The sequence below is a fragment of the Anabrus simplex genome, chromosome 14 (genome assembly GCF_040414725.1).
Source record: "Anabrus simplex isolate iqAnaSimp1 chromosome 14, ASM4041472v1, whole genome shotgun sequence".
NCBI lineage: Eukaryota > Metazoa > Arthropoda > Insecta > Orthoptera > Tettigoniidae > Anabrus > Anabrus simplex.
The window spans coordinates 73,538,493-73,610,581 of NC_090278.1; the positions used below are offsets into that span (position 1 = coordinate 73,538,493).

General features: G+C 41.4%; 1 protein-coding gene across 1 annotated transcript; it reads left to right on the forward strand.

Annotated features, from left to right (window-relative positions):
• The first annotated feature begins 6,108 nt into the window (after window positions 1-6,108).
• Window positions 6,109-34,639, forward strand: LOC136885257 (DNA polymerase III subunit epsilon). The gene is made up of 2 exons (XM_067157735.2): window positions 6,109-6,458; window positions 33,500-34,639. Exons 1-2 carry the CDS (start codon window positions 6,359-6,361, stop codon window positions 34,414-34,416), a joined length of 1,017 nt encoding a protein of 338 aa, XP_067013836.2. The 5' UTR covers window positions 6,109-6,358; the 3' UTR covers window positions 34,417-34,639.
• Window positions 34,640-72,089: the final 37,450 nt, after the last annotated feature.

The following is a 72,089-nucleotide window of genomic DNA, read 5'->3' on the forward strand; positions in this document are numbered from 1 at the left end:
GGTCCAACACTTCGAAAAATGAAGGTATCGGCAAAAGAAAGATGAAGGCCACAAAGTGCGTGGAAATGAAATAATTTCCTAGGCCTCGAATGCGCTAATGCCGTCGCGGTCGGAAAAGAACAAGTGTTGACCAGGGGAAGTCGGATGGGATAGAATAGGTGAGAGCCTAACACAAGTGAAAGAAATGTCAAGACTCAGCTAAGGGCCTCGTAGTCACAACCCAAATTGATTTTCCCCTGTGGGCGGGGCAATAGAATAACACCCACGGTATCCCCTGCCCGTCATAAGAGTTGACTGAAAGGGGCGTCAGGAGCTCCTAACTAGGGAGCGTGGGTTGGCGACCACGGGGCTCTCAACTGAGTCCTAACGTTCATACATATAATAATAATAATAATAATAATAATACCGAGCTCGATAGCTGCAGTCGCTTAAGTGCGGCCAGTATCCAGTATTCGGGAGATAGTGGGTTCGAACCCCACTGTCGGCAGCCCTGAAGATGGTTTTCCGTGGTTTCCCATTTTCACACCAGGAAAATGCTGGGGCTGTACCTTAATTAAGGCCAAGGCCGCTTTCTTCCCATTCCTAGGCCTTTCCTATCCATTTGTCGTCATAAGACCTATTTGTGTCGGTGCAACGTAAAGCAAATAGCAAAATAATAATAATAATAATAATCATAATCTGTCTGTTAGGTCACCAGACCAGAGGATGGTTGGATCCTCAAATAGCACCACCAAAGGTTATGCGGTTATAAGGAAACTCCAAAAACCAATGGCAGCACCAAAATGAGGCGTACTAGGCAAGATGAGGAGTGAGGTAGTTTGCCATTGCTTTCCTCACTGGGTCAGAAAGTACTATTGCAGCACGACTGACCCTAGCGCCTTTCATAACACTCAGATGCACTAGTCATGTGCTGAATGTCATTACTCAGCACTACCCATACCCCAGCAACTTCCATATTGTCACAGCCATGGATGTTGACTGAGACTTCGGTGGAAGCTACACTTTACTCTGGCCTGTGTCAAGAGATGGATGCAAAAGTACTGTATCCATGAAGAAATGACAGCAGGCAACATAATAATAATAATAATAATAATAATAATAATAATAATAATAATAATAGTGGTTAAGAAAATTACAGCCATTGTTAGACACGATTCCTTAAGAAATAGAAATTCAGTCACTATTAAGTTGAGTTAACCTAGGTTAGGCTATTTTAGGGATTACATTAGGGTATTATGTTAGGCTACGGTACGTTAAATTACAGTAGTTGGTTAGTGCGAGTGTTGTGATCTTTAAGTATTTGTCCAGCCAGATAATGTACTCCATAGAGCATTTAAGGTGAATGAAATATAGCTGTAAATAACTACAGTACCGTAAAAGACTGTTATTAACAATTATTGTTGTAATGAGTGCAAGCTGGACACAAATTGTTGGTTTGAAGAGATAGGCCAACGAAATTAACCAATTACGGTTAAAATTCCTGACCTTGCCGGGAATCGAACCCGGGACCGCTATGACCAAAAGGCAAGCACGCTAATCGTTTAGCCATGGAGCCGGACGCATGAAAAGGAAATTTTCATAAACAACAATACTACTATTACACATTTCCTGTTACTTTTCTTGCTTGTTTTGAAAGATAGTTCCCTTTCTTTGGGAGGTTTCCTATCATATGTCAAAGACTTGGATTAGGGACGTTGAAAATTGTTGGGATGGAATTCCACTTGAGTAGTTTCCGTCCATCTGCCCTCTTTAGTTCAAATAGCGATTCTTCAAAATTATGCTAGAAGAAAATACATAATAAGACCTATAAATATAAAACATCGTTCATACAAACATATTACTGTATTATTCAGGAATAATACGAGTGTATAAGTTCACAAAAGCGCGCACAAGACGGAATTACCTGTAGATTACCATTTGTCATGCCTACAGTTTTGTACCCACTGAGCTCCCTTTGCTTAACTTTCGGGAAGCGAAACACTCTAATTCCGTCAGTTGTCTTATTTTGACAATTTGGAGCGGCACAGTATCCCATTTTCTTTCAAAATACAAGTAATAACTCACATCATTACATCGTGCGCGCCCACATAACAACGATATTTGAGACCCAATATGGCCGCCACCGCAAAGGATTGTGGTAGCGTGACCAGACCTCCCTACACAGATCTTGACCTAATCAAGTACCGGCAGCGCTGCGCTGCGAGAAATCGATAAACTAACGTGATCAACCAGCGTGAAACGCGCAGCAAGGCCAATAGTGGCAGCCAATAGCAGTTAACAGACTAGCAGTTAAGAAAGCAGTAGCAACTAATCTAAATCAGTAATCACAGCATCACACTCACAAGTCCAAGTCTAACTGTGACCCACACCTGATCAACCAGCCTGAAACGCGCAGCAAGGCCAATAGTAGCAGTTAACAGACTAGCAGTTAAGAAAGCAGTAGCAACTAATCTAAACCAGTAATCACAGCATCACACTCACAAGTCCAAGTCTAACTGTGACCCACACCTGATCAACCAGCCTGAAACGCGCAGCAAGGCCAATAGTAGCAGCCAGTAGCATTTAGCAGACTAGCAGTTAAGAAAGCAGTAGCAAATAATCTAATCAGTAATCACAGCATCACACTCACAAGTCCAAGTCTAACTGTGACCCACACTACAGTCGCAGTTGCGGCTGCGCTGTGATTGTAAACATTTATTGTCGACATTGTCATACGATCACAGAAAGGGAAAGTAATTAGAATCTGGAGCCGTGAAAGCCATCTTGCCCATTTTTGAAAGGAGCTATTGTGGTGTTGTGGGATTTATAACCTCCCAACCTGTGATTTATTTTAGGCTTCTCATTATATAATTCATTTTATTGGGTTGTGGCTTGTGGTTATAGGTCTAAAAGTGAAAAATTGTGATGGTAGCAGTTGAGTTGACGAAGTATTTTGATCAGTGATTTATGACGTTGTAGGCATACAATTTTGCCTACTGTTTTTTGTTTTTACACTATTGTACAGTAGTATGAGTATTCGGTACTAAAATTAGTGGTATTGCTAACAAGAGAAGTGGCAGCAGGCGAACACTGAGTGAGTTTTGGGCATTTTATCAGAATAATCTTTTCCTCCTGTCTGACTCCTTGGCTGAGTGGTCAGCATTGAGGCCTTCGGTTCAGAGGGGACCCGGGTTCGATTCCCAGCCGGTCGAGGATTTTAATCGCGTCATATTAATTCTTCTTGTATCTGTGAGATAGTGGGTTCGAACCCCACTGTCGGTAGCCCTGAAGATGGTTTTCCGTGGTTTCCCATTTTCACACCAGGAAAATGCTTTGACTGTACCTCAATTAAGGCCACGGCCGTTTCCTTCCCACTCCTAGGCCTTTCCTGTCCCATCGTCGCCATAAGACCTATCTGTGTCAGTGCGACGTAAAGCAAATAGCAACAAAAATTATTCTAGCTCTGGGACTGAGTGTTTGTGTTTGTCCCAACACTTTCCTCTTCATTTTCACAAAACACGCTACACTACCAACCACCACAGAAACACGCAAATTACATCTTTCCATATAGAGTTGCGTCAGGAAGGGCATCCGGCCGTAAAACAGGGCAAAATCCACATGTGCTACGCAGTTCGCACCCACAATCCCACAGGTGTGGGAAAAGTGTCAGAAGAAGAAGAAGAAGTCATTTTCTCCTGCTCACTCCCTGATTTTCTTCCTTAATGAGTAGCTCTATAATTCCAATATAATTATACCAATGATTTTGATAAAAGACAATTGGTTAACCTTCAAATCTATAAAAGTTTTTTCTGTACATTGCTCAGAATTCAAAAAGGATGGTATTTCTGTATCAGTCATGTCCACAGTAACAAGGAAATGCACTTTTTAATTTTCCGTAATGTCTGTCTGTATTACAGCATCACACTCAAAGGTCTAACTGTGATCCACACCAAAGTCGCAGTTGCATGTATATACACGCATCACGAGAAAACCGCTGAAGAGAATTTAATGAAAATCGGTATGCAAAGTCGGGGAATAAGTATCTACAATCTAGGTCATAAATCATTTTATTCACGCTGAGTGAAATGGTAGTTTGCGAAAAGGCCTAACATTTAATTCTCATATATTTATGTTATTAGTGGTCGTATCTTAATGGAAATAGGTAAGTCGGGGAATAAGTCATTATAATCTAGGCTATAAATAATTGTATTCATGCTGAGAATAATGGTAGTTTAGGGAAAGGCCTAAAACTCAATTCTCAAATATTTATTAGTGGTCCTGTCTTCATGAAAATCGGTATGCAAAATCGGGGAATATATTGCTATAATCGAGGCCATAACTAATTTTACTCACGCTGAGTGAAATGATAGTTTAGGGGAAGGCCTACAATTTAATTCTCAAATATTTATGTTAATAGTGGTCGTATCGATAAATACTGCATAACTAAAGTTACATAGTGTTAAATTTCAGATCATGTATGTCTTGTATATTGTTACCGTACCGGTTATGATCACAGATATATTCATGAATTTGGATTTTTGTTACTAAGTCCATATCAGCGCCGAGTCACGAGAAAAATAGGTAAACAGAATTTAATGAAAATCGGTAAGTAAAGTCGGAGAATAAGGAACTACAGTCTACGCTATAAATAATTTTATAAGCCGTCCTAATAGGCTACAGCAGAGTGGAAAAAAACCAACTAAATGTGAAGGGCTACAATATAGAAAGCTCATAAAATTGATCAACAATAACAATACATAAAACATTGTTTGTTGTGACGTGCTTTGTGTCTTCTGTTGCCACCCATCTCCGATAGTTAGGATTGCTACTGCGTACCGAGTATTTTTTTTAAAATTTGTTTTACGTCGCAACGAAATAGATAGGTCTTACGGCGACGATGGGATATGAAAGAGCTAGGAGTGTGAAGGAAGCGTTCTTGGCCTTAATTAAGGTACAGCCCCAGCATTCGTCTGGTGTGAAAATGGGAAACCACGGAATACCATCTTCAGGGCTGCCGATAGTAGAGTTCGAATCCACTATCTCCCGGATGCAAACTCACAACTGCGCACTCCTAACCACACGGCCAACTCGCCCGGTCATACCGAGTGTAACAGCCTACCTGAATATTGGCGGGAAGTAGCTGGGGAGTTATTTAACTTTCTTCTTTAGCATGCTATTCCTCTGGTTCATAAATTTTCTGATGCTACTGGTACATAACACACTGGTTCATCATAGCATTCGAGCTGTTCAATCCCTTCTTTGAGGCACTGACTCGAATGAGCAGTGTGCATATTTAACGGAAAGTTGGTAGAGAATCTTCACGGATGTCTACGGCCTGGTCATTCCAGCTCTGGAACTTTGGACTGTTAGATCGGCACCTTAGTACTGTTCGTTAAAAGTGAGAAAATCTGCAGTTTTTAATTTGATCGAGTATTTTATATGACAATGTTGCTTTTAATCGCTACATTCCTACTGACTATTTTGTAATGACGTATGTTGACTTCTGTTAGGAAAACCACAAATTCAGTCTTTCTGAAAATCCCGTAGGGAATCACGGGCACATCAACTAGCAATTATAAATAAAATAGTCCTTGTTGATTCGTACGGTGGCGTACTTTTTGAAAAAAGGTAATGTATATAACTGTTTAAAATATGATTCTGAAAATGAGTATTTGTTTTCAGCGTTAGCGCGAGTTCGCCCGTGTACTGAATGCTGCACGACATCGTACTCCTCGGTACTCCTGTAGGCCGCAGAGTGATGACGGTCATATTTCGAGTGGCCTTGTATCCTAGGTGGCGTTGGCTGAATCACAGTTAATCACAGTTAAAAATCACTGCTACTTCAAAATAGCAATCACAGTTTGACCTGTGAGTGTAAAATCACTGCTAGTCACACCACTACCCGGAAGTATCGTATCTTTCTCTTATATGATCCTTGGTATCGTATGGACGCTATGGTATGGGTAATGGTCGTGTATGAAACTAGTGAGGATGCTAAGAGAACTACAGTGCCATCTATCCACAATATGTGAAGTACGATCAATAGTTGATCATGTGATCCTAGAGTACAACCGAGCCATCTAGCGGACATGCGGAAACATGGTTGTCATGTGACAACTGCGTATGAAGACGTACAGATGTTGGGTGTAACTAATATCGCACCTAATAGAAATACGAAAATACGATGAAATTGCTTTACTTTTAGAATACGTGTTGAGCAAACGGTAATAAGCGAGGAGAGAAGAAAATAACTATGCGCCGAGAGAACGACATTAAACTCGATTGTCCGTAGAATCCTGGGACGGGGATTTCCGGATCCTCTCCCCCCCCCCCCGACTTGGGATGAGTAATCTTCCGGAATGACTGATAAGGTGAGGTGATGCAGAGAGAATCGCCTTCAGGAGAAAGGTATTTTCATTTGAGGTGGAAAAGAGCGAGGAGAAACAAGTTCCCCGTCTCCAGTTACAGGTTAGAGTCCGGTAAGTAACTATTCTTACATATGCAGGTACCATACACCAAATATAATAAATATATATAAGTTAAATTAATGTTTCTTCCTATATATAAGTGTAATGTTTCAACTGTTCTGAAATCTTCGTAGGTACACCTTGCATAGAATACTCGCAGAAAAATGTTCTTGTGTTTAGTTCCCGTGTCATTATCAGAGAAACTGAAATTGACTGATGAAGTGTAATGAGATCGGAATATTTACAGTTCAAAGGTTATAGCCTAGGCATGTGAAGCTTATGTTCGTTTCCTTCAAAAAAATTAAAATTTTGGTACATTTAGGGAGTGGTACATGAAGAATTGAAATGATAATGTCATTGATGGTAGATACAATAACCCCAACTATGAAAGGAATGCGGTATGTTCTTCAATATTGTTGAATGTACCGGTATTTGATCTTTTGAAGCTTGTATGCATTGAACTTATTTTTCTTTGGAATATAAAGGGATATTTCGTTAACTTTTGACTCTGTGCGTTCCTTAGTAGTGTGGTTCTTTTAAATTCCAAACATAATTTAGCATTTATATCCTATATTGGTATTTTAATGTCGGGTATGCTGATTGTTGCTCGTTTCAGTCGGCGGAAATGCGAATAAAAATGTAATAATTTCCCCAAAAATCGCGACTGCCCCCCGCCTAATCGCTGCTACTGACTACAACCCCTAAATACCTTCATAACCATGTGCAGAGATCTGTATCCTTTATTTACAATCTAATTTATGTGATTACCCCCATGAAGATCTTTCCTTATATTAACACCCAGATACTTACAATGATCTCCAAAAGGAACTTTCACCCTATCAACGCAGTAATTAAAGCTAAGAGGACTTTTCCTATTTGTGAAACTCGCAACCTGACTTTTTACTCCATTTATCATCATACCATTGCTTGCTGTCCACCTCAGAACATATCAAGGTCATTTTGCAGTGGCTGACAAACTTGTAAGTTATTTATTACTCTATACAGAATAACATCATCTGCAAAAAGCCTTAACTCTAATTCCGCTTCTTTACTCATATTATTTATATATATGAAAACATAAAAGTCAAATAATACTCTACCTATGATCCACAGCAGGAGATACACGAACGTGTAGAATGTATTAACGGAATTTAAAATGACTAAGAATGAAAGGTCTGTGCGATATTAAAACGAATAAAAACTATTGTTTTGTGGAGAAAGTTATATATTACTCTCATATTTTAGTAGTATTTTTCGACAAGTCTTGATTGTTAAAACATTGTTTAGTAATTCAGTATGTAGGCCTGTGTTAAGCAATCAGCCCGAAGGCTGGTTGAATCCTCAACAGCTCCGCCATCAGTTGACATAAATTGACACTGAAGAGGCACATTTGAGGAGTGAGGTGATTTATTTATTATTATTATTATTATTATTATTGCCTAGCTTGTGTTTTCAGCCCTGCCCCTTTGAGTTTCTCGAAGCCGCATTTACTAATAACTTAATAAGTTCAGAATAGTCTTGCACTGAAGTAGTTAAGTCATTGGATTGCTTCCACTTACTTTTGCCAGGCTCCTCACTTTCATCTATCCTATCCGACCTCCCTTGGTTCTTTCCGGCCCCGACGGTGTTTGAGCACTCTAGGCCTAGGGAGTCTTTCATTTTCACGCCCCTCGTGGTCCTTGTCTTTCTTTGGCCGGTACCTTCATTTCTCGAAGTGTCGAATCCCTTCCATTTCCTCTCTCTAATTAGTATTACATAGAAGATTGTTGTTTACTTGTATTTCCTCTTAAAACACTAATCACCACCAACACACCACTTGCACTGAAGTAATGCCGTCCATTTCGCTAGTACTTTTGTTTCTGCATTGTTAATGTTATTGGTTTTACCAGGATCGACCTCTGGAGATTGCCACTGTATGCGATAATTATCTCTCCCCTCCTCCCCACTCCATTTACACTATCATAAAGTCTCGCACATTTCTCTTTTGCTTTTCAAGCGCTTACAGATTTACAAAATTTAAAACGTACTTGCCTAATAAATTAACACATAAAAATGCTCCTGATCTTTCAGTATTTATTTGGACTTGTAATGAAACAAAGCTAGTTCTGAAAATGGTGCAGTACAACTTTCTAAAATGTCTGTAACTTAATACTTATGACCACCAGCATAGGTCTACTTCTTTTATTCCTGGTAATTTAATCATCAATCGCTAAATCCTTTTTCTTTTCTTTTTTTACGTCGCACCGACACAGATAGATCTTATGGCGACGATGGGACAGGGAAAGCCTAGGAAAGGGAAGGAAGCGGCTGTGGCCATAATTAAGGTACAGCCCCAGCATTTACCTCGTATGAAAATGGGAAACCACCGAAAACCATCTTCAGGACTGCCGACAGTGGGATTCGAGCCCACCATCTCCCGGATGCAAGCTCGCAGCTGCGCGACTCTGACCGCTGAATCTCTTGTAACCCCTATCTCTAAGGGGAAAATCCTAGTTATCGGTAAATTCGAGTACCGTACAATTCGTACCAAGGACATCAGGTACCACTTGTCCGGCTATCTGCAAAGAGTCAGCCAATGAATAAAATATTTAGGACATGACAATTCGTACCACTTACAAGAATGGAGAGTATTGGGGGGGGGGGGGCATTACGGCGGTATTTACGTCTTAAATACGTTAAATAGGTTAATGATTTATACGATGAATGTCCTATATGCCACAGCGGTAAGTGCAATTACGATTTACCGTTGTTGAGGCCCCGGAGACGAACAGAAATACTGCTGTATCTTCGGGCAACATCTAGGTGGAGGAAGATTTTTTTTTTTTTTTGTTTTTTTTTTTTTTTTTTTTTGTTAAATAATGAAATGAGTTGAACGTAAAGCGAAACTCTTTGGTGTTTGTTGTAATCCTTTGGTCGCATCAACAGCGTTGTAAAGTTGTAATATTTACTCGCGAAAGCGGCTGATGACACAGTTGTTAAATTTTGTATGGCAATATTGAGGGTGATTTAGATTACACTAGCTGATGCACCCTTGCTTCGCTACGGTATTTTCAGAAGGACTGACTTTGTAGATTTCCTAACTGAAGTCAACATAGGTCATTACAAAAACGTCAGTAGGAAAGTAGCGATTAAAAGCAATGTTATCATAAAAATACTCGATCAAATGACAAACCGCACATTTTCTCACTTTTAACAAATAGTACTACGATGCCGATCTAACAGTCCAAAGTTCCAGAGCTGGAATGACCAGGCCGCAGACAGCCGTGAATACTCCTCTGCCATTATTCCATTAAATATGCACACTGCTCATTCCAATCAGTGCCTCAGAGTAGGGATTTAATAGCTCGAATGCTATGATGAACCAGTGTGTTACATACCAGTAGTATCAGAAAATTTATGAACCAGGGGAATGGCATGCTAAAGAAGAACGTTTTCTAACTTCCCAGCTACTCTTCACGCCAATATTCAGGCAGACTGTTACACTCGGTACGACCGGGCGAGTTGGCCGTGTGGTGAGGGGTGCGCAGCTGTGAGCTTGCATCCGGGAGATAGTGGATTCTAACACCACTGTCGGCAGCCTTGAATATGGCATTCCGTGGTTTCCAATTTTACACCAGGAAAATGCTTGGGCTGTACCTTAATTAAGGCCAAGGCCGCTTCCTTCACACTCCTAACCCTTTCCTATCCCATCGTCGCCATAAGACGTGTCGGTGCGACGTAAGGCAAATTTAAAAAAAAAAACTCGTAATCCTATATATCGGAGATGAGTGGCAACAGAAGACACAAAGCACATCACAACAAACAGCGGTCAATGTATTGTTATTGTTGATCAATTTTATGAGCTTTCTATATTGTAGGCCTTCACGTTTAGTTTCCTTTCGACTCTGTGATATTAGGGCGTCTTATAAAATTATTTATAGCGTAGACTGTAGTTCCGTATTCTCCGACTTTACATACCGATTTTCATTAAATCATGTTTACTTATTTTCTAGTGACTCGGCGCTGATATAGACTTAGTAACAAAAATCCAAATTCATGAATATCTCTGTGATCATAGCCGGTACGGTAACAATGTCTAAGACATAAATGATCGGAAATTTAATACTATATAATCTTGTTATGTGTATGTATGTTGGGTAATCAGCCCGAAGGCTGGTTTGATCCTCTGCAGCTTCGCCAACAGCTGTCATAAATAGCCTAGGCGTCACTGAAGAGGCGTACTAGGGAAACGAGGAGTGAGGTAGTTTCCCGTTGCTTTCCTCACCGAGCCAGCCGTTTTACTTACATATCAGTCTGCCAATACATAGTATTTATCGATACGACCACTAATAACATAATTATTTGGGAATTGAATTTTAGGCTTTCCCCTCAACTACCATTTCAGTCAGCGTGAGTAAAATTATTTATGGCTTAGATTGTAGCGATTATTCCCAAACTCTGCATACCGATTTTCATTAAATTCTCTTCATCCGTTTTCTCGTGATGCGTGTACATGCAGACAGAAAGACAGAAATTATGGAAGAGTAAAAAGTGCATTTCCTTGTTACTGTGGACACGACTGATACAGAAATATCATCCTTTTTAAATTCTGAGCAACGTACAGACAAAACTCTTATTTAATAAATATAGATCTTTGTGTAGTTAACTTGTTGGGAAATAATTATATTTTCACAAGAATATCAGCTCACGTACTGTGTGTGACCACAAGGTTTCTAAATTTTACAAAACCGCCAGTAAACATAATGTTACAACTTAGAAAAAAATAAACTGCTTGGACTCGTTCTTCTCGGAATGCAACACATTCATAGGGAATTATCACATAAAGTGGCCTAGATTAACATTTGTGTGTATGTTCAGTCTTCAGCCGTAAGGCTGGTTGGATCCTCAACAGCTCCGCCATCAGCTGTCATAGGTGGCCTAGGCATCACTGAAGAGGCGTACTAGCAAAGTGAGAAATGAGGTAGTTTCCCGTTGTTTTCCTCACCGAGCAGAGTTGCTATTACATATCAGTCTGCCAAGCCCACTGCATGCACCAACCGACCCTATGAGCAACATTTTCACACCATTCATAACAGGGACTGGCTGCATAAGGAATGGCATTTCTAGTATCGCTCATACATCAGTCACTTTCATATTGTCAAAGCCAAGGATAAGTCTGAGAAAGTAACAAAATTGCTCTAGCCTCTACCAGAAGACATAATGCACTGTAAACACTAGGTCCTGCCAGCAAAGCCTAGATTAACATTTATGAATTATAAAGGTGGGAGTGCAGACTGCTTAACGAGTCTTTGATAATGTTTATTATGATGTTGAGTGTATTTCTGGGGGTACCTAACCCTTTCAGTATATTCCAGGTGTGTCTTGTAGTAGGCCCTACCTACCCTGTTACCAAATACCGTCTGCTGTATACTCTTTTGTCTTCGGGCAACATCTAGATGGAGGAAGAATTTACAGTATGTCGGACGTTGCAATATTCGCTTATAAAGATGGGAGGCATGGTTGATAACTATCTCTCTTTTCTCTGTCAGCCTCAATCGCCTGCGCAATGTCTCTTTCAAAACGAATAGTGTGATCCAACACTAAGGCAGTGTGGTTTTTGTTTTTTGGGTGAATGGCAATGAAGTCGGCTCTTCTATTCGACTTGGCTGCGTATGTTGAGCTGAACTTGGAAGAAACCGGTCTTTTTCTTCTGAATTGTTATTAATTCCCGTATACTTAGTATTGTGACGCGAATACATGACGCATACAGTTGTTTCCAACTTATGTTTTATATTACTGAGAGAGTCGGCCGTGTGGTTAGTTTCGCGTATGTGTGAACTTACGGGTTCGAATCTCACCATCGGCAGCCCTGAAGACGGCTTTCCGTGGTTTCCCATTTTCACACCAGGCAAATCCTGGGGCGCTACCTTAATTAAGGCCACGGACGCTACCTCCTAGGAATTGGACTAATGGTTACTCTCCAGGATCATGTTCCTGTGTATCCGTTACAGTGCAGTATTGGGTTGGAGTATATAATTATATAAATAAAATCGTAACGACCGTGTGTCTGTACATCGACTATTTTGGCGAAATGTTCGTTCTGTTATCCATTTCAGGTGTAATAATGAACATCTGCATGTATTTTGACTTTGGTGCCTGTATGTTTGTCGGAGTTTTTATAATTTGAAAACTGCTTGATATATTTCTACCAAACTTCATATTTAGAATTCACCTGTGCTTGGGTAGGTTTTAAGGCCAACATTGTTTCTAAATCCCTGAACTGACTAGTGATTTATACGAAACCGAAACCGTGATGTTGCACTCCCACACAATAAACACAACCAGACTTAATGGAATTCTACCTGCTGTCATGTCATTTCACGGTAATTTAAATAAAGTCATTTTACTCTTTTCGAGAGAACAGATAATAAGAGAAGTTTTCGTCAACGGTTGGTTTCATTAGGCTTCAGCCACAGCGTCACTCCCGGTTTCAGATGAACGACAATATGTAACTGAAAAGTGTGGAGAATTACGCAAAACTTCAGACCAGGAACTGTACCATTCAATGAACTCTGTGCTCATCCTCATTGTCTTCACTTTGTTCAGTTTTATCGTACTTCACGTTAGACTGCTGCCACTTGCTTTTGTAGAAGAATCAGTTTAACATGCTGTGTTAAACGTTTGAATACAGGGATGTAACATCGCAAAAATTCATAAAGGAATCAAGAAAACTATTACCAATTCCCGTGCGAAGTACGAGTACATAAGCTAGTTAGGATATAAAACTAGTAACATTATACAAGTTGTCAGTCAACTTTTGGAAAGAACATTCATTTAAACATGTTGCCTCTTGTAGCCCCTAACCGCACCTTACAGGTACTTATAAATAGCTATAATCACCTCGCTTTCTTCTCTCCCACTGTCCCTTTCGCCAGCTCGTCAGGCACATTCTTAACTATTCGTAGAAAATGTTCGCAATGACCCGTTTACATTCTGAGAAGTAATACTTCGAAACCTTCATTTATAAAAAGCGCCGTTACTGCTAGGTCGCTCTGTGAATTCCTAGATGTCCAAGTATCTCTAGTTAAACAGACACTGGGACCCGACATAATAATATAGTGATGAACGAATGTCATAATTAGACAGCGGAAGTTTAGGTTCTAAAAGGTAATGTTTTAGGCGCCTAAAATAGGCTCTGTAACTGTTATATTTAGGCACTAAAATTAATAATAGGCACATATATATATAACTGTGCATATATCAAGAAAACATGGAAACTCTGTCGAGTAATTGGGGAATTCAGGAGCCACTGTCGAATTAATGATACTTTATATTATTTTATTTTCGGCATGACGTTTTCTTCAGGTGAACACGTCGAGCTCTAAAGACCAACAGTACACATGTACCAGATGTGCAGGTGTTCTAGTGAGTTGAGAAAGTTATATTTTTAAATGTAAAGAGATTGGGACGTTCCCTTGTGTCACTCATTGCTGGGCTTTCCACATCTGAGTAGAAGGGAGGGTTTGCTAGCTAACACTCCTCGAGTATTTTATACAGGCTCGTAAGCATCACAGTTGACCTTTAAGTTACATACTATTTAAAAATAATGGCTCGGTAGACCATGGTTATTATGAATAGTGTAAATATTAAAATTAAAACGGAAATTCAAATCTAACAAAGGAAAAATGAGACAAACTGGAAAGTTGGCACTAAAAATAGACTTAGAATGGAAAATAGGCGCACACATCAAAATAGACATTATAAAACTGATTTATATAGACCTCAACGTTCATGAAACATGTAAATTTAAAAGGTGACGCATGTAGATGTTAAGGAAAAAAATAGGCACTTGCCTAAAATCCGCTGTCTAGTCATAATATACATTTCAGATGCTTCTGGAATGAGTGATGACTGATGAGGAAATAGTTCTATCAGGTAAGACGTAAGCAGAGTTAATTTTTTGCTTTTTTTACGTCGCACCAACACATACTGATCTTACGTTGACGATGGGATGTGATAGGAGAGGGCTAGGACGGAAACGATCGTGGCTTTAACTGAGGAACAGCCCCAACATTTGCTTAGTGTGAAAATGGGAAACCGCCGAAAGCCATCTTCAGGACTGCTGACAGTGGGGTTCAAACCCACCATCTCCCGAATACAAGCTAACAGCTACGTGACCCAAACCGTGTAGCCTACTCGCTCTGTAAATCCAGTATAAAAGGCTCCAATATCTCCGTTTTCCGCCATAGACAAGTTGCGGATACACGGCAAACTGCGTTAAGTGGCTTGTCCCAGCGTCTTTTCCTCTATATCACTCCTTTTCTTTTGTGAAAAAGGAAATCCACAGCCTGTTTCCAGTCATTTGACCGGGTCAGGAATAGAATTAATGAAGACCCCATCTAGCGGCGAGGATATGAATTGTGCCGGCTGCCGAAGCCTGTCGCACTCCTCTGGGGCAATGATAAATGACTGACAAATGAAATGAAGTGTTAATGGAGAGTGTTGCTGGAATGAAAGATGACTGGGAAAAGCGGAGTACCCGGAGAAAGACCTATCTTGCCTCCGCTTTGTCCAGCACAAATTCACATGGAGTGGCCGGGATTTGAACCACGGTATCCAGCGGTGAGAGGCCGCCGCACTGCCGCCTAAGCCACGGAGGCTCCTTTTCTTTTGTACTGGTTAAAAAGTATGATAGCTGCTGTTGCTGCCCTGCCTCACAGGTTCAGTCGATGACGAAGTTTCAAGAGGCACAGATATACATGATGATTGATGAGACTTGTGAAGGCTTTTCAGGACGTGATATTTGAGAACCATGTAGGCCCTTCATGAACCGGTAGAAATTTTAATATTATTATTATTATTATTAGTATTAGTATTATTATTGGATACCCTTTTTCAAGGCGTTTTTCAGAAACCGGCACCTTGTAATTTTGTCCACAGAAATCGCATCGGGTCTTTTGTTCATTGTCCAGACGGTAGAGGGCCGGTTCTACCATCTGCTGGTAAAGTGGCTGGCAGCTGCCCGGGAGGTAAACTACCTGGAGGTGTAAATCGGCTGGTACTTTGGCTTGCGTCCAACCACCTCCGCGCAAGCGCTAGGTAGCTACCCGGAGCTAGACACCGATATACGAAGTTGGCTAGACTGATTTTCAGCGATTTCTCGCTTTCGAGTGTGGTGCTATCTATCGTCAGATGCATGAAACCCATTTCGATTGTCTTATTTCCCTGTGCTTGCGTCTGCTGATTATCACCAAAAAGCCTAATAAGGGAAGTCTTAAGAGTTATGGTCAACGATTCATGTCAAGCTTTCGTGATTTTAATCTATGATCTTCAATATCAATACCTAATTGGGATTAAAATCTCGAGATTACATTTTCTTACGCCAGTTATAACCTATCATGCAAGGCAGCGTTTTTGAAAGGTATTCTCGTAGTAGACTGGTCAAGTCGCTCGCTCCATAATAGAAGGTACGCAGGTTTTCATCGTATTTCTAATTTACATTTTAAAGTGTATTTTCGTTCCCTGCCGTTGTTCTTAACTCTCTTTTACGCGCTTCCATATACGTATATACACACATCTTCTTTACGGACTTATTGCCTTTGAGCATTCTATCTGCAGGCTTCTGTGAATTGATGAAGTATCTCCGCGATGCTCTATTTGCAACTAGTTCTGTGACCTCGTTTAGTTCCAGATGCTTCCATTTATTGATAAAGCATTTCATTTTAATTTTTAACTTTATGAAGATAAAGTTGGAAGGTACTGTAAATGTAAAGAACAAATCGGGATAAATATCCATTCATAGGAAGAGGAATTCGGGAATGGAATAGTTTCCGATTTCTTCGAAATAATTTACAAGCCTATGTAAACAACTAATAGGGAATCTGCTACCTGGGCGACAGTCCTATGTGCTGTTAATCATAACATCACTTGCTGTAGGTAGCATACATATAAAGCAATTTTCCTAGTAGACATAATATTGTGATAAGAACGTATGAAAAGAGGCATACAGATTAACAGAACGCTAATAATAGAAATAAAAAAGATTCGTCATAGTAAAAACTCGAACCTGCACACTTCGTATTACGAAGGGAACGTGTTAACCATTACGCTACGAAAACGCTTGGGTTATGTAGGATACATACAGTAATATATATCTCGTGTCGGAAAACTGAAAAAGTAGAAAATTAAAGCCCATTTGAAATGATTTCCAAATAGATTTTGATTTTACATCCTTTTAGAGTTTCTTTACGAAAGCTTGACGCACTGGCGTAGCCAGGGGGGCCGGGCCCCCCCAAAAATATTTCCTGAAGCTAGAGCGAGGATTAGCCGTTGTTTTACGTACGGTACGAACAACTTAAAATCGTACGCCGAAATGTTAAATTAACGTAGCGACAAGAATCTATTAGTAGGGCTCAATAGGGACATATAAGTGCCATTTTGTGCCATATAAGTAACATTTTTTGAAGAAGGGACCGTTTTGTCACTGAAAAGCCAACACTATGTGCATCCTCGGTAAGTTATGAATTTTTTTTTTTTTTTAAATTCTTACAGTGCCAAGACAATCGCGGATGCGTGCCTAAGTTCGATAGGTAGGCCTATATGCTTTGTCCAATGCCCAGGGACTGATTGGAACCTCAAATGGCACCATCAAAAGTGCGGGTAAATACTTTATAATTGGCGGGCATGATAACTCAGTTCCAATGCTTCTATCTTCTCATCAGGACGGCCCAGGCTTGAATCGCAGTCGATACATGAAACACGTTTAAAATGGGAAGTCACGTTCTATTGATACGGATTCTACTTAAAAACTAGATCCCGTCCCTTACCTTTCCTTATACTTTTGAGTCAGAACCGCATCATTTATGGTGGTGTATTTTGAGTATCCAACCATTCTTCGGACTTACCTTGTACCTTAAATGGTGAGTGGATGCAGTGGCGTACCCACAAAATAATTTCAGTGGGTGGGGTGTAAGTCCAGGCCAGTAGTGTGGATACAACTTTCCCTTGGAAGGGGTTGTGAAAAGATTTTTTATTTTTTATTTAGAATTTGCTTTACGTCGCACCGTAGGTCTTCAATGGCGACGATGGGAAAGGAAAGGGCTGAGAGTGGGAAGAAGCGGCCGTGGCCTTAATTAAGGCACAGCCCCAGCATTTGCCTGGTGTGAAAATGGGAAACCACAGAAAACCATATTTAGGGCTGCCGACAGAGGTGTTTGAACCCACTATCTCCCGGATGCAAGCACACAGCTGTGCGCCCCTAACTACACGGCCAACTCGCCCGGTGAATATGAAAAGAAAGCCCGTCCTACCGAGTGCGGTGACGGATCTTCAGTAGATATTGTTGGTTTTGATTGTTACCATGTACAATCATAGCTTTTGTACTTTTAACATAAACCGGCTGCATTATTGATAATATCGTTCTTCGTTTGTGAGGAAGTAGAATCTTCATTTAATTTGTCTTCTTAAAAAAAAAGGAACCACTTTGGTACTACACCCCGTGAAGGTGACTACCTTCCAGGCCGTATATATTTCGATTACGAGAGACTCAAGGAAAACTCTACTGCACCCAAAAACAAGGCTGTATCCTCCCCATCCCATGCCTTTCTTAACTCTGTCAGTGCCGGGAATCGAATGCAGGATGTCTTAAGTCAAATTCGAAAATAAGGAGACCTAAAAGTACCAGCCGACCCCACAGTGTACGGGTAGCGTGCCTGCCTCTTACCGGAGGCCCCGGGTTCTATTCCCAGCCAGGTCAGGGACTTTTACCTGGATCTGAGGGCTGGTTCGAGGTACACTCAGCCCACGTGTTTATAATTGAGGAGCTATCTAACGGTGAGATGGCGGCCCCGGTCTAGAAAGCCAGGAATAACAGCGGAGAGGATTCGTCGTGCTGACCACACAACACCTCGTAATCTGCAGGCCTCCGGGCTGAACAGCCGTCGCTTGGTAGGCGATGGCGCTTCGAGGCTGTTACGTCATGGAGTTTAATTTGGAAAAGTGAACAGAGAAGGAAGCGACACCCCTGCAAGGTTCCTTAGCTTCCAGCTAGTTCTTCTGTCCAGCCTCGTGCGTTTAGGACAGTAAGAAAACGTACGCCTTAATAAATGCTCCTCATAAAACCTTTGTAAAAATACTATTTATAACAATAATCACAAACGCCTCCTTTTCATGTGGCTCAGTTGGTTGAGTCGCTGTCCTTCTGTGTCTGAGTTCGCAGGTTCAAATCTCGGATTGGATCGGTAACCCTTAAAACGGTGTTGAAATGGCAACAGCTCAGTGTCGTTGATTTCTGGCACGTTAATAAAAATTATAGATACGAATATTAGCGTCACGAAACTCTAACTTTATACTACTATATTCTGTATCCCAGACTTGCGTGGAAAAGTAATTAACAATTTACTTTACGTCACACAGACACAGATAGGTCTTATGGTGACGTCGGGATAGGAAATGCCTCGGAGTGGGAAGGAAGCGGCCGTGGCCTTAATTAAGGTACGGCCCCAGCATTTGCTTGGTGTGAAAATGGGGAAACCACGGGAAAACATTTTCAGGGCTGCCGACAGTGGGATTCGAATCCACTATCTCCCGGATGCAAGCTCACAGCTGCGTGGCCCTAACCGCGTTGGAAACTAACAGGACAAGGTAAACCCTACATAGCATTTGTTGTAAATTGTAGTTTTCTTTACCAACTAACAAAATATCTATACCCATACGCTTTACATTATTTATTTATTTATTTATTTATTTATTTATTTATTTATTTATTTATTTATTTATTTATTTATTTATTTATTTGTCTGTTTATTAGTGCCTTCAGTACAGTGGCGAAGTTAGGGCTCCAGGCCCTCTTGTACACTTAACCACACACTAATCAAAATCTTAAATAAAATACTGAGATTCTTAAAATAGTTAAAACTACATAAGAATTTAAAGTAAATTTAAATAAATTACTTACTAAATATTCGGTGGTGGGGTCATGTGAGCCGAATGGAGGGGGATAGGTGACCTAGGAGAATAATGGACTCTGCTATGGAGGGTAAAAGAAGAAGAGGTAGACCAAGACGACGATGGTTAGACTCGGTTTCTAACGATTTAAAGATAAGAGGTATGGAACTAAATGAGGCCACAACACTAGTTGCAAATCGAGGATTGTGGCGACGTTTAGTAAATTCACGGAGGCTTGCAGACTGAACGCCGAAAGGCATAACAGTCTATAATGATAATGTATGTATGTATGTAAATTAATATTAGAACTAATTAATATTAAAAACTCTTAAACATGGCTATTCCTCAGGAACGCACACATTCATATTTCAACCATTCAGTCAGCTAGTCTCGGCAGGTGACCTTAAATCGTGATTTTAAAAAGCTAGTTTCTCTGACCTGAACTGGCAGGGAATTCCATAATCTGGCGACAGTCACCGCAAATGATCTAATAATTTTATTTGTGCGGTGCAGTGGAATAGAAAGAATGGATCTAGAACGTGTATTAATGTTGTGAAATGATGATAAAAAGACGAATTTAGAAGATATATACATTGGCTGACTTTCAGCTACCACTCTGATCACCATCGTTAAAGTGTGCAGCTGCCGACGTTTATCAGACATCAGCCATGAGACAGCCTGATAGTATGGGGTGATATGAAAATCGTACGGTACTCGATATTGTAAATAAATCGCAGGCAGGAATTCAGTGCTCGTTGAAGTTTAAGTGTTTCTTCTCTCGTCATGTCAACTAAAACAACGTCACAATAATCAAGAATAGGGAGAATGAGTGTCTGTATTAGTTTGGCCTGTAGCTCAAATGGAAAAGCATTCCTCTGTCGTTTAAGAGGGTGAAGTACTCCAAAAATCTTTTTACGTATTTCTTTCGTTTGATCAGACCAATCAACTGTTACATTCATCATTACGCCGGGATTTTTAACCGTTTTACTGTAGGGAATAATGTTACCATTCAGTACGATAGGCGGGATTGCGACATTGTTTGAGAAGCTCAGTAATTTTCGTGATACAATTATAATTGTCTGAGTTTTTTTGCAGTTTAGTATAAGAGAGCTTCGTTGTGCATATACACTGAGTCGTCGGAGGTCCATGTTAATATCTTGTCTTGCAGTGTCGATATAGCCTATTTAAAGATCGTCAGCACAGAGGTCATGTGTGTTATTTCCTGTCACAGATGGTATGTCATTGATATAAATACAGAAACTTAGGGGCCGTAGAATACTGCCCTGTGGGGCAACACTAAGTTTCATTTTCCATTTAGAGGCCTTGTCGTTTACTGTTACACGCTGTTGACGGTTACTCATAATGTTATGTATAAAAGTAATAGGAATATCATATACACCTGTAGTCTTTGATTTAATCGAGTACAGAGCCATTTAACCTGATTTTCTGTGACACTGTGAAATGTGAATGGCGGATTGGTTGGAGGGGAGGGCGGTGAGTCGGTGCAGTTAATTTGGGTAGGTTGAATATTTATTCTACTAAAGTAATCGTTCAGTTCGTCAAGTGGAATGTCAGGAGTTGTCTATCTCTGTTGATGTTTTCCTATTCCCAGAGCTCTAAGTTGGTCCCATGCGCGATTAGAATTTAAGTTGTTAGCTGAAATCCGAAAATATATGCATTTTTTAAATTTCTGATTAACTGCTTTGTGCGATTTCTTAAGATGCGATTAGATTCGAAGTCTGTGTCATCTAGGGTTTGTTTATAATGTCGAAATAACGAGTCACGGTGGGCCATCATTCTCTTGCCTTCATCATCTAGCCATGGACAAGAAGGACGAGTAACCTGTATTCGACGCGCATTATTTGTATAAAATGTCACTTCTTTATTGCTTATCACATGACCATTATTATAATAACATTACCGTATTTGTTCTAAACCAGAATATTGCATCCTTACTCAAAGTGTTTATTCTTGCATTCATTTCACTTCTACGCGGAATATATGAAATTCTGCAGTTATGTTGGGATGGGAGTAACAGAGGTAGCTGAGGGACCGGGGCTTGTCGTCCAAGGAGTCCAGACACCCCAGGAGTTTTAACGAAAGTTCTTTTATTGAGCATTTTATATATAATGTGCATTAATATTAGCTTCCGGAGTCCGACTCCTTGGCTGAATTATCAGTGTTGAGGCCTTCGGTTCAGACGGTTCCGGGTTCGATTCCCGGCTGGGTCGGGGATTTTAATCGCGTCTGAATAATTCTTCTGGCTTGGGACTGGGTGTTTGTCCCAACATATTCATATTCAGACAACATACTACATTACCAACCACCAAATAAACACACAACACTGATTACATCCCTCTATATGGGGTTGGCGTCGGGAAGGACATCCGGCCGTAAAACAGGGCCAAATCCACATGTGCGACACATTTCGCACCCGCGACCCCACAGATGTGGGAAAAGTGGGGAAGAAGAAGAAGAAGGAAATTACTATTAGCTTCCGGAATCTGCACGAATCCACCACTCTTACTTGGATCCAAGGACACTCATTTCCTTTTTCGGTATTCTACACCACCTAAACTATGGAAGTTTGGACACCTATCAAAATAAATTCTGGATGAATGGGCCCCCCCCAAACTGAAATCCTGGCTACGCTACTGGCTTGACGTATAAAATGTGTTCCCTGCGCTACCGATGCGAGAGGCTGGTGTGACCGTTGCAACTAAAGGGAAGCATTAATGTTCAAAATCCTGCAATACAATATCGATCACTGTTACAGTATGCTGCTTTTTTCAGTATACTAAGCTAATTTGAGTTGCATATCACCAGAAATACAGCTAATAATGTTCAGCTCTCGAAACTTGCCCGGCAGGTAAAGTCTTATCGGGCCCTCGAAGTAGCCGAGAAATTACGCGCCGGGTAACGACGATTTATGCTGCCGATAGCGCTGCCTGGGAGTGGTCGGACGGAAACATCCTTTTACGCGGAGGGCAAATTACGCGCTACTTTACCAGTAGGTGGTAGAACCGGCCCTAAGTCGGAAATATTTTCTTGAGATTTTGATTTAATTCTCTACGATAAAACTTTCACCAAAAGAACAATGTTACACACGTATTATTACAGTTAAACAGAAGTACGGTGTGATTATATAATTAAACATCTTGTAGTATTTGACCCCTACTCGACCCGAGGTAATCAGTCTCCCAGGCAGCAATCACATTACGAGAGTGGAGCCCGAGCCTCGCGGAGCGGCAGCTGTGGATTTGTTTGAGATTTCCGACCTCGTTGGGCCCTTAATCTCAATATGACATGTGGCTCTTAGAGCGTAGACTGTGTTTAGATGGGATTTATTTAAGGGATGTCTTGTTGATTGTTGGTGCATGCAGTGTTTCTGGGTGGGAAGGTTTTGGGTTGCGGTACTTGGATTATGTAGTGCTCGTTAGTAGGGAGAGAAGATTTTTTAGAAGTTGTATGGTGGGGATGGTTTGTGATGTGCGGTTTAGATGGTGCGTCGGAGGGGGTTGAGGTATAATAGAGACGGAATTTGTTGGTTAGGCTGTTGTGGGTGACGGAAGTGCTTGCCCGCTATGTAGTGAGCTTTAATGGCATTTTTAAAGAGTGGGAAACCTGGGTATGATGCAGCGTGTTTGCCTTTGCAGTTGGCGCATTTAGCTTGATCTCGAGGGACTGAGTAGACGGTGTGGTGGTAATCACCACATCTGTTGCAGCGGGTTTGGTTTGGACAGTTTGCTGCTAGGTGGTTTAGTTGAAGGCAATTATAGCATATGTAAATTAGGGAAGTTCGTGGTCGTGGCTTCTTTCGGTTTGTACGGGTTCGATTCTGGGTGGGTGGAGGTTGGCAGGTGGTTGTGGTTGTGACGAGGGTAGTGATTGTTGAGAGGTTTGATAATTTTGAGGATGTTTTTAACTGTGGAGAGACGATTTGGTTGGGTTCTGTGACTGCAGGTTGCGTGATCTTTGGATCTGTTTGGATTCCACGACAGTGGTTACTGACATTGGTCTTATATATCCTATCCTTTCTGAATTGACGTAAGCCCCCTGGCTGTCTCGTGAGAATTCTGGAAAGTATGCGGCAGTTCGGTGGTGAGGGATGACGAACAGGTTGGATGTTTGAGCCCTTGTATGTCTCTCATGAACATTTGAGAAGTAATGGAAACGCGAAGAAAGGTAAGATGGGGATGATGTAGTTAGCACTCGATGGAGGAGAGACAAAGTATGATGGTTACGGCGAACATGGAGTTATATTCGATTCATATTGAAAAAACCTAAAATCTCTTTTCCAGTCAGTGACCGGGTCAGGGATGGAATGAATGAAGCCCCATCTTGCTGGCAAGGATAGGAATTGTAGCGGCTGCCGAAGCCTCTCGCACTCCTCTGGGGGAATGATTAATGGCTGACAGATTAAATGAAATGATAGTGGAGAATGTTGCTGGAATGAAAGATGACAGGGAAAAACGGAGTACCCGGAGAAAAACCTATCCCGCCTCCGGTTTGTCCAGAACAAATCTCACATGGAGTGACCCGGATTTGAACCACCGAACCCAGCGGTGAGATGCCGACGCGCTGCCGCCTGAACCACGGAGATTGTTTCGATTCATTTTACTGAATCGATTCATTTGATTCCGTTCACGTTACGGAATCGATACAGTAATCAGATTCACGGCACATTAGTGTCACTGTTCCTGTTACTTCTGTATATTGATAGCAGCAACATACCCACTGCTCCCTGCTGCCACCTGATTTTCATTCTATGAACTACGTTTTTATGCACATCTAGCTTTCAGATTCAGGTTTCTACTGCAGGCACCTTTCATGTTACAAAGCCTTTCCCCCACAGTGACAACTACATTAAATAAGTACTGTATATAGAATTAGATGAAAAAATATCTTTACCCACAGTCATCAGTGATTTGCATTTAGGGCTGTAGCCCAGTTGGCAGATTCCCTCTCAACTGTTTGCCTAGTCCTTTCTTAAATGATTGTGAAGAGCATGGAATATTCACGGGTTTCGGATTCAACGTGTTTTAGGTAAGTTATTCCGTCAGTCGGCTCACTTACTCACTGTCGACGTACACCGGTGATCTCGTGATTCGATGATTTAAAAAATGGCGTATGGCTTTTAGTGCCGGGAGTGTCCGAGGGCATGTTTGGCTCGCCACGTGCAGGTCTTTCAATTTGGCACCCGTAGGCGACCTGCGCGTCATGATGAGGATGAAATGACGATGAAGACGATAAGTACACCCAGCCCCCGTACCAGAGAAATTAACCAATGATGATTAAAATTCACGACCCTGCTGGGAATCGAACTCGGCACCCCTGTGACCAAAGGCCAGCACGTAACCATTTAGCCATGGAGCCGGACTCGATTATTGAAATTTTGTGCAATAATATGACATACGAACTGAGAGAATACCGAGCGGTTCTTCCCAATATAAAACAGATCGTAATTTTGAGTGGTCATGAGCATGACTCATAGGCATGGGGGAGGCTAGAGAGTTGAGTTGAATTAGTTGGCGAATGTTTTTTTTTTTTTTTTTTTTGCTAGGGGCTTTACGCCGCACCGACACAGATAGGTCTTATGGAGACGATGGGAGAGGAAAGGCCTAGGAGTTGGAAGGAAGCGGCCGTGGCCTTAATTAAGATACAGCCCCAGCATTTGCCTGGTGTGAAAATGGGAAACCACGGAAAACCATCTTCAGAGCTGCCGATAGTGGGATTCGAACCTACTATCTCCCGGATGCAAGCTCACAGCCGCGCGCCTCTACGCGCACGGCCAACTCGCCCGGTAGTTGGCGAATGTCAACTAGTGTATTTTATAATACTAAGATTCATTGAACTATTAAATACCTAGGTAGAATAACCTAATAGCGCACCTACTTACTAGCTACTTTGGAATTTATGTTTTGACTATCATTTTAACAAAGCAAAGCAATACAAAGTCATCTCCGTACAGGCCATAAAGGCCCTTCGAGTGGTGGAAGGTAAAGGCTTCCGCTATCCGTAACCTTGGCTCTTGCTGGGTTGGAGTGGTTAGCTCCACGTCCGGCCGCCTTTGCCCCCAGGAATTAACCTGGTACTCATTTATGGTGTAGGATGAGTGAACATCAGGGTCATGTGCACCTCCGAAATATCATTTTAACACTGAAAATAAATCCAACTATTGTTTAAACCTCCCTGTATAAAGAGGACAGTGAATGCAAGAGGGTATTTCTTTGACATGAGCTGAGAGCGGGAGTCTGTTATAGCGTACGATTACTTTGCTGAGCCATGGCTCTGTAATGTGTCTCCCCCGCAGCGGAAGTTCGGCTCCCCGCCAATGTCCAGTGTTCCGTTAATGAACCGTGCGTTTGTGTGTTGCGTCTCATTGATGCGTGAGTGAACCACTTATGCTGCGAGTCGGCTGAATCGTGTGCCGTGAGCTCGCCGTTCCTGCGATTCGATTCACTCGGGCAGTTGAATGAATCGATACACTACTTCGAACCATACACTCCGTAGGCAACACTACTGCGTATCTCTGCTGTCAGTATTTGTAATTGAGCGTATGTCTAGGAACGACGCAGAGTTCTTATTTATCTCCTCAACTGTGTTTACTGCGACCGAGTTCACTTCATTAAATTCCATCACACCAGTCTTAAATTCGTGATAGAGTCGAAAACCGAACTTGGACCAAGCAAGTGGAAAGCCGTTATTTTAACAGCAGCACCACTGACTGATAGACTTGACCCTGGCACACAGGTTGACACATGTTTCCGAAGGAGGCGTACACAAAGCCCTCGCCTTACCAATGGGGCGCGCAACGTAAGATCTATTGTCAAGACAAGATTTCATCATTCAGATGTCTCATAAAATCTGTATGTAGAAGGATGTTGGTGATCTTTTTAAAACCGGGCGAGTTGGTTGTGCGGTTAGGAGCGCGCGGCTGTGGGCTCGCATCTGAGAGATAGTGAGTTCGAACCCCTCTGTCGACAGCCCTGAAGATGGTTTTCCGTGGTTTCCCATTTTCACACCAGGTAAATGCTGGGGCTGTACCTTAATTAAGGCCACGGCCACTTCCTTCCCATTTCTAGGCCTTCCCTGTCCCATCGTCGCTATAAGACCTATCTTGTCGGCGCGACGTAAAACAACTAGCAAAAAAGATCTTTTTAAAACACCACTCAAATACATTCGCCTACTAATGTCATTTCACGCCATCTCTCCACTGACAGCTCGGATCATACCGCTTAGTTGAGCAGCTCGTCTCCTTATTCGCAAGTCTTCCCATGCCAAACGTTGTAACATCTTCGTAACGTTACTTTTTTGTCGAAAATCGCCGTTTTCCCTTGTTTTCCAGTTCTCTAATCAAGTAATCCTGGTGAGGGGTCCCTTGCATTGGAACCAAACTCTAACTGCAGTCTTACCAGAGATTTTACATTCTTACTACAGCACCTAAATAACCTCGTAACTATATGAAGAGTTCTATAGCCTAACCTTTATTTACAATCCCGTTTATGTGATTACCCGATTGAAGATCTTTCTGTATATTAACACCTGGCTACTTACAGTGATTCCCATGAGGAACTTTCACCCCCATCAGCGCAGTAATTAAAAGTGAAGGGACTTTTCCTCTTTGTGAAACTCACAAACTGACTTTCCACCCCGTTTAGCATCGTATACCATTGCTGCTGTCCATCGCATTACGTTGTCCAGGTCTCGTAGTTGCTCATAATCTTGTAACATATTTAATACTCTATACAGTGTAATATCTCAGAATAGCCAAACCTGTGGTTCCACTTCTTTATTCATATCATTTATATACTGTATATAAGAAGACATGAAGTTCCAATAATAGTGCCTTGAAAAACACCCCTCTTAATGATTACAAGATCAGATAACTCTTCACCTTCCCTAATTCTCTGGGTTCTGTATTCTAGAAATATAGTCACCCATTCAGACACTCTTTTGTCTAGTTAAACTGCACTCGTTTTTGACAGCAGTCAGCCTGTCAAATGCATTAGATAGGTCAAACGCGACACAGTCCATTTGACCTTGTGAATCTAAAATATCTGCTATAATCCTAGAAGTTCAGCTTGTGAGGAGTAACTTTTCCTACACCCAAACTCTCTCCTAAGGAGAACTACACTGTTACTATAGTATCTTTAAGAAATGTATTCGTTCATATAATTAAAAACTATTTATTTCAGCCAAAATCTGTTCTGTTTATTGTACAGTACACTTAGGGAAATTAAATGCAGTTGTTTTCAGCTATACATTGGTATGCTTTATTTTATTTTCAAGTTGACTGGTACGCACATCACCTTCAGGAATAATTGCAGACGATGACATTTCTTCGTCGCCCGTAAATGATCACTCTGCTGCTCCATAGTTACTGAAAAGAAATATATCATTTCAAGATTATTGTTATTTAAGACAGTAAGGTATACCTCACATGAAGCTGTGTTGTCAACTCGCATCACAACATAACAAAACAACCAGATTTCCGGATAGTTACGAAGGGTCATACACTAAGTGAGAATCGTACCGTTTTGGAAATGCAGGACCAGATGAAATCTATGTTTCTTTGTATTTTGTTAATGCTGGGGAGGCTTCAACTCTGCCTCTCCTCCGTTGTGATCATCCAGTAACATCTGTGGCCTCTGTTTTAAAAATCTTATTAATCCTTCCCATCCAAAGTTAATTTTTATTTATGCTGGGACTCCCCAACCACGCCTCCCCTACGGGGAAGGCCCAGCCTCGCCCCCCCCCCCCCGGTGGCGATCATCTAGTAACTTCTGTCGCCTCCATTTTAAAAATCTTATTAATCCTTCATCCAGAGTTAATTTTTATTTATACTGGGGAAGCCCCAACCCCCTCTTCTCCGGGGGAGGCCCCAGCCTCGCCTCCCCCCGTGTGGCGATCATCCAGTAACACCTGTCGCCTCCGTTTCTTAAATTCTTATTAGTCCTTCGTCTGAAGTTAATTTTGTTTTAATGCCGGGGAGGCCCAATTTTGTTTTAATGCTGGAATTGCCCAACCCCGCCTCCCCGCCGGGGGAGGCCCCATCTTCGCCTCCCCGTCCGTGGCGATCATCCAGTAACGTCTGACGCCTCCACTTTTAAAATTCTTTCCGTCCTTCGTCTAAAGTTAGTTTTGTTTTTATGCTGGGGAGGCCAACCCCGCCTCCCCACTGGGGGACGACTCATCCTCGCCTCCCCCTCCATGGGGATCATCCCGTAATACCTGTCGCCTCCTCGTCTCCCCCTCCGTGGCGATCATCCAGTAACATCTGTCGCCTCCGTTTAAAAAATTCTTATTAGTCCTTCGTCTCAAGTTAATTTTGTTTCCTTCTGGGGAGGCTCAACCCCGCCTCCCCGCTGGGGGAGGCCCCATCCTCGCCTCCCGCTCCTTGGCGATCATCCAGTAACATCTATCGCCTCCGTTTTTAAAATTCTTATTTCTACAGTTAATTTTGTTTTTATGCTGGGGAGACCCAACCCCGCCTCCTCACTGGGGGGAGGCCCCATCCTCACCACGCCCCCCCTCCGTGGCGATCGTCCAGTAACATCTGTCGCCTCCGTTTTTCAAATTCTTATCAAACTTACCACACCATTCTTATCTCAATCATTGCTATGTTTTTTCTCATGTCTCCGCAATCTATAGACACAGTATTAGTAGTGTAGTCGGTGACCGAATACACTGTTGAATGTTAATTAGTTTCTCCCCTAGACGGCAGCATCACATTCGGTAGTACATGTATTGAAGACCAGTGGAACAAACGTCTTAAAACGTTTGGTCGGCGGCTCAGCCTTACGAAGACCGAATACCTGGAGTGCGGTTCCCAAACGGATGGCTTGTTCTTGCTCCTGCATGAAAACAGTCGACGAAGCATTTTTAGACGTCCATAAATGTTTCTCGATTGAAGTGTTACCAGATCTCAGGCATTCAGTACGTCTAGAAGATCCGTGTGCTTGAAATGAAATCCAAGAAGGTCGTCCGCCCAGTAGAAGAGTATCGATCAGAATGTTGGCCTACAACAAAATATAATTAACAGTTGCTCACATAATCAAAATGGGGATGCTACGTTGATCCCTGAGAGTCACTGGTTGAACCATGAAGACAAGAAGACATCCAGAACACCGCCAGAGTCGTCCGCTGTGAAGGCATGGACATGAGAGAGCAGATACGGAGTCCATCCTCCAGGTCTTGGTTTGTTGTAAACCATACAGCTAGGCACAATGCTTCCTAGATACAGTCAGGACAGACTGAATATAAGTTTCCTATTGAAGCATAATCTGGAAGCTTACATTTTATTTCGTAGGTGTGATCATTAGTCTGCTCCTAGTAAAGATTTAGCAGAAATTGCATAATAGACTTCAGAAATATTCCGAAGACAATACATTACAATACAATATGAAGCAGTTTCTGTACACACAATAACACATGCCTGACATACAACTACTCATAGAGTAGTTAATACCAGATACATATATCAATTAAAAGGATATCACAGTATTTAAGTAATGTTTCACAAGCCGATGCATTATTGATTTTTCTGGAAAATGAAGCGTTGATTATTCCGTTGTGCAGCGTTCTGGCAGGGACTTCCGATGTGAGGTATTACTTCTTCACACAATATTCGGATGCTTTACATGGAACGCTCCCGACGGAACTCGTTATAATATGGCTCCAGAATAATTAGTCTCTCCCAAGTTGGCGGACTTGACTCTGCTCCAGTCCGGTGGTATTTAAGATGCACGCATCCACCCCCCTCCAGTCGACAGTTTCACCATCACATAAAAACTCCTTCGGGACAAAATTCCAGCAGTTTGACGACTCCAAATTCGCAAATATGAAGTATTGAAGCTTCCACCTAATCAGTACATATGTTTTCCATCTTATCTTCGTCTGCGTTAATCGGTATGAGAGTTAAAACTTTGCAATAATATTATGTGCGCAGGTGATATATGTTGAATGTACAATATTCTTGGATTGTGAAGTGTCCACTGTTCCACATTAAAACTTATGACTAGATGAATAAAACATTTTGAAGTACAGGTTAATTCTTGCGGCGTGTTGTATATGCGACTATGTTATGATTTATGATCAGCTGTGTTCGTCTACTGGTGGAATAATAGTATGAGTTTCTTGAGGTAATATGAACGCGTGTGTTGAAATCAGGTAGTTGTCCGGTGTTTTAGTGCGGGACTTCGTCGATGTATACACAAAGCTTATAGTTTATTTTAAGACTGAATTGACCATAAAATTTTATAGATAAGGAGGAGGAGGACGCGGATAGGAGGAGGAGGAAGAAGAGTCCTTTCATCCTTTCGATAAGAGAACTGGGTTTGAATCTATGTTTTTTCTATTGTAACTAAATCAGATTATCATTTACCGAGCGAGTTGGCTACGCAGTATGGTTTTGTTCTGTACTTTTTTATTTTCGCACAAGACAAATGATAGAAAGCAAATCATTTGAAGTTGTACTTTTGTTGTATTCATATTATCGTTTACCGAGCGAGTTGGCTACGCAGTATGGTTTTCTGTAGTTTTTTATTTTCGCACAAGACAAATGATAGAAGGCAAATCATTTGAAGTTATACTTTTGTTGTATTCATATTATCGTTTACCGAGCGAGTTGGCTACGCAATATGTGCACTGCCTTATGCATAAGATCGCGATGTATATTCGATAGAAATGTAAAGATATGCCTTAACCGAACGGGAAGAGGAGGAGGACGTCATAACAGCCGCTATCTTACACAAGCTGTTCAGAATTCTAGTCATTATTTTTTTCTCCGTTCGAATCCATCTTCTTAGAACAAAGGTATCCCCTGACATGTTCTGAACACATGTTGTAAGTAACGTCATCGTTTTTTTATTCTAGTCTTGTTATGTTTTAATCTCTTATTTAGTGTTCTGAACACATCAATCAATTATAGCCTTGTTATGTTTCAATCACTTCTTTTGTGATCTTATTTTCTTAGAACAAAGGTATCCCCTGACATGTTCTGAACACAATATGTTGTAAGTAACGACATCGAGTACAGTGTTTGATTCTAGTCTTGTTATGTTTTAATCACTAATTTAGTGATCTGAACACATCAAACAATGTTCTGAACGCACGTTGAAGTTAGCGACATCGAGTACAGTGTTTGATTCTAGGCTTGTTATGTTTCAATCACTTCTTCTGTGATCTGCAAGTCTAAACATGCACAACTATAATTATGTCATCGGTGCAGGTTAAAAACACGTGCACACTCTTGCCTTCGCGTTGCAGGTTTAAACTTGTTCGATAGAGATATAAATCTATGCCTTGACATAGGAGGAGGAGGAGGAGGCCGAGGCCTTAACAGCCTATGTATAGCCGCCATTCTTTAAAGATGGCCGTAACACCTGTCAAATGCACGTAGAATTTTTTCAAATTACCCGTCACCACATTTCAAAGGTATGTGGTTTAGTGCTGTAAAGATAGCAGCATGATGCTCTCTTGATTAAAGATGGGAGCTGTTAGAAAAGCACGTGGAATTTTTCAAATTACCCTCCACCACATGTATAAGGATGAGGTTTAGTGCCGTAAAGATAGTAGCACGATGCGTTGTTGTTTAAAGATGGCGGTTGACAGCTGTCAAAACCACGTAGAATTTTTCAAATTGTTTGCCACCACATTTCAAAGGTAGTAGCTAAAGATGCCAGCACGATGCTTTGTTGATTAAAGATGGCCGCTGTCAGAAAAAACACGTGGAATTTTTCAAATTGCCCGTCACCACATTTCAAAGGTAGTAGCTAAAGATAGCAACACGATGCTTTGTTGATTAAAGATGGCCGCTGTCAAAAATCAGGTAACTTTTTTACAAACAGGAGCATGTCAAATTTCAAATTGCCCTCCACCGCATGCATAAGGATCTTCATAACAGCAGCCGCCATCTTGTGCAGTAGCCTCTAAGCTAGCTTTATTCATAAGAGCCCATGTATAGCCGCCATCTTACGCAAGCATCCCTAGGGCGTCTCATAAGAGCAGCAGCCATCTTGTGTGAACACCCCTAGGCCATCTCATAAGAAGCTATGTATTTTCGCCATCTTGTGGCTGCCATCTTGCGCAAGCGTCCCTAGGGAGTCGCATAAGAGCAGCAGCCATTTTGTTCAAGCACCCTTAAGCTGTCTCATAAGAAGCTATGTATAGCCGCCATCTTGTAGAATTAGATAGCCCCCATCTTGTGCAAGTACCCCTAAGGAGTCTCATACGGAGCCATGAATAGCCGTCAACTTACGCAATCGTCCCTAGGGTGTCTCATAAGGAGCTGTGTATAACAGCCATCTTGCTGCCACCATCTTGCGCAAGCACCCTTAAGACGTCTCATAAGGAGCCGTGTATAGCCGCCATCTTGTGAAATTGGCGTCGGGAAGGGCATCCGGCCGTAAAACTGAGGTTAGGCTCCTCCATTAGGTTAGGCTTGCTGTCTTGTACGTCAAAAGTTAGGTTAAGCTCGCTCTCTTATGCGTCAGGTAGGGCATCCGGCCGTAAAACTGAGGTTTGCTAGCTCTCTTACGCGTAAAAAGTTAGGTTAAGCCCCTCCAAGGTGGCGGATGTGAGGTTAGGCTCGCGCTCTTCGCCAGCATAGCAATGCGGTGGAGGCCTCTGCGGAGGGCCCGTGGAGGTGGATTCTGCCGAATTCCTGGCTTATACTACTTAGGCTGTTTCTCCAGAACTGCATTTAGACCGGAAGTGATATTGAAAATTTGTTGGTTTTTTAATAGAACTATCCAAGACTCACAATTTCAAGCCTATCCCGGCCGTTTAGCCCTTCAACCTTCAACACAATTGACGAAATTGCTTAATTTTACGTTTTTCGTAGTATGGAGAGCCCTACTTTGTCTGCTATGTCATTTTGCTTTATTTTATTTTGTTGTATTATATTTTAAGGCTGAGGTTTGTAATTCTTGAATTATTCTTTGATTCATAAAATGTGCTGTTCATACACCTCACTCCCTTCCGTCTATTTCTCACTCAATCGCTCTCAGCGCAGAGAGACCAGAGCTGCCAGCCCAAGCACAGGACCCTTGGTTAAACCCTCTTTTACTTGAATCTACGTATATCTGAAGTATTTGCAATAAATGGTATTTTTTCTTTCCTTACAGGTGAGAAGACAGACATGGAATTCCCGCTAACGAGTGGAAATCTGCAAGGGGGTGATCACGATTCTGACTGTGCGATGGTGTACTTCGATTTGGAGACCACCGGCTTAGGAAATAGCGCTGAAATATGTCAGATCGGGGCATATTATGCAGAGAAGGACTTTTCAAGATATGTGTGTCCCAAGCGTGATTTCGATAGTGGAGCTGCCGAAACAACCGGATTTTATAAGAAAGATGGTATTCTTTATCTACGTGGAGAACGTGTTCAAACTGTGCCAATCTTTGAAGCTTGGTTACACTTCTTGGAGTTCCTCGAGAGTGCTAGTAGAAGTGTCGTGTTGGTCATTCACAATAGACCATTTGATTCTCGCTTTCTTTTGCGCGATTTATTGACATTTGAGTTGATCGACAACTTTAGGAGACTTTGCATTGGCATGATAGATACTTTACCCCTCTGTAGGGAAATATTCCCTGAGAGGAAACAAGTTGGTAAGCGGTACAAGCTACAAGAACTTGTTGGAGATATTCTGGGTAAAGAGCATGCATCTGGTAGCCACAACGCTGTAGTTGATGTAAGAAATTTGGAAAAACTGTTGAAGCAAGCTAATGTAGAACTTGAAATATTGAAAAAGCATTACTTACCTCTATCTAAGTTAGAATATTCGTACTTCAAGAGAAAGAAAGAGAATTTTCTCAAATATAAACTTCCTAATTTACCCCGAGACATAACGAAAAAGATCATTGTAGCTGATGAGATATCCTACGAGGACTTAGTGCGGGCCTATGCCGAAGGAAGAGAAACCGGTGTTAAATTGTTGCTGCCTGATGAGAAGAAAATTAGGAAACCAAGAGTCTCCAAAAAGCAGAGTGCCGTTGAGGACATTACTGATTCTCTCACGGGGTTGAAAATATCTTCCTGAGACGTCGCTCCTTTCCTTTTGTTTGACGCTATACCAGTTCAGTGGTTTAAATTTCGGGGAACTCTAAAAGTATTCAACCAAAACCGATGGGAACCCTGACTGCATGAACATATTTAACCTAGGACAAAACATAAAATAGTGTTGGATAGTAGGCAGTAAATTTGCCATTTGTGTATATTCAATAAAATTTTATAATTTACAACAGAGTCTCACTAACCTCTAAGTCATTGCTGTTTTATTTAGACCTTTCCTCTTATCCTTTGTGTCTAAGGCATACAGTTTCACTCTCATAGTCAGACTGTTTTGTTTTCTCTACGTCTCATTCAAAATTTCCTCTGGTAAAACAACATGGGACTCAATAACTTTCCTGCACGATTCACTTAGAAATGGCAAGCCCAGTCCACAGAAAGTTTGAATGAAAGATATTCGTGCAGGTACCACAGGTTACGTCTCAAAACTCACGGGCTAAAATTAGAAGATAATAGTATCAAACCAAGCGACTGCAAACTGGTAGCTAAATTAAGATTCTAATCAGTCTCAAAATTCTTGACTCCGGACAGCAGGTGCCAGAGATGACCGCAGGAGGGATGAAGTGCGCGCTGACTCCCGCTGCCCTTTAACCCGTGTTTATCCACCCAATTTTAGAATGGGATATCCCATGCATTGTTAACAGGAATTATCACTCTACCACAGACCGAATTCTCCAAGTATAACACTGATCTTTACTCAGTTATTCTCGAGCGGTTTAGAACACAGAATTCATTACTTCGCAAAAGGGTAAACTAAATTTAGTGTACAACGGTTATCGGTTTTATACGCAAAGCGAAAAGAAGACAGGTAAAACAGTAAGGTTTTGTCATAAAAGACTTGTCATCTGCGTGGTCCGGTAAAGTTACAATTGCAAATGACAATAGCGTTTTAAGTGAAACAGGCCACCAGTGTGTGCCTGATGTCCCTGGTATTCTCAGCCTCCTATCGTACATACTTTCTGCGAGGTTACACAACGGGCCCTCTTGGTGAGAGAGTTGCCAATGACCAGAGGGCACGCAGTTCCGACTGGCGCTAACAATGAACCTTTTCGCACAATTTCGATTACATTTTCAAATATCTACAGTCGTTCAATAAAAAAAGATATTAGCCAACAACAGGCAAAGTTTTCTATTCAGAATTTGGAACAATGTCTGGTTGTCCACTGTAACATGTGCTGACTAACAAGGAGAGGCCAGACCCTGCGTCCAACCGATTTCAACGAGCTTCAATGTACCTGTTGAGGGAGAGGGACACTCAACAGTAACTTGTGTATAAGGGTTTAGGCTTTCGTTATCGAAAACAATGAGGTCAAATGTCACGGCGCAGGATCCGATTCGGACCAAGTGGAGGTGATAGAACACTAAAGTGCGAATAAATTTTACTTGAATATGTCAGGACCGCAACGTAATAATTTCCGAAAAATTGATAAATCCCTGATTCCAATGCAAAGCATATATACTACGAGAATTACACAGCAGTCAACAGGCGCCGTGGCTGGTTTTTCACCGTACTTGTCTGTGAACGTCGCCGAAGTGAGTTCGAGTCTCGTCGCAACTATTTTTTGTAAAATATATTCGCACGCGTTGCTTTACGTCACGCCGACACAGATAGGTCATATGGTCTTGTGAGAACGTTTAGGCCTATATCAATTTCAGATAGGAGATAAAGTGTATTGTAACTTGCGTAATATTTTTGTACCATTCTTATCTTCACGTTCCCTCAAATCTTTCTTTCTTAATCCGTTCACCCTCCAAGGTATGTTTTTCTCTCGGATTCAGCGAGGGATCCCACCTTTACCGCCTCAAGGGCAGTGTCCTGGAGAGTGAGACTTTGGGTCGGGGATACAACTGGGGATGAGGAGCAGTACCTCGTCCAGGTGACCTCACCTGCTATGCTGAACAGGAGCCTTGGGGGGGGGGGGGGAGAAGATTGGAAGGAAGCGGCCGTGGCCTTCATTTAGGCACCATCCCGACATGTGCCTGGAGGAGAAGTGGGGAAAACCACTTCGAAGATGGCCGAGATGTGAATAGAAACCCCCTCTACACAGCTGACCCTCCCGAGGCTGAGTGGAGCCCGTTCCATCCCTCGTACCACTTTTCAAATTTCGTGGCAGAGACGAGAATCGAACCCGGGCCTCCGGGAGTGGCAGCTAATCACACTAACCACTACATCGCAGAGGTGGCCGAAGTTGTACTTTGTCTTAAAATAATAGTCACAACACTGGCCGTAGTTTGACTATGTATTAATCAGAGATCAATTTTCCCCCCGTCGGTAACCTTGAAGGCGGTTTTCCGTGGTTTCCTATTTTCACACAAGGAAAATGCTGGGACTGCACCTTAATTAAGGCCACGGTCACTTCCTTTCATTTCCCATGCTTATGTCGCCGAAAATCATCAGTGTGTTAGTGCGATGTTAAATCACTAGAAAGGAAAAAATATCAATTTTCTCACATGAATTCATTTGTGATTGTATTCTAAATAATGCGGGGTTTGGGAGAACTCGTTTGAGGCAGTGATAAACATTCTATTCTCCCTTGCAGCCTGTAATTTGGAAAGAAGTACAAACTCACCACTCGATTACAATATGACAACAACGAACTCGTACAGAATCAACATAGGCTACTGTTTACCTACGTTCTACCAAACAACAGTACCAACTATATATAAGAAGTTTCTCAAACAAATGTATGAAAGGAATTCTAGGAAACTTTTCAGTGATATTACATTGATCCTGTCCACCTCTGTGGTGTAGTGGTTAGCGTGATTAGCTGCCACCCTCGGAGGCCCGGGTTCGATTCCCGGCTCTGCCACGAAATTTGAAAATTGGTACGAGGGCTGGAACGGGATCCACTCAGCCTCGGTAGGTCAACTGAGTAGAGGTGCGTTCGAGTCCCGTCTCAGCCATCCTCGAAGTGGTTTCCCACTTCTCCTCCAGGCAAATGCCGGGATGCTACATAACTTAGGGCCACGGCCACTTCCTTCCCTCTTCCTTGTCTCTCCCTTCCCATCCCCCAACAAGGCCCCTGTTCAGCATAGCAGGTGCGGCCGCCTTGGCGAGGTACTGGTCATCGTCCCCAGTTTTATCCCCCGACCCAATGTCTCACGCTCCAGAACATTGCCCTTGAGGCGGTAGAGGTGGGATCCCTCGCTGAGTCCGAGGGAAAAACCTACCCTGGAGAGTAAACAGAAGCAGAAGAAGAAGAAATCACGGATGAACAGCGCTCTCTTCTTCGTTATTGTAGCGTTGATATGCGCATTAAAATTAAAATAAAGAAATTTATAACATTAAATAAAATTTAGTATCGGTAAAACCATAACATAAAATCAAACAAGGTAAAATACACGGCAACTAACGGCAGGATGTGGACAGTGGAAGGAACCCTACGAGGTTATGGATCGAAGAACTTTTATGGCCGAAACTTCAACAAAGGATTATTTAGTTAATATCTGTTTATTATTTTGAAAATCAAAGAAAAGGAAATAAGGAACGCTACTGGAAGCATAAACACAAAATAGAAATACAAACACTGATGTAATTAAGTTGCAGTCTTGTCGGTACTAGTCATGAAGGAAAATGCCTTGTGAAGTTTAGATGTGAAGGCAAATATGTCCACTGCGCAGAGTGGGTCGATATCCAAACGAAATTACAAGTTGAAAATGTGAACCAACCGCCTTCACCAAAAATTAAAATACACGTCATAGGAAAATAATTCCAAATGAAGCAGAATTACTGATGTCAATCTTAGTGAGAAATTTAATTTTAACTTACAAAGCTGTTAGAAAAGGCTTGCCTCGTGGTATGTGAAAATGGATGTAAAACCTCTTTACACCACCGTAAATTAAAACTTGAAATAATATAATATAAATAAATAATATAAAATTAAGTTAGCCTACATTAGGAAATTTAAGATTTATTTACCCCAAGAAAACCAAAGCTCCCCATGGAGCTGAGTTTCCCGGACAACACGTCCGCTCTACATGATCCCGAGGACAGAAAGAAGCTTCCCGAAGATGTCCGCCCTGGGTGGTGCAACAGGAAACAGCACAGCAACATTAATGACCAATGAGTGCACAGGAGTTACCTTTCGATATTTTGAAACCAATCGAATTTAAATGATTAATTTGACGCTTGTTTCGAAAACTTCTCGGAGCTTGTGTCTTGTGAAAGTCCTAGAAAAACCGATATTGAGATACAGGTGTCCGACAAATTTCACCGATAAAATTTAATACCATTCTTAAACGATCCAAATTTTACTCCTAGCACACGTCACAATTATGCCCAAATTAAAGAGCGCCGTTGAACTTGTTAGTTTTATCTGACGGCATCCCTTTTTCCTCCTTCTTGTGTTCCCAAAATGTCTTCAGGAATTCGCTGTGGTGTGTATTCCGTTCTTCTGTCTACTGTTTTGCAGTGATATTTTTAGCTTTCTCTACGAATGTGTGGTTTTCAACCAGAATTCCAAAGTACAATTTTTATGGTATTGTCTGTAGCGTTTATTTCTTATAAATCCTCCTTAATTTCTTCCAACCAGTTGTTATTGACCTCCTTTGAATTGATTATAATCAATAGCTTTTTTTTTTAGTAAATCTGTTATTGTCCGTTCCACAGATGTAACTATAGAATTTCAAACCTCTCCTACGTTCGGCGTCAGTACAGTTATCTGTTGCTGTGTACAGGTCTGTAGTTCATCTTTTAATCCATATACCATTTACATGAGTGGGACCATATATATTTTCTAAGACATTTTCGTTCTTGCTTTACAATTTCATCAGTTTTAGAGTGGCTTCCTAGAGATGTAGTTTCTGAGGCATATAACTCTTCCGGCAAAACAACTTCATGAAATGGCGAAGTATCGCATTACGCGATAATATCATTATACCGTGGTAAGAAGGTGCGGGCATGAATGGGTGGATAGAGAAAACATCAAATTTTAATTTAAAACTCTAAAATTCGAAACTTTATTTCTTTCCTTGGTTTCTTAGTCTTTCTTTCAGATTTTAAACTTTGTTAACACTTTGAAGACGATGTCACCCCATGTGGGGTGACGGACCCTCATACAAAATGTAGTATGTCACCCCTCATGGGGTGACACGGCAGTGTGTCCAGGCCTTTCAACTTTAGGCTGTCGCACGAAACTAGCGCTACCATTCGCTGTTGTATTGCATTGCTTGTTCACGTAAGGTGTTCACAGAGTGCAGCGCAGTGCCCATTTCTTTCTCAGCACGCTGAGCATTGCGCAACAAACAGTGGAATTTCTCTGACATTTATCACCCCATGGGGTGACATACGCAACCATCAGAATTCAATTATTAATGGCAAGGAAAATAATGTGTATTGGAGTCTATTATTACTTTATTACATACTCGTTGAGATTTAGCACTCAGATGAAATTGTAAACCGGGGCTACGTGTGAATTAGAAAAATGTTTGTGCAAACCTGGGAATGTTCCCCAGTAATTGTCACTGGCTGATGATTTGGTTGAATCATTGCCCGATGCAGTACCGGAATCTTTGCTAGTGTCCTCACTACACAAACTACTGTTGAATTCTGACTCGGAAAAGGTGGCATCACATTGTAAATCGTAAATGTCAACATCTCTTGATTCAACACTCGAACCCTTTTCAGGTTGTTCTTCTATCTCTCTATCGGTAATCATGGCTTACTCAACACAGAAACACATACCATGAATTAATTTCTTGTCACAAAACTGTAAATTACAAGGAATTCATTGAAAGGCGCGTAATTCAACAGCTCACAGTAGGTACTGAGCACAGTGTTCCACAACAACAAAGGTAAAAAGGCCGACACCCCTGTAGGGGTGACATGCGCTTTCTCTGTTTCATAGTCAACCTAATAACCATATGTCACCCCAATGGGGGGGGACACAAAAATAGTAACTTTGAACATAAAATATGTCTTTGATTATCATCTACGAATGAAATTACGAACATCCGTAGCCCACAACAACCTGAAAAATGTATACGGCATTTCAGCAGTTTACCGCGGAAAAAGCAAATGTACACGTCGACGCTAAAGTGTTAAATAATAACAAATAATCAGGTACAAAGAGGTGAGTTAGATAGCTCAAACCTTACACAGTCACCAAGAGCACTACTGCTCCAATCAATTACAAGTAATGAGACCAGGCTCCAACATTTTCAACACAAGAAAGAGACTCTTTGCTCCACACAATTACTCTCGAAACTTTACAAGATCTAAGCCCCTCAAAGGCACAATTCAACTTTTACATTAGGTAAACAACCACCAGCTCCACTGTCTTACACGCTCGACAGTCTACATAGCATTAAATAAGAAATAGAATAAGAATAGTTAACAGGGGCAATAAGTACCTATTCTACCTGGCCTTAGTAAAAAAAAAAAGAAGGTTAAAGTTATTGGTCTGAAATCAAAATGTTTCGAGGCGAACACTTGCACTCCTTGAAATACACTTGAAAATAATTAAGACCCTATGTGGGCTTATGCCCGAAGTTACAGAGGCTAAGCCTATACTGCAGAGGTGACTAGATGAAGACAAAGTGTTGAAATATCCTTCATTTCTGCTCGCTTACACCGCGTATAGGACAAAAACTTATACCACTGAAACACCCGCTTCATGACACATCCATTTATTACGAGCTGTTGACTACAACTGACTTTCACACACACACACACACACACACACACACACACACATGGCAATTCAAAAACGTCCAAAGAATAAAACAAATGAAGATAAACCACTTGACTAAATTAATATGAATTACCAACACATAACCTCAATGTTGTATTCCTAAAATATGTACAAGATATGATACATGACATTTTCATGAGAAACCCAACACAAAGATTGCATTACAAAAGCAAAATTTTAAAGTGTACGAAAACATAGTCACCTCAATACCAAGTTGAAGGGGAATACAAGAGTGTAATCTCTAAGTTACCCTAAGGTCTTTAGACTTGTTTGAAAAATTACATTTAAGATTGCATTACGAAACCTTCCCCTCGAGTTAGCCTTCTGAGACTATTACATGTATGTCGGATGGAGATATACTACATTTGCAATTCTATGTGTGTGCGCTGATTGCATAAGGGTGGATTGTAACAACAGAGAGATTAATCTTGTAATGTTTTGCATTATAAGTTTTTCTGTTCTGAACACTGATAGCCAACATGTTTCGTCTTGTTCTACAATCAATTCTAGTGTGTGCTAATTGTAACTTGTCTTGACGAAGCAGAGTAGCGACAAAAGTTTTCAGTTTAATAGTCAATATGTTTTGTCTTGTCGGATAAAGACATTCACCATGTCAATTCTATATTTTTACAATTGCATTCTGTAACTAGATTGAACCTGTTTTGTCTTGTCGGATACAGCATTTGCTCATCCTACAATATTTTTGCATGCTGAAAAAAGTATTACTTTCTCCTTACCGCCTGCTCCTCCTACCGCTTTCTCCTCAATCGAAAAACTTATGCGACGAGGATAACGCTACATAATGTAAGTGTATTTGTTTGTCATGTTACGTTTAATTGAGTAAAGCATCTGTTTTTAAGAGGAGAGATAGAGCTAATCTCAGTAACTGTAAGGAGGAGTCCTTTTGCCAGGAGGAGGAGGAGCAGCCCATTTGCCCTTCTGCTAGGAGGAGGATCCCTTTTGCCAGGAAGAGTAGACCTTTTGCCCTATAGATGGGGAGGTGTTCTTTTTGGCCATTTGCCCTTTTGCTAGGAGGAGGTGCCCTTGTGCTGCTACCTTAGCATAACCTATGTACATGGACTTAGAGCACAAAGAATAGTTTTGTTTAAAAATGTTGTGTACCTTTTGCCAGGAAGAGTAGTCCTTTTGCCCTAGAGATGAGGAGGAGGTGTTCTTTTTGCCCTTTTGCTAGGAGGAGGTGCCCCATTGTCAGGAGGACGAGGAGGAGGAGGAGGAGGCCTTAACAGCCTATGTATAGCCGCCATCTTGTGCAGTAGCCTCTAAGCTAGCTTTCTTCATAAGAGCCTGTGTATAGCTGCCATCTTTTGCAGTAGAATGCATGTTTAAACTTGTTTGATAGAGACATAAAGCTATGCCTTGACAGAGGAGGAGGAGAAGGAGGTCATAACAGCCTATGTATAACCGCCATCTTGTACAGTAGCCTCTAAGCTTGCTTTCTTCATAAGCACGTGGCTTTAAAGAGCACGTAGAATTTAAAATTGTCTGCCACCACGTGCCTAAGATGGCATCCATTTAGCCCCGTCATGATGGCAGCACGATGCTCTCTTGTTTAGGCTTGTGGCGTGTCTAAGTCCCGTTAAGATCAATTTAAATTCCGCGCTATAAAGTTTACTTCCGTCAAGATAGCAGTAAGCCATGTGCATGTAGTTAAAGATAGCGGCTGACAGCTGTCAAAAATGCTCGTGGAATTTCAAATTGCCCGCCACCGCGTGCCTAAGGTAGTAGCTGTGAGGTTTAGTGCAGTCAAGATGGCAGCACGGTGCCCTGTTGATTAAAGATGGCTTCTGTCAGCTGTCAAAAAACATGTAGCTTTGTTTACAAACAAGAGCACGTGGAATTTCAAATTGCCCGCCACCACATGTCAAAGGTAGTAGCCGTGAGGTTTAGTGCTGTAAAGATGACAGCACGATGCTCTGAGACTATGTATAGCAGGCACCTTGCACAAGCGCCCATAGCCGTCATCATTCTCCATAAGAAGCCGTGTATAGCCGCCATATTGCGCAAGCGTCCCTAAGACATCTCATAAGACGCTATGTATAGCAGCCATCTTGTGCAATTAGATAGCCGCCATTTTGCGCAAGCGCCCTTAAGCCGTATCATAAGGAGCTGTGTATAGCCCCATCTTGTAGAATTAGATAGTCGCCATCTTGCGCAAGCGCCCTTAAGCCGTCTCATAAGGAGCTGTGTATAGCCCCATCTTGTAGAATTAGATAGTCGCATCTTGCGCAAGCGTCCCTAGGACGTCTCATAAGAGCCCATGTATAGCAGCCATCTTGCACAAGCGCCCCTAGACCGTCTCCTAAGAGCAGCAGTCATCTTGCGCAAGCGCCCTTAAGCCGTCTCATAAGAAGCTATGTATAGTCGCCATCTTGTGCAATTAGATAGCCGCCATCTTGCGCAAGCGTCCCGTCCCTAGGGCGTCTCATAAGAGCCTATGTATAGCAGCCATCTTGTGCAATTAGATAGCCGCCATCTTGCGCAAGCGCCCTTAAGCCTTCTCATAACGAGCTGGGTATAGCCCCCATCTTGTAGAATTAGATAGCCGCCATCTTGCGCAAGCGTCCTTAGGGAGTCTCATAAGAGCCTATGTATAGCAGCCATCTTGTGCAATTAGATAGCCGCCATCTTGCGCAAGCGCCCTTAAGGTGTCTCATAATGAGCTGTGTATAGCCGCCATCTTATGCAATTGGCGTCGGGAAGGGATTCCGGCCCTAAAACTGAGGCTAGGCTCCTCCATTCGGTTAGGTGTGCTGTCTTATGCTAATCTCCATTGCCCTACTACTCAAAATAACGTCTCGAGAATACCCATTGCCCTACTACTCAAGATAGCGTCAGGAAGGGAATCCGGCCGTAAAACTGAGGTTAGGCCCCTCCAAGAGAGGGGCTCTGAGGTTAGGCTTGCTGTCTTGCGCTTAAGAAGTAAGGTTAAGCCCCTCCAAGATAGCGTCTGTGAGGTTAAGCTCGCTCTCTTAAGCGTCAGGAAGGGCATCTTGTCGTAAAACTGAGGTTAGGTCCCTTCATTATGTTAGGCTTGCTCTCTTACGGGTAAAAAGTAAGTTTAAGCCCTCCAAGATGGCGGATGTGAGGTTAAGCATGCAGTTTTAGCCAGCGCAGTCAGTGAGGAGGAGGCCTCTGCGGAGGGTGTGGAGGTGGAGGCGCCCCCCCGCCCCCAAAGTATCTATTTATAGCCAATTCAAAGCTGGTATTCCAGTTGCCTTTATCATGTCTGAGCTGATATCATCAAAGCCTGGGAACATCCCATTTCGCATGCTCTTCAGTGCTGTTTCTACCTCAAGCGTTGTTAATGGGTATCTGTAAGTTTTGGCCTCGCCTATACAACAGTCATTGGTGGTGGTGTTACCCACATCTCCATTTAGCAGCACGTTGAAGTAATTCATTTCATCCCGGATCCCTTCCTCTGTTTGTATTACCATCATCTGTTTCCAGTGCAAAGATGTTTACATATTCATTTCTTTTACTGTTTACTATTTTGTACAGTAGTTTCCTGCTTCCTTGACAACCTTCCTCTATCCTTGTAGTAAAGTCATCCCAGCACTTTTCCTTTTCTTCCTGTTATTTATTATTTATTTATTAATACCGCAATAATTAACTATAGGTAGTAAACTATTTTCTACACATTACTATCCACTAATCACCCAACAAGCGGTATGTTCCGAGCTGTCATTGTAGAGATAGCGTGTATTACATCAGTAGACGAGTAACCATGGATTAATTTTGAGTGGACTTCTTAAAAGTAGGAGAGATCCAATGCCAAGTTGCCTGTGGAAAGAGTGTTTCGAGGGACTGAAAATGACCTGAACAATGTTGAGAGATGGACAGTAGATAATGGTATAATGATAAATGGGATGAAAAGTCAGGTTGTAAGTTTCACCAAGAGAGGAAAAATCCTCTCATTTTTAATTACTGTGTTGATGGGGTGAACGTTCCTCATGGGGATTACTGTAAGTACCCAGGTGTTAATTCTTTTTTTACAATTGGCTTTACGTCGCACCGACACAGATATGTCTCATGGCGACGATGAGATAGGAAAGGGCTAGGAGTTGGAAGGTCAGGGCTGCCGACAGTGGGATTCGAACCCACTATCTTCCGGATGCAAGCTTACAGTTGCGGGTCCCTAACCTCACGGCAAACTTGCCCGGTGAGGTGTTAATTCTAGAAGGATATATATATTAATTGGGGGTAATTATATAAAAGGCATTTGTTTTGGGTGGTTTGAGACAAAATAGTAGTGTTACGAAAATGTTGCAAAGTTTGGGCTGGGAAGACTTGGGAGAAAGGAGACGAGTTGCTCGAGTAAGTGGTATGTTCCAAGCTATCAGTGGAGAGATGGTTTGTAATGACATCAGTAGACGAATAAGTTTGAGTGGTGTTTTTAAAAATAGGAAAGATCACAATATGAAGATAAAGCTGGAATTCAAGAGGATAAATTGAGGCGAATATTATTTTATATGAAGAGGAGTTAAGGACTGGAATCATTTACCAAGGGAGATGTTCAATAAATTTCCAATTTTTAAAAATGTATTCAAGGAAAGACTAGGTAAATAACAGATAGGGAATCTGCTACCTGGCAGTGGTGACTGGTTTGGTTCAGTGTTGTGTGACGTCATTGCCAGGCGGCGGAGCGAGAACCTGCCGTGACAGGAAAAGCAATGGTCGATTATGTAATTACGCCACCATAATAATTAGTGCTGTAAATGTACGAAATGATGTGACAGATACATACTGACACATATAAAACTGTAACAATCAATTTCTCATCTCATAATTATGTCCAATTAATACATCTTATGACAGCAGTGGAAATCCGACAAATTGTGTGCTGTGGATTGACAGGCGATTCAATAACAATTTACTTGCTAGAACAGAGGAGATATGCTAAACAAAATATAAAGTTATTCACAGCGAAACCGTAAAACAGGTAACAAGATAGCCTATTAGGAAGTAACAAGCTATAGGACAACAAAATACAAGTATAGTTCATGTTCCATAGATTTAAATTTACAGATTTTGTAAGAAAAATGTGAGAAATTATGAGTTCCTAATTCATATGCTTATAATTTGTCAGTCTCAATACAAACTGCTCAGAACTTAACGTAATATTTTTCAGTTTTTGCATATTTCATTGGGAGGACTTGAATATTCGTGATCTCTCTTGCAGCTGCCCGATCTTCCCCCTCTTTTTGAATACCAAGATCACTGCACATTTTCACATCAAACCAACTGCGCATAAGTCCCTGAACTTGGACATAGGAATGTGTGCCGATTCATATTCCATTACATGTCTTACTTTCATCTTTTCGAAAAGATGGAGAGATTTTTTCTGTTTAGTGATGAACCAGTAACGGTCAACGTTAGAAAACCATCTTGGAGGATTCCATAGTTCATAGTCCTCATAGGATGTCCTTTCTCGGTGTGGACAGCCCTGACAAAGAGCGACGATGTCTAGGAAACACTGGTGCATGCTAGAATCAAGACGTGGGCTACCACTAGTCTTAGAATATCCCTTTTCGATAGTCGATTTCGTGAACGTCAAGCCTTCAGCGTTTGGAGCTGCAGCCAATAGGCAACGGGGCAGTCTCCTGTGTTGTCAAGGCTGCTTCACGAGCTACTGCCCTGTCCTCTGCTGTTGTCAATAATCAACACCTGATCAGTGGACTACCCCGCACCTGTCGGACATACAGCAGCATGTCGTGCGCGGTGGGTCGAGGGGAGAGGGACGCAGCGCTTGGGCTGCAATATCAGTCTCCGATGCCTTGCTCTCAGAAATACGTGCGACATTTTTTCTCACTGGTTTCAAGTTTTGTAAATGGAACAATGCGTCAGGATCTTACATTATAATGTCCTTTAAATTTCCATCGTTCTCATTTGAGGTTTGGGCTTCACCGATAGCCCTGGTAGCCCTCAGTATACGCCCCTGCTGGGAAAATGTTAAAGATATTTCTTTTTCTGTTCATTTAATTGTCTTCTTCTTCTTCTTCTTCTTCTCAAACAGATGAATATTTATTTGATTTTCAGTGAAAGCTATACAAAGTATTTCGCGAACGCTTTCGAACACTCTGGTTTCGGCAGTTCTTTTACGATTTAAGATTCACTCAAACAGAACGCGAACTATCCCCGCGGACTAAAGGGCCTCAGATCGTGGCGGACCGGGTCCAACAGAGTGCGGACAAGTCAAAGTGAAGCAGTGTGATAGGAGTCGAAACCAAATACGTACCGTCTGTATTCAATATTTTCTTTCTTGAACTCGTGTTTTCTTTTTCGGTTTTAATCAAATGTCCGGCAGTTCCTCCGACGAATAAGTTCTTCTTCTGTTCACTTTGAGTAAAGCAAAATGAAAAAGAAAATGTGTGCAGGATATATAACTGGCAGTCAAATGAAAACTGAACACCCGCTACAACGTGACCTTGGAATGGTTTTATTCAAAAGTAATCACCAAAAGCGTTAATACATTATTCCACTGGGAGACGATCAATTCCAGTTTTGTAGAAAGATATAGGTCGCTGACGGATCCAAAACCGCAATCCCTCTTGCACTTCCTCGTCCGAATGAAACCGATGCCCGCGAATGTCTTTCTTCCTCAGTGGTTCATCGGTTTTCCCGGATAAGGCCATCGATCCGCCCTATCACATCAGGAGTAATAGCTCGATGGGCAGTGATGTGCGCCCTCCTCGGAATCCCCTGTCACTCGTGCACACTCGTCATGGGCATGCACTGTTCGCCATACACAGCAGACAAGCGACGATGAGTTTCGCATATTCCAGCATCCTCAGCCAACAAAATACGAACCACACTTCGTCTTTGCTTGTCTCCATTTCTACAGCCGGACGAACACACTAGAGGAGTCCGCGCACCGACAAAGCCATAACCCAACATAACCCAACGAACCACACTTCGTCTTTGCTTGTCTCCATTTCTACAGCCGGACGAACACACTAGACCAGTCCGCGCACCGAAAAAGACATAACCCAACAACTGCGTGGACCTGTGAGTTGTCAGTGTGCAGTTCTCCTTCCAAAGCGATGGCAGTATAGACACGTCACAACAGTGTTGCCACCCTTCGCGCGGAATGTGTGTTGAGAGGGTGTTCGATTTTCATTTGACTGCCATGCCTAGTTTACACGATGTCAGTAGATGACGAGAAATAGCTAACACCGCAGCGTCCGTAGTATCACGTGATGAATTACATTTATTTTGTAAGTATGTGTGCCGGAAATTTATTGCTGAATCATGCAAAGTTTTGACCTCAATCACATCGAAACTTTGAATGTTAATTTTATCAATAATGTCAGAAAGCGCCGCTTGACGAGCACTGGTCCCGCAAACATCATCGTCCTCTATACAGCCATAATTACGCGAACAGCTTACAAATAATTTAAAAAAATATTGTATTTAAATTATCAAGACCACGCAGGCGGCTGCACACAAGCGAACTGGCACAAAATAAATATACAGTTACTGGCCTGTCACGTTCACACGGCGGCAGCTGTCCCGGCAGTACTGAGCTCCGGGTGGTGGTGGCCGCAGCTGGGCCAAGTCGGTTGTCCTCAGTCTACTCCTGGAGACAATCGATTGCCTAGACAACTGGACCGAAGAGTTCACACGTAGCCAAAATCTGTAAGCCAGCCAACTGTCTTCTGACAATTGTCTCATCAACTGACATCGTGTAGACTAAGCATTATAAATGAAATGAAATGGCGTATGGCTTTTAGTGGCGGGAGTGTCCGAGGATATGTTCGGCTCGCCAGGTGCAGGTCTTTCGATTTGACACCAGTGGGCGACCTGCGCGTCGTGATGAGGATGGAATGATGATGAAGACGACACAGACACCCAGCCCCCGTGCCAGCGAAATTAATCAATGCTGGTTGAAATTTCCGACCCTGCCGGGAATCGAACCTGGGACCCCTGTGACCAAAGATCAGCACGCTAACCATTTAGCCATGGAGCCGGACAGCATTATAAATAAAAAAACTAGAAAAGTTCGGCAAGTTTCATCGACTGTGTGGTGAACTGATTTCATTTGAAGACCGGTTTTTCACATATTTTCGAATGTCTAAAGTACAATTCGAAAACTTCCATGCTATCCTAGAATCTAAAATATCAAAACATATTACTAACTGGAGGAAGCCCATTGGAACGCAGGAAGGCTAGCAATATTTTTAATTGTTTAAATATTTTATTTTATTTTGTACGAAATCGTACATTTAAAATACAGTAAATAATTTCGAAGGTGAGTAAAAGTACATACAAAGTCCAATTACGTTTCTCCAGTGAAATTCCCAAACAACCCTTTTGCTGATTTTGTATAGGGTGGACGGAATCCAAGTTAATGTTTATTGTTTATGCTTTATGTTTTCACTGTTGCCCGCACGTACTCTGTAGAACAAGGCCTCTCAAACGCCCAAAATCTCAAGCGTGCAAACCAAGGCGCAGAGGTTCTGTGAGCCGTGCATCGGTCCGACTCGGCTCTGTTCGGACCAGCGTTTTGTTTCGGACTATTCGGCTAAGCCCGTCTCAACTCTGCTCGGATGGTGGAGCTCTGCTGAGCAAGTGAGGAAGGGGGAGTCAGGCGTAGAGAGGGAGGGAAACAGCGCTATAGCTCAAAATCGAGGAGTGGGGTCCGTACTCTGGTCAACTTAGCGAAGTCGTGTTTTGCACCGGTGCATGCACTCTGAAAGGCGCTGCTGTAGACGATTACCTCGGTCTCCATCGCAACGCCACGCAGAAGACAGTGGTACGAAGTGCGATCCGACCGCGCGGATAATTCGCTTTCCGTTTAACTGAACCTTTAGTTTAATAACTTTCCCTTTTAGGTTGACGATTTCTCTCCTATACTGGGTCGGGTTTTTCCTTAACTCCTAGAATTTAAAATATCAAAACAGATTACTAACTGGAGGAAGCCCATTGGAACGAAGGAAAGGCTAGCAATATTTTTAATTGTTTAAATAGTTTTTCGTATATTTAAAATACAATAAATAATATCATGTGATCAACGACATTCAGTCCTTACAACCACTTGGAAGGAGACTTACCATCAGCGAACCGAAAAAGGAGCAATTAGCTATGCTGAATTTCTTGAATGAAAAATATCATTTTGCCATAATTATTTGAGGCGCTGACATGGAAAAGGCTGTAAGTTTAAAAAATCGAAAATTAGTTTTTTCACGGAGAACATAGTAAACGCTCATGACAATTGCATGGAAAAGGTATTAAGTCAATTGGTACAGTAGATTAGTTTCTATGACTGGAGCAAGACGCAACCACGAGTTTTGGCGCGGAGAAGGTAGTAAGACAGCCCGTGCCTCTGGTGAAATTAGCTATAACCTTTGCCATTTGTTGAAAGTCAACTGCGTGTAAACGTTGTTTATAATTATTGATTAATACAACTTCCCTCATGAGGATGTTGCCACAAGAACAAGGTATGTCGATTACACAGTATTTTGTCTTCTAATTTATTGGTGAGTTTGCTAGTGTGCCAGATAGAAATAACCACCACATGGCTCAGGAATAAATCTGGAATGTGGCTTGATGATTGCGGAGTATGGTTATTGAACCTCGTATTGCGGCGATAGCGTTGTTGTGAAGTCGTGTCCGGTTGAGACCGAGAGAATCCTATAGCTATACAAGAAATGTAGGGATTGTGCCTCGACCTCCGATCATGAGTTCATGGACGGAAATATTGTCTAGGTGATATTTGTCTTTATAGTAGTTCACGGTTGGCTGGTAAATCGACTTCTTCTCGGCGTCCACCTCTTCGACCTGGCCAATGTGCGACTCGAAGCGTATTGTGGGATCTAAGATTAGTCCTTGCTTGTTAGCTGGTTGAAAGGCTAGTGTCCTTTTTTTACGTCGCATTGACACAGATACGTCTTATGGCGACGATGGGATAGGAAAGGCCTAGGAATGGGAAGGAAGCGGCCGTGGCTTTAATTAAGGTACAGCCCCAGCATTTGCCTGGTGTGAAAGTGGGAAACCACAGAAAACCATCTTCAGGTCTGCCGACAGTGGGGTTCGAACCCAATATCTCCCGATTACTGGATACTGGCCGCATTTGTGCGACTGCAGCTATCGAGCTCGGTTATTGTCTGATAGGTCATCAGCCCAGAGGCTGGTTGGATCCTCAGATAGCACCACCAAAGGCTGTGCAGTTATAGGAAAATCACAAAAACCAATGACAGTACCAAAATGAGGCGTACAAGGCAAGACGAGGAGTGAGGGAGTTTGCCATTGCTTTCCTCACTGGACCAGGCAGTGCTATTATAGTACGACTGACCCTGTGAGCAACACCTTTCATAACACTCAGACGCACTGGTTGTACTCTGCATGTCATTACTCAGCAAGAGCTCCCATATTGTCACAGCCATTGATGAGACTGGGACTTCCATGACTCCGAAACCTATTCCATTCGAAATGGTAAGTGGCTATTGCCATTGACGTTCATACTAGTTCTTTGTTTTCAAAAATAGGTACTACGTGTGGTCAACAATGATTCCAGAAGAAGATGCGAAAATAATCGTAGGATAAATATTTTCATGTAATCATGATGGCGCCTGGGGATTTTCGTGACTTCGTCATGGAAAGCAAGAGATATTGAAATACCCAACGCCTTAATATTAGTACTGTGAGCTGGATAACGATTTCAAGAACCGAACTTCGATCAGTCAAGACAACGCAATCATTCAACGAATAAGAACCGTAGAAGGAGCAAAATATACTCAAAAGTGGACGGTCCAATCACGCGATCAACAACATGCAGACCTTCAACCACTTGGAAGAAGTCTAACCACCAGCGAAACTGGCTATGCTGGATTTCTTGAATGGAAAATATAATTTGTTTTATCGTGAAATTTCCGCTTGAAACATACACGTCAACTAACAAATTAATTACACAGTGTCGTGTTTTTATCTGAATAATCACCAAGCCGGCATTAAATTTCACATTCGTTTTTGTCATCGTGAACTTCGGCAGAGCTGGTATCCAAAATATTTGGGCATTACACTTGATCACACACTATCTTACATACAACATCTTATGTATCTGTTCGAAAAGCTCAAAACACGTAATAATATCCTTGAGGAATTGTGTGGCTCAAGTTGGGGTTCCTAAGCAAATACTTTAAGATCTTCTGCTTTGGGACTGGTTTTCTCCTGTGCTGAGTACTGTGCACCAGTTTGGCTGAATAGCCCATATACAAGACTCATTGATACTCAACTGAATGCTAGCATGCGGTTAATGTCTGGTACTGTCCAGTCCACACACCTTTATTCTGTCAGGTATAATGCCACCTGATTTAAGAAGATCAAATGCTCTCATTCAGAAGTACAAGAAGATAGAAAAATGAACCCTCAACTGCCTGTTTTGGATGATATTCCCACTCTTTAGATAACGAGGCTCAAGTCACGTCATCCATCTTTGGGCGATGCTGTCACATTGGCTGATGGGAATTTTCACCCTTTAGAAGAATGGGGAAGTCTCTGGAAAGTTGCCACAGACAGTTCCTTACATAACAACGTTTCTGGTGAACATCTTCCTGGTGGACACCATTTACCGCGAGGTCCTTAGCTGAGTAGTGGTATTGCTTCCACTTATTTATGTCAGGCTCCTGACTTTCGTCTATCCTATCCGACCTCCCTTGGTCAACGCTTGTTCTTTTCCGACCCCGACTGTATTAGGTTTGCGAGGACTAGGGATTCTTTAATGTTTACGCCCTTCGTGGCCCTTGTCTTTCTTTGTTCGATACCTTCATACTTTGAATTCTCGGATCCCTTCCAATTTTCCCCTCTGATTATTGTTACTAGAGGATGGTTTCCTAGTTATACTTCGTCTTAAAAGAGTAATCACCACCACCACCAAATAGACAAGCTAGCATAATTATCCGTAGTCGTTGACGGAACAACGATGTAGCATATAGCTACTTTCCGTCAATATTCAGCAGGCTGTTTTACTCGAGACGCAACAGTAATCCCATCTATCGGAGACGAGTGGCAGCAGAAGAGACAAGTAACATCACAACAATGGCCAATGTAATGTTATTGTTGATCATTTTTATGAGCTTTCTGTCCGGCTCCATGGCTAAATTGTTAGCGTGCTGGCCTTTGGCCACAGGGGTCTCCGGTCGATTCCGGCAGGGTCAAGAATTTTAACCTTCATTGGTTAATTTTGCTGACACGGGGGCTGGGTGAATGTGTCGTCTTCATCATCATTTCATCCTCATCACGACGCGCAGGTCGCCTACGGGAGTCAAATCAAAAGACCTGCATCTGGCGAGCCGAACTTGTCCTCGGACACTCCCGGCACTAAAAGCCATACGTCATTTCATTTCAATGAGCTTTCTGTATGGTAAGCCTTCACATTTAGTGTTCTCACCGATTCTGTGATATTAGGACATCTAATGTAAAGGGAATCCTTCCTTCTTTCATGATTTCTTTTTGTCTTATTCTTCCAGCGATCGTTCCTTTACGATTTTTCTCACTTTTTATAATCACCTTCACAATTCCTTGTCGAAATGGACCGATGACCACGCGCAACGCAACGATGGCGCAATCGGATTGGTGGAGAAAAGGCTTCTTTTCGAGAAAATGAGGTTACTTTGTTACTTCCGTTGTTAGTTCCGTCCAAAATGAGGTTACTTTGTTACTTCCGTCCAAAATGAGGTTACTTTGTTACTTCCGTCCTAAATGAGGTTACTTTTTTACTCCGTTGTTACTTCCGGAGACAATTAGGTTACTTTGTTACTTCCGTCCAAAATGAGGTTACTTTGTTACTTCCGTTGTTACTTCCGCCCAAAATGAGGTTACTTTGTTACTTCCGTCCAAAATGAGGTTACTTTGTTACTTCCGTTGTTACTTCCATCCAAAATGATGTTACTTTGTTACTTCCGTCCAAAATGAGGTTACTTTGTTACTCCGTTGTTACTTCCGTCCAAAATGAGGTTACTTTGTTACTTCCGTTGTTACTTCCGTCCAAAATGAGGTTACTTTGTTAGTTCCGTTGATACTTCCGTCCAAAATTATGTTACTTTGTTACTTCCGGAGAAAATGAGGTTACTTTGTTACTTCCGTCCAAATGAGGTTACTTAATTACTTCCGTTGTTACTTCCATCCAAAATGATGTAACTTTGTTACTTCCGGAGAAAATGAGGTTACTTTGTTACTTCCGGAGAAAATGAGGTTACTTTGTTACTCCGTTGTTACTTCCCGAGAAAATTAGGTTACTTTGTTACTTCCGTTCTAACTTCCGTCCAAAATGAGGTTACTTTGTTACTCTGTTGTTACTTCCGGAGAAAATTAGGTTACTTTGTTACTCCGTTGTAACTTCCGGAGAAAATGAGGTTACTTTGTTACTTCGGGAGAATATGAGGTTACTTTGTTACTTCCGTCCAAAATGAGGTTACTTTGTATCTCCGTTGTTACCTCCGGAGAAAATTAGGTTACTTTGTTACTTCCGTCCAAACTGAGGTTACTTTGTTACTCCGTTGTTACTTCCGCAGAAAATGAGGTTACTTTGTTACTTCCGTTGTTACTTCCGTCCAAAATGAGGTTACTTTGTTAGTTCCGTTGATACTTCCGTCCAAAATTATGTTACTTTGTTACTTCCGGAGAAAATGAGGTTACTTAGTTACTTCCGTTGTTACTTCCATCCAAAATGACATTACTTTGTTACTTCCGGAGAAAATGCGGTTACTTTGTTACTTCCGTCCAAAATGAGGTTACATAGTTACTTCCGTTGTTTCTTCCATCCAAAATGATGTTACTTTGTTACTTCCGTTGTTACTTCCGTCCAAAATGAGGTTACTTTGTTACTTCCTGAGAAAATAAAGTTACTTTGTTACTTCCGTTGTTACTTCCGTCCAAAATGAGGTTACTTAGTTACTTCCGTTGTTTCTTCCATCCAAAATGATGTTAGTTTGTTATTTCCGTCCAAAATGAGGTTACTTTGTTACTTTCGTCCGGCGACCACGACTATGTGGATGCTTTTTCTTGCTATGTTAAGAACGATGGACAGGTACCGCAGCGAAGGTGACGCATTTCTGCAGCGTATTGTCGCCTTTGATGAGACATGGGCACGAGCGTACGAGCCTGAATTAAAGCGTCAAATGAATGAATGGCGCCACCCAGGTTCGCCACGTCCACAGAAATTTTGACAGGAATCCAGTCGCGTGAAGCTTATGCTGATTGTGACATATGACTACGAGGGTGTTACGCTTACGCATGCTGTGACTGAGGGACAAACCGTCAACAGTAATTACAATTGCCGATTTCTGGAACGACATCTGCGTCCAGCTATGCAGCGCAAACGTCCATATATATTGCGAGACGATCGTCCTACCGTGTTGCATGACAATGCATGTTGTCATGTCGCAAAAATTGTCAAGCTCTTATTGGAACGGTGGCATTGGGAGATCTTAGAACACCCTGCGTACTCACCAGACATCAGTCCTTGTGACTTCGACCAGACATGAGTCCTTGTGACTTCAACCTCTTTTCGAAGTTGAAGGAACCTCTCCGCCGATGTCCTAACATAGCATCTGTACTCCGCTCCGTCGCTGCCATCAGCAGAGAACGCCTTGCGGACGGTCCCCAATGGCTTCTCGATATTTGGCAAAAGATAATAGACTTTGTAGGTGATTACAGTGAAAGAATGTAATGCAACTGTACTTGTTAGTTAATTAAATATTGCATTAGAAGCGATGCAGAAGTAAACGGTATCGACTGTACCCATAGATATAAGCTCGCCGGACAAGAAATTAGTCACCCTAGTGCACAGGCACAGATGGATCGTTACGCCTGTTCAGATGTTGTAGCGAACGAGTCTCGTGCACTGCCTCAATGTGAGCGTAAGGCAATAGTGATCAGTGAGACATTGATGTTTCAAGCAGCAGTGTACGTCAACATGGGTAGATGTAAGGATGTGACAGAGAGCAATCGTGTTTGGCCACGCCCATGGCCGTACGGTGCGTGAAGTTGCTGGATTTGTTGGTGTTTCGTAGCAGACCGTTCAACATGGCTACAAGCAGCGGTATACTACACGTGGCCACAAAACACGACGTCAGAATTGTGGTCGGAGAAAGATCCTGAATGAGAGGGATCGGAGACGCGTTTCACGGCTTGTGAATAATAGCTGACTGGCAGAATGTAATGTGGTCTGACAAATCACGTTTTTGCGTGTATTCCAATTACGCACGTCGTCGAGTGCACCGAAGGCCAAATGAAGCATTACATCCTGGATGTGTGCAAGGTCAGGTTCAAGCCGGAGGTAGGTCTGTGGTGTTTTGGAGGAGTTTTCGAACCATGGACTGGGCCTGCTCACTGAGGAGACCACTAATATGAACCAGCATGTTTATTTAGACATGGTGTATGACCAGGTGTTGCTTTTCAGTCAACATCTGCATGATGAGTGTGCTATTGATAACCCTACTTTTCAAAATGACAACAGCGAAGTTCATCGGGTTGGACGCATATGTGACTGGTTTTATGAACACTCCCCCACCCTATTATATCTCGATTGGCCTACAAAATCACCTGACTTGAACCCCATTGAAAATCTGTGGGACATGTTGGAACAGCAGGTAAAATGCCGACATCAGCATCCCTGCAATTGGGTGAAATTGGCGATCAAATCCTCAGCGAGTGGCTTAACCTGGATGTGACATCCTGCACAACCTTTATGACTCACATCCCAACAGCATTCAGGCGGTTATCATGTCCAGAGGCTGAGTTACATGGTATTAAGTGATGCTTATAATGATTTCTCTAGGAATGACTAATTTTTTTGTGCGGTGAGCTTAACATTTGATAATCTGGAGGATATAAACTTTCTAATGGTGAAAGAATTACTGAATTCGATTGAGTGGTTTCCAAGTTTACACTTCACATACAAACTTACAAACTTTCTCTATATTAGCACAGTTATATTATAACTAAGTACCACAACAAAATCAATATAAGATACTGCTGTCTAAATTACTTCCACAAGTACATAAACAGAGTTTCTCAAACATATTTAGATACGAATATGTAAGTAACTTTTCTGAGACATTCTACTGCCATATCATAATTTACCATGCCATTCTGATTTTCAGCGCTGTCATTGACTGACAAAATATATTCTGCTGCCCATCAGAGTCTACACAATAACAACTGCTGTCAGGTTTATTCTCAACAACTGTTGATGTCATTTCAAATTCAACCCAAATAAACCTGCGTGAAGAGAAACTACATAACACACCACTTCTGCAACATTTTGATGCAAATTATCAACAGAACTCATCACAGGTCAGTAACATCTCCAAAGATAGGTGTAGATTTTTCAGTTCTAAAGGAGGGTGGCTCCTAATTTAGGAAAGCAGCGACTGAAAGGAGCCCCAGGGGCCTTAACTTGGGAGCATGGGTTGGCAAGCACGGGGCCCTTAGCTGAGTCCTGGCATTGCTTCCACTTTCTCGTGACAAGTTCCTCACTTTCACCTATTCTGTTCAACCCCCTTGGTCAACTCTTGTTCTTTTCTGACCCTGACGGTATTAGGTTCTCGAGGTCTAGGGAGTCTTTAATTTTAACGCCATTCGTGACTCTCGTCTATTTTTGGCCGAAACCTTCATTTTTCGAAGTTTTGGACCCCTTCCATTTTTCCCCTTTGATTAATGTTACTAAATAATGGTTGCCTATGGGTGGATGTGCTTCCTCTTAAAGCAACAATCACCACCACCACCACCATGGTAACTTAGGAAAACATCTAGCTTATGTACTCATGCTTCACTACGGAATTCTATATTGTATACAGAATTCTAGGTTAAGCAGTGTACACGCTGTAAGCTAGGCGTCTTCCCCTAAACTACCATTTCATTCAACGTAAATAAAATTAATTATAGCCTAGACTGTAGTTAGTTATTCCCTGACATACAATTTTCATTAAATTCTGTTTACCCATTTTCTCGTGGCTTGGCGCTGATATGGATTTAGCAACAAAATTCCAAAATTATGAATACCGGTATCTCTGTGATCATAGCCGGTACGGTAAAAATGTATAAGACATAAATGATCGTAAATTTTGTGTAACTTCAGTTATGTAGTATTCATCGACAGGACTACTAATAACATAAATATTTGAGAATTACATTTTAGGCTTTTCCCTAAAATACCATTTTACTCAGCTTGAATAAAATTGCTTATAGCCTAGAATATTGTGGCGCATTTCCCAACTTTACATAGAGATTTTCATTAAATTCTGTTCAGCCATTTTCTCGTGATGCACGTACGTGCTTTAAGAGGAAGCACATCCACCCGTAGGCAACCATTATTTAGTAACATTAATCAAAGGGGAAAAATGGAAGGGGTCCAAAACTTTGAAAAATAGACGAGAGTCACAAATGGCGTTAAAATTAAAGGCTCCCTAGACAGACAGACAGACAGACAGACAGACAGACAGACAGACAGACAGACATTATGGAAAATTAAAAAGTGCATTCTCTTCTTCCTGTGGGACACAACCGACACAGAAATACCGTTATTTTTTTAAATTCTGACCAATGTATTATTTATGGCCTATATATGCACTTAGATGTTAGGATGCAAGTATGTTGTAAAATTCTTGTATATGATTTTGTTCAAGTGTCTAAGGATTTACATTTATATTCCACAAATAGGCCTTTGCTGGCAAGATGTAGTGTTTACAGTGCACTGTGTCTTCTGGTATGGGCTAGAATAAAATTGTTTCTTTCATTGACTTGTCTCAGTCTCATCCTTGGCTTTGACAATATGAAAGTGACTGAGGTATGAGTGACGCTAGTAATACCATTCCTTATGCAGCCAGTCCTTGCTATGAATGGTGTGAAAATGTCGCTCATAGGGTCGGTTGATGCATGCATTTCAGTGGGCTTGGCAGACTGATGTGCAATAGCAACTTCTGGCTCAGTGAGGAAAGCAACGGGAAACTACCTCACTCCTCATTTTCCTAGTACGCCTCTTCAGTGACACCTAGGCCATCTATGACAGCTAATGGTGAACCTATTGAGGATCCAACCAGCCTTCGGGCTGAATACCCAACATACACATTCCACAAATAGTATTTTTACACTTCACAATAAGTTTTAAGAAAACAATACAGCGATAAAGGGTATGAGCGTCTTACTTTATAGTATTACTAAAAGGTCAACTTGGTCCATACCTGTCTTCAAATGAAAGAGACAAAATTCTTTCAGTAAGATTATGTATATACATAGGTATATGTTTTAAGACAAAGAACGTTTATATTTATTATTAACTATATTGGCTGTGGTAGTAGTGTAGTGGTTAGTGTGATTAGCTGCCATCCCCGGAGGTCCGGGTTCGATTTCCGTCTCTGCCACGAAATTTGAAAAATAGTACAAGGACTGGAACGGGGTCCACTCAGCCTCGGGAGGTCAACTGAGTGTAGGGGTGTTTGATTCCCTCCTCAGCCATCCTCGAAGTGGTTTTCCGTGGTTTCCTCACTTCTACTCCAAGTGAATGCCGGGATCAACGGATGGTACCTAAATTAATGCTGCGGCCGCTTCCTTCTCCGTTCCTTCCAATCTTCCCATCCCCCACAAGGCCCCTGTTCAGCAAAGCAGGTGAGGACGCCTGGGCAAGATACTAGTCCTCCTTCCCATTTGTATCCTCCTGACCCAAAATCTCACGCTCCAAAGCACTGCCCCTGAAGCGGCACAGGCTGAGTCAGAGGGAAAAACCAATCCTGCATGGTAAAGGAATTAAATAAATAAAAAGTAAAAAAAAACTTTGTTGGCCACATTGGACTACTTGAGTCGTTCCAAGTTCACTTTCTCTTTAGTGGTTGTATGTACTGTTTAGTTCTTCTGATCTGCCCAGGACTTTTTCATTCAATCCAATTGTAATTTTCTCAGTTCGTCTGAAATATCTCTAGACCTTCTATGTGCCATTTCTACTGAAAATATGTGTGTTTTAAGAAAGGTGTTAATTTTATTTTTGTTATAATATATAATTTTGGTGATGTTATGTCATGTAATACTTATTACAGTGAAACCTGTCCAAATCGGACACTGGATAACACGGAATCCTGTCTATTATGGAATATTTTCTTGATCCCAACAAAAATTATATGTATTACATGTTTTTTTTTCTGAATAAAACGGAAGCTGCTCAACGCAGAAACGGAAATTGTGAGTTTTCAAAACAAATTCAAATTTTTAACAGGCTATGCTGAAGTAGATTTTATATTAAAACAGTGTGTAGTCTCAAGCAACTCGCAACAGTAGGCTGCGGAGGTAAACACAACCTTCCTTATTTCGAGGGTGACAATCGTGGCAAGAACCTTCCGTTTCATTGCTTTGTTTACAGGGGAGCGGTCTAGTGTTCCAGTCCATCTAAGTGGCTGAGTGAATACGGTTATTCTTGTGCAAGGTGTCTCGTAAAAATGTGGCACTGTCATTACGCCACAAAGTCAAAGTGATAGAAATGAAGGAAAAAGAACAAAGAAGTGTTCGGGATATAATGTTACAGTTTCATTGCGGTAAAACACAGGTGTATGATACTTTGAAAAACAAAGATCGCATAATAAGCAAGTGGCTGGGGGATAATAATGATGACATGAAAAGGAAGCATAAACTAACAGGGTACGAGCAAATTAATAAGCTGCTGAGGGAGTGGTTTGTTAATGCTCGTTCGATGAAAATGCCTATTTCTGGACCTATTCTTCAAAGCCAAGTCAATGAACTTGCCAAAAAATTGAATAAGCCACAATTCAAGGCTTCAAATGGTTTGCTCGAAAACTTTAGAAATAGGTATAATATCGTTTGGAATCAGGTGGGTGGGGAAGCAAGTGAGCAGCAGGAAACACTGACAACATTATTGGACGGGTTTCTTCCAAATGACGTCTACATGTTTGTTCTATAGAGCACTTCCCTGAAAGTCGCTCTTGTTGCGCGGAGAAAAATGCATAGGTGGTAAAATGTTTAAAGAATGGTTGACTGTTTTTCTTTGCGGGAATATGGCGAGACAAGAAAAACCTGTGGTGATAGGAAAAATCAGCTAAGCCACGGTGCTTCATACATCTACTCGTAGATCCGCGTAATCTTTCAGTCATATAGAGAGCAAACAAAAAGGCGTGGATGCCTGCTGCACGGATGCAGGAATGGCTCACTAGTTTCAATGCCAAAATGAAGAGAGAAAATCGTAATGTGTTGCTATTCCTTAACAATGCTACATAACATCCACACATTAAATTGTCCAACGTAACACTAGCATGGTTTTCACCGAACACTACAAGTATCACTCAGCCCATGGACCAAGGTGTTATCTACACATTTAAAAGTCACTACAGGATACTAGTCTAGTTCTGCAGGCAATAGCTGAGAAGATGGAGGGGGTAGCTAGTGCCAGTGAAATGGCAAAATCTATTTCTGTGCTGGATGCTGTGAACTGGATCCACATGGCAGTACAGAAAATAAAGCAAGAAGCTGTCACAAAATGCTTCAGGGAGTGGAAGACAATGTGCAGGCCATATCATCCATGTGTTCATCTGCAAACTTCGACAATACGTCAACGACGATTGTGGTGTGTCGCCATATGAAATCCCTGATTTTACGACAGAAATCATTGGTGACAGCCTCGAGAGAAAAAACGGGGTAAAATAATGATGAAAGTAACGAGGAAGAGGAGACAGAAGTTGATGATGACTCTCCAGAAATCTCTAACTTTAGTGAAGCTCTCGCGCACGTAATGGGTCTACAAAAATTTGCTGCCAAACGGAATTTGCCTGAACTACATGAATATTTATGCCGGGTTAAAGAATCCGTCGAGAAAAGTTCAATCCAGCGCAACACCAACCAGGTGAAGATAACTGACTTTTGGAGTTCCAGCAGCAAGAAATAAATTTGTGTGCATTGAGAAATAGTTTTGTAGTGCCATTGGAATTACATCAAGATTCATTGATGGATAAGACACTGGAGGCTCTTTGTAATGTAAAGACAGTTGCCAAGTGTGAAAGTTTTCACACAATGTATAGCATACCTTTCACTTTTAAGACTTCTCGAATAATAACAATGTCACAATAAACACTGTATTTGACTTAGGTACAGGTAAACCCCGTTATACGCGGATTCGTTATCCGCGTTTTTGCATATACGCGATTTTAGTTTTAGTCTAGTGCTGCCATCTGTTAAGAATACTGTACTTGGAACCTGTTATGTCTTAAGGCGGGTACAGACATGTGGTCCTAACTGTAACCTACACTATATTGCGCGCCAAGGTTAAACGAGGCAAGCGTATCTCTACACGGATCTCCTGTCGTGTTTGTCGAGACGTGAATCGTCAGATCCGGTCAGTAGAGCTGTAAAGTTGCACTTGACAGGTGTATTTAAAATGCGTGTCTGTCAAAGTCATATTTATTAGCAATAAATTAGGAGTTTTGGATCTCTATGAGAAAGGTGAGCGTATTGTTGACATTCAGCATGCTTTAGGACTTGGTCCACTGTGAGAACTATTCGTGACAATGCCGAATAATTCGAAAAACTGCTTAAACTTTTGCTAACTTAAGTGTGACTAGAGTGACCAAATCTCGCTCGGAAGCGATAGAAAGAATGGATTGGATTGAGCATCACAACCAACAACACATGCCTCTCTCTGTAGCTCCTGTTTAAGTAAAAGCCAGGAGCTTGTATGTAGAGTTTATTTTATTATTATTGGGTGTTTCAGTGTTACATTTTTAAGTGTATAAAGTTTGCATAAAAATGCATTTCAGAAACAAGATAATGATTATTTTTTGTAAAAATTCTAACCCTATATTTTACATATAAAATGACTCTCGATTTACGCGAATTCGGTATGCGCGGCAATTCTGCGGAACGTAACTATTGCGTAAAATGAGGTTTACCTGTAACATACCAGAATAATATGGAGACCTGTCCAAATCGGAAAAATGTTGGAACCCGACCTTTTCCGTCTTGAATAGGTTTTGCTGTATAAGCTGACGAGTTTCGAACCTGCAGCCACACACTCTTAATGAAATATACATTTCTATATTAAAACAAGTACATATTTTTCATGTTTAAAATATGGACATTTTGGTGAAATGAGTTAAAATATTCTTATAGTTGGGTACTGGTCGACATCAGATTGTCTTGTGAGTTTAATGTCCAATGTTTTGGAGTAATATGGAGAGAGGATCCCTTTTTGTATAATATGTGATCTGTTGGAAACTTGTAATAAGATGTATTGGAATATTCTCCTGTTGTCTCTAGTCGGTTGCTTACGTGCTTGTCGAGAGCGTGTAGTGCTATTTTACGAACGTCGATCAAATATATACAGGATTTTTGTTCCTGAACATCAACAGTTGGTAGGACAGGCCCCACACTTCTGCTATGCTTAGGTGGGACCATTAGGAGTGGGAAGAGCACGCTGTTGTGTATTTCCTGCCATTTTGTCAGTAACACTCATGATGTCGGAGCAACAGGTGCACCCCTCCACTGCACAACGCATAATTATAACATTTCTTGCTTGTGAAGGAATTACAGTGGTGGAAATTTGCCAGAGATTGACTGCACAGTTCGGTGATCAAACATTGACAAGGACGCGTGTGTTTGCCTGGAATAAAAAATTCAAGGAAGGATGAAAACATGTGGAAAATCAGCAACACGATCACCAGCCTCAGACCAGCATTACAGACGAAAACATTCATGCAGTTAAATACATTATTGCTGATTGATTTTTTGCATGAGCGACGCACAATCAATGCTCCTTACTACTGTGAGCTGTTGAACAAGGTGAGGGTTGCATATCGCCGCAAAAGACGAGACCAACCGATTCGAAAGGTTATCCTCTTCCAGACAATGTGCGGCCCCATACTGCAGCTTTAACTATCTCCAAGCTACAGAAAATGCACTGGATTACACTTGATCATCCTCCTTACATACTGAACTTATCACCCTGTGATTTCCATTTGTTCAGACTGCTTAAAGAAGCTCTAGGAGGTCAATGATTTGAAGATGACGAGTGTGGAAGACTTCGTGCACAACTGGCTGGTGACACGACCCTGTTCTTTTTACGATGAGGGCATCAAAAAACTACCCATACGTTGGGACAAATGCATTTCCAAAGCAGGAAACTATGTGGGAAAATAAATTGTAATTGCCTTGTGTTTTTCAATAAATGAATTTAAATAAAAAATAAAATCCTGTTTATATTTGATCCCCCCTGGTAAAGGTTCTTCAGCATCTGAGGATTGCCTATCATATAGGCTGAAACCAGTACTGCAAAATGTAAATATATCAAAATAAATAAAAAAGTATTGATTAGGTGGTAAATCCAGCTTTATAACTGTGATCGTTGGAACTATCAATACAATGTACAGGGCTAATGTCCGACTCGTTGGCTGAATGGTCAGCATACTGGCCTTCGGTTCAGAGGGTCCCGGGTTCGATTCCCGGCCGGGTCGGGTATTTTAACCTTAATTGGTTAATTCCTACGGCACGTGGGCTGGGTGTGTGTTGTCTTCATCATCATTTCATCCTCATCACGACACGCAGGTCGCCTACGGGAGTCAAATAGAAAGACCTGCACCTTGGCAAGCCGAACCCGTCCTGGGATATCCCGGCACTAAAAGCCATACATTTCATTTTTTTTTTCCAGGGCTAATGAAGCTAATAAACTGTGAAGAGTCAGTTCATTCATGAACGACCCATCACTAGTGTCTAGACACCTTCACGTTCGCTATCTACTTGTTGTTCGAACAAACCTTAACATTTAATTCTATATTTTCAGGATTACTGAAGGGGATGAAGAGCAGCAGCCAAAATGGCCTTTAAAAGAACTGGACAAGGATTATCCCATTACACGTTGCAGAAGAAACGTGAGATGTCATTTTCATTGTTTATAATTCTGCCTTCATTGATCACTGCAGCTCAGTTCTCCTTTTCGGATCAGTCATCGACCTCTAACACTGTTGTAAACTGCCTGAAAACTATTTGTAATCGTTACTGCGATCAACAACATAACCTACTCTTCTCCTTGAACACATCAGCCTTCAGTTCTGACAGTAGCTGGATCCCCATTGAAGAAACACTCAAAAAACTTCATTCAGAATCTTACCATCCTACGATGATATACCACGTTCCATCTCCCCAACTCAGAATTCCAAATATAAAGAGTGTACCTGCAGACACTCAGTGTTTGATGCTTGTGGTAAATCTTACTGATGGAGCAGATAATTTCACTCAACATATTGAAATCTTAGAACAAAGTCGTCTGTGGAACAATGAAGCAAAGCACTTTGTTGTCATATCAGAGACCGTGGTAGACGAAGACAACGCGCAAACAGTTCGGCATATTACTGAAATATTATGGAGGAGATATGTGCTTAATGTAATTGTAGTAATATTCACCGAAGCACTCTCAGTTATACACTTTTATACATGGAAACCATTCAGTATATCAGGAAAGTGTGGAACTAGTATGAAGCACATGAGTCTATTAGATACATGGATTATGCAGAAAGAGGGATACTTCATGAACTCTGCAGATCTTTTTCCTCAAAAAGTTCCCCATAAACTTTTACACTGTCCTATAAGAGTCTCAACCTTTGACTGGGAACCATATGTTTTCCCTCCAGAAGTTTCTGTTTCAAATAATTCTCGAAAATACTTATTTAAGAAAGGAACGGAACCTCCAATTCTCCAGGCTGTAGCAGATTATTCTGGTTATGATGTGGAATATCTGCCTCCTCCACCAACAGCATATTATGATCGTTGGGGAGGAAGAGCAAAAAACGGGACCTGGTTTGGATCACTGGGTTATTTGGTAACAAACGATGCTGACGTTTCATATGCAGGTTACAGACCTGACATAAAGGAATTTACAATTGTGGACATTACCATCGGACATTCTAGAGATGTATGTCGTTGGTATATTCAATCAGCGAGTATATTACCTAGATGGAAATCTATTTTTATAATATTTAACTTAAAAACTTGGGTTTGTATTGCAATCTCATATATATTCACCACAATAATACTTCTCTTGACTGAAGAAAGGAAGAAGAAAAATTTTGTCACATCAGCCCTCAATTCATTGAGTATTTTGATTGGGATGTCATTAAGAAGTTTGCCTAAAACTACGAGACTCAGACTAATAACTGTTCTCTGGGTTTATTGTTCATTGATATTAAGTTCTGGTTATCAGTCTCTGTTAGTCGGTTTTCTCACGTATCCAGGGTATGAGAAACAGATCACTAGTGTCGAGGAACTTGTGCAATCTGATCTTCATTACGGATCATGGGAATTTTATCTGAAACTGTACACAGATAAAAATGATTACATCACCAGACAATTAGTTAAAAATTATGAAATTTGTGACCAGGATTATTGCCTTGAGAAATTAGTCAAAGAAGATGACTATGTGCTATATTTTTGTGCCTCTGATATTGGTTTTTTGTTAAATAAGTTATATTTCCTAGCTCAGGGAAGGAAAACTTTCACTCATTTAAAGAATGGTGGAATGAGTTTTGAGGTAACTTTCTATCTTAGAAAATTCAGTCCATACACTAAACGCTTCAACACCATGATATCAAGAATCCTACAGTCTGGAATTTTCACTAAGTGGGAGTCTGATTTGAAGAGAGAGGAGGCACTTTCCGCCTTTAAGAGAGAAAAAATTTACAGCAAAGAGAACAAAGTCGTTCTTTCTCTCATTCACTTTGAAGGAGCATTCTACATATTCTTCTCTGGTATTAGTGTTTCATTCATAATCTTTATGGGGGAAATCATATACAAACAATTGTACAGCAATGTGCACACCACATTCCTGTGTGATAAATGTTGTCAACTGTCTATGGGTAAAATGTGAATTAGTTTCAGGTTGAATCATTAACCTGGGGGAAGTATTGTCATGGCAGACATAGTTTATCAAAGTCCTTGAAAACTAAAATGACTACTCAGAGAGGGAACTTCTCTTACTATCAACTAAAGTTATTAACACACCACCATATTTTTACATGGACCCTGGCAGTGAGCAGGTTCTTTTTCCTGAATTTTAATACTTTATTACACAAGTGAAAAATATCTTAATTCCCTCCATGGGAATTTAGAATTTTCCATTCGGAATTGCTAGGCGGGCAATAATTCCACTGTGGAGATTTATCTCCCGTATGCAGTTATCAGACTGTGCCTTTTATATAGGCTTCTGATAAGCTCACCTGCATACACCCAGCGTCAGTGGGTAGGGTCTGACACATCCCACTCTGACGAGTCTAGTGTCAGACCTAAGACGAAACGCTGGTTAATAGAGCAAATGCCTGAAAAGCCTTACACCTGACATACCACTTAGTCAAGCAGCTCGTCTCCTTTCTTCCAAGTCTTCCCAGCCCAAACTGTGCAACAGTTTTGTAATGCTACTCTTTTGTCAGAAATCGCCCAGAACAAATCAAGCTCTTTTTCTTTGGATTTTTTCCAGTTCCTAAATCAAGTAATCCTGGTAAGGATCCCATACACTGGAACCATACTCTAGTTGGGGTCTCACCAGAGACAAATATGCTCTCTCCTTTACATCCTTACTACAACCCCTAAATACTCTCATAACCATGTGCAGAGATCTGTACCCTTTATTTACAATTCCATTTATGTGATTACCCCAATGAAGATCTTTCCTTATATTAATACCTAGGTATTTACAATGATCCCCAAAGGGAATTTTCACCCCATCAACGCAGTAATTAAAACTCAGAGGACTTTTCCTATTTGTGAAACTCACAACCTGACTTTTATCCCCGTTTATCATCATACCGTTGCCTACTGTCCATCTCACAACATTATCGAGGTCATTTTGCAGTTGCTCATAATCTTGTAACTTATTTTTTACTCTGTACAGAATAACATCATCTGCAAAAAGCTTTATCTCTGATTCAACTTCTTTACACATATCATTGATATATATAAGACAACATAAAGGTCCAATAATACTGTCTTGAGGAATTCCCCTCTTAATTTTTACAGGGACAGATAAAGCTTCACCTACTCTAATTCTCTGAGATCTCTTTTCTAGAAATATAGCCACCCATTCAGTCACTCTTTTGTCAAGTCCAATTGCACTCATTTTTGCCAGTAGTCTCCCATGATCCACCCTATCAAATGCTTTAGACAGGTCAATCGCGATACAGTCCATTTGACCTCCTGAATCCAAGATATCTGCTATATCTTGCTGGAATCCTACAAGTTGGGCTTCAGTGGAATAACCTTTCCTAAACCCAAACTGGCAAACTAAACAAATAGCATATTATTAGATAGTATTACTTACTACTTTATGTAATCTTTGATTTATTATTATTTGTCATTGTTCTTAACAGAAGTTCTTTAAAGTGACAACCAATGTGTAAGCTAGTGAAGAGTTTTAATTAAATCTGTACAACTCAATGTGGAATTAAATATCCATAGTTGTCCCCTAGTTCAAGGTGTGTTAAGAGTTTGGTAAACTTCCAGCCTTCAGATTCCTCGAATTCTCCTATTAGGCATATTTTAAGGTTTGTGAAAGGTGGGTTTGTTAGAGGTTTGGTTAAGAAATCACTCAATAGTTCTGCAACATCCGGTTCAAGTGAGCCTATAACGTAATTCAATTTTTGTAAGCTTAGCATTTTATAATGAATTTATCACAATGTACAAATAGTTTACTCTATTAGATTTTATTACTTCATAAGGGGGTAATGTTCCAGGACATCCGATAGAAAAGTGTAATTATTTTTAGGCTGATGTTGACCTAAATTTAGGTCGAAACTAGTTACCTAGCAAAGCATTATGATATAAGCATAGGCATTTCAAATAATGTATAGTATTGAATAGGTGAAATAAAACATTTTATAACTAATTATATCTGCTAGCATTGTCCACTAAACTTTTCAATCCGGAATTTGCTGCGTTGAACTTAAGTTTCTTCAGATTCTCCTTCCTCAAATTTTGTTTTCTGCTCGATGGTTCAGGCACCTGAACTTCATCCTCACTGTCTTCATCTTCATTCGAATCAATCTTAGTGCATTGGCACTGCCGGTGGCTCCAGTTAGCCTACGCAGTGGCCTCCACGGTATGTACTAGCCAGCGTCTTGGTAAGTGTGCTAGGTACCAACTGATGAGCCCACCCTAGCACACGAGGGCGAAACGTTGGCAACCAAGAATGAGTTCGCTGGAAAATTTATAATGTCCAATAATGCACCATTTATATTGGTATTATAAATTTACTCATTCAGGACAAATATTTCAGATTCTGTATGGGAATCAACATCTATATCATTCAGTCGAATCGTCGAAGTAGGTCAACCTTTCAGGTGACGAAATGGTAACTGGAGTAGAAAACGTGCCTGCAGTAGAATGTGTGTGTGATTGAAGTCGTTCCGTCAGCAGAATTAAATGACAAATAACTATTATTGTCATGTTCTTCAAAATCACTACCCAATATGAGGGCAAGAGCTTCCTCCACAGTCATCAAGCCTTTCACCATTTCAAGTTGATTAAAAGCTAAGTCAAGAAGCACAAGCACGTCAGCACAGGGAAGTAACTAGGCGCTAAGTGAGTAGCATACCGGACACATTGCTTTCGTCTTCGAACTACTTACTCCTGTCATTTGGTGATCATAGCCATAACTATAGATTCCCAAGTCAGTCACAAGAGACCTCCAAGGCCAAGCTTCTCCAGCAGTCTATCATAGTGAAACGGAAAACAGGCAAAAGACACGCAACTTCTACAGCAACCAGAGTGAAAGGGTTAATTCCACATTGAGTTGTACAAATTTAAATAAAACTCTTCACTAGCTTACCCATTAGTTGCCATTTTAAAGAACTTCTGTTAATAACAATGTCAAAGAACAATGAATCCAAGATTACATAAAGTAGTAAGTAAGACTCTCTAATACATGCTATTTATTTAGTTCACCAGGGGGTTACTTCACCACAGTTTATCAAAGTCCTTAAAAACTAAAATGACTACTCAGAGAGGTAACTTCTCTTACTGTCAACTAAACTTATTAACACACTACCATATTTTTACATGGACCTTGGCAGTAAATTGGGTCTTTTTCCTCAAATTTAATACATTATTACACAACATCGAAACATAATACACCGGGCGAGTTGGCCGTGCACGTAGAGGCGCGTGGCTGTGAGCTTGCATCCGGGAGATAGTAGGTTCGAATCCCACTATCGGCAGCCCTGAAAATGGTTTTCCGTGGTTTCCCATTTTCACACCAGGCAAATGCTGGGGCTGTACCTTAATTAAGGCCACGGCCGCTTTTTTCCAACTCCTAGGCCTTTCCTATCCCATCGTCGCCATAAGACCTATCTGTGTCGGCGCGACGTAAAGCCCCTAGCAAAAAAAAAAAAAAAAAAAGAAACATAATACATACCTGATTTTTGTACTAAATGAAGGTATCATCCATCCAAAACAAACAGGTTAAACAGGAAGTACATATCTAAAGTATTCTAATTATACTAGTCTTATGAAAAATAAAAAATATTCAAGAAAAATACTTTTACATTCAAGTTTTACCAATAAGCCTGCTCAAACAATAATAAAGAGACATTTAATGTGGCTACTTAACCTAAAAATAAGCACAGTTACATTTGAAATACAAAATTTACCTATTTAAGAATAGTTTGTTTTGGTACAGTAGCCCTGAAAATGTTGATGCACATTCTAACCTTGCATTGCTTGCACCATCATCTACAGTACTTTCTTTTCACCGTACAGGTGAACCATCAGACTGTGTCTCTTTGTCTAAACGAAAAAATAAAAGCCCAAATTTTGGGAGACGTGAAGTATTTCTATCGTTTGTATTCAGAGGAAAAAAAAATGCAGCTAAAAATCTTGCACTTGAAAGTGACGTAACAAATAAAAATCTTTACAGTGATGTAACAAATAAAAATCTTGCCCGAACTATCACTTGATATGTTACCTGGTTCGTAAGCAGAGTATTCATCACTGTCATCCCACTTCTTGCAATGAAATATCCAAGATATCACTATCATTGAGCCGGCGTGAGGACATGTTTGTACAGAACACAGCTGAGAGCGCAAAATGTTTGGTGCGCTTAGCACCCGGCACATAAAGTGCTTCAGTAGAGGTAACGGCAAGTAAATACTACCATCTTTTTATCGTTTAGGTTTGAACTTCTGATAACTTTTGCATTCTAGTGGACACTAGATGAACTAATACCTCCAAGCAAGGGACAGGACCCATATGGGGTACGTGCAGCTGTCTGTAAACACGCACAAAAAGCATGCCCGTATCCTATATGGGCATAGTGTTGAAAGTGATAAAACTACCAAGTACAATTATTTACAAGTGCATTCAAGTTTGAGTTTTCCCCTGTTACAGTTTGAGGTCACTAAATTGGCGAACAGGGCCTCCCAATTCACAGTGTAGTCCCCAGAGCGGTTCGCTGTATAAATCAAATCGCACTCCGCACTTCACACAGTCAAGACTGCTTCAAAATCTCGTTGATGCATTCCTGACTGACTTGCTCTCAACTCTTTGACTCTCTCCAGCTTTGCTCCTTTTATAGGCCAGAGGAAAAACCTCCATAAAAAATCTTGCAGTTTTCACTTCCAGATTGTACAGGATGCCTTTCCATTGTTAGTCTGCTTCCAGAAGGCTATCTTCAAAGAAGCTCGGCCAACTTTCTTATCATATGCCTGGACAAATAGCCAGGCCTACTGTTATGCTTGCTACTGGTCCCACACATATTGTCACCATTCTACCAGCCCCCTGCAGTCTTTCCCCCTTCAGTATCACAACAATCAATCAATCAATCAATCAATCAATCAATACTGATTTGCATTTAGGGGAGTCGCCCAGGTGGCAGATTCCCCATCTGTTGCTTTCCTAGCCTTTTCCTAAATGATTTCAAAGAAATTGGAAATTTATTGAACATCTCCCTTGGTAAGTTATTCCA

Bases quoted from the DNA above. Each gene is read 5' to 3' on its own strand.
- LOC136885257 (XM_067157735.2), top strand. From the start codon at position 6,359: ATGCAGAGAGAATCGCCTTCAGGAGAAAGGTATTTTCATTTGAGGTGG. The intron at 6,459-33,499 runs GTAAGTAACTAT...CTTTCCTTACAG, and splicing joins CAGTTACAGGTTAGAGTCCG to GTGAGAAGACAGACATGGAA.